This window comes from Periophthalmus magnuspinnatus, chromosome 7 (assembly GCF_009829125.3).
Source record: "Periophthalmus magnuspinnatus isolate fPerMag1 chromosome 7, fPerMag1.2.pri, whole genome shotgun sequence".
In the NCBI taxonomy this organism is placed as follows: Eukaryota; Metazoa; Chordata; class Actinopteri; order Gobiiformes; family Gobiidae; genus Periophthalmus; species Periophthalmus magnuspinnatus.
Window position 1 is genome coordinate 34,612,503 of NC_047132.1, and position 72,089 is coordinate 34,684,591.

The 72,089-nt window shown below is 43.6% G+C and overlaps 2 protein-coding genes across 2 annotated transcripts; both read right to left on the minus strand.

The window, feature by feature from the left end:
- Nucleotides 1–407: 407 nt before the first annotated feature.
- On the minus strand, nucleotides 408–4,504 carry LOC117373097 (uncharacterized). The gene is made up of 8 exons (XM_055222836.1): nucleotides 4,489–4,504; nucleotides 3,824–3,852; nucleotides 3,468–3,515; nucleotides 2,563–2,784; nucleotides 2,084–2,305; nucleotides 1,607–1,828; nucleotides 1,146–1,349; nucleotides 408–897 (listed from the first exon to the last, which is right to left on the minus strand). Exons 2-8 carry the CDS (start codon nucleotides 3,846–3,848, stop codon nucleotides 728–730), a joined length of 1,113 nt encoding a protein of 370 aa, XP_055078811.1. The 5' UTR covers nucleotides 3,849–3,852; nucleotides 4,489–4,504; the 3' UTR covers nucleotides 408–727.
- A 15,845-nt stretch (nucleotides 4,505–20,349) lies between these two features.
- LOC117373098 (uncharacterized) lies at nucleotides 20,350–25,287 on the minus strand. Its single transcript, XM_055222835.1, has 8 exons — nucleotides 25,264–25,287; nucleotides 23,795–23,823; nucleotides 23,439–23,486; nucleotides 22,534–22,755; nucleotides 22,055–22,276; nucleotides 21,578–21,799; nucleotides 21,117–21,320; nucleotides 20,350–20,868 (listed from the first exon to the last, which is right to left on the minus strand). The coding sequence occupies exons 2-8, from the start codon at nucleotides 23,817–23,819 to the stop codon at nucleotides 20,699–20,701; spliced, it is 1,113 nt and encodes a 370-aa protein (XP_055078810.1). The 5' UTR covers nucleotides 23,820–23,823; nucleotides 25,264–25,287; the 3' UTR covers nucleotides 20,350–20,698.
- Between the last annotated feature and the right edge of the window lie 46,802 nt (nucleotides 25,288–72,089).

The following is a 72,089-nucleotide window of genomic DNA, read 5'->3' on the forward strand; positions in this document are numbered from 1 at the left end:
TAAGTGTTTCTACTATTGTTTTATACTCCGTAAACTTAAATTAAAAAATAATCCATACTGTATCTACACTACAATGTTTTTGTATCATTGTTTTCACCAGGACTCTTCATGTTATCACTTCATTTTACCACAGTAAAAAGTGAAAAGGGATCTTTTCTCGGTAATCATTTTTTTAAGAGTAAAATCGGCCCCTCCAACCACACCAAACATTCACACACACCACTTTCATACTAGGCAATGTGGGTGAAGTGTGGGGGGACTAACACTCTAACCCCTGAGCCACTGTCGCCTCTGGACTGTTAGACTGTTACCTTTAAAATATTTCACCTATTATAATATCTTTATATCATTAGTATTGTAATAAGCTTCAAACAGTTTGTGGTTCAATGATGTAGGACACAAGATTTTAATTTAGTGTAATTTTATTAACATTTCAACTTAATCAAATATATAATGCAATGATATAATTTTAAAACGTTTTTGATTGGATGTAGAAGTGGAAACTGTTAAATTATACCTTTAAATCAATAAACTAGAAACAGAACAATCCCAATCCACTTAACCTGAGATAAACTCACTGTTTAAATGTGACCAGTATATTTCCATTAGATTGTGTTAGAGATAGGTACAGCAGTCCCAGATATTCAGGACAATCCATCAGAGCGCCAACATCCCAGTCACAGTTAAAAAAGCTGTGTGGGTCATCTGGGTTGGCATAACGGTCATGTTAGTAATGATGCTTGCCGACGTGGTCACAGCAGTCGCACGATTCGTAAAAGACCAGATCTGAAGGACAATACATCAGAGCGCCATGACTCCAGTCACAGTTAAAAAAGGTGTGTGGGTCATCTGGGTTGGCATAACGGCCATTTTTGCCTTCACAGACGTTCTTTGCAACTAGAAGAAAAGAGGGAGTATTACAATTCTATGAGTATTAAATGATAACACATTATATATTTAGATCACCATGTTACCTTTGATTGTTTTGAAAAGACTATATCTGCCCAAAACTTTGTAATAAAATCTTTAACAAGTTTCAGTTTCATTTAGTTTGACAAAATAATCGAGAGATCACTAGATTACTCAAACATGCATGGATGATCTTTTCCACCTTAATATTACATTCAAACTAAACAGTTTATTACCTATGCTGGTGGTTCCGGTGTTTTGGTAGTGAGGCTGTAGGTGCCAAGGGTCGACGGCATAGTCACAGCAGTTGCACGATTTGTAAAACACCAGATCATGAGGACACTTCAACAGACCGCCACGACCCCAGTCACAGTTTAAAAAGCAGTGTGGTTCATTTTCGATGGCATAAAGTCCATTTTTGCCTTCGCAGACATTGACGGCTTTGGTACATAGAAGAAAAGAAGGAGTATTACAATTCTATGAGTATTAAATGATAACACATTACATATGTAGATCACCATGTTACCTTTGATTGTTTTGAAAAGACTATTTCTGTCAAAACCTTTGTAATAAAATGTTTAACAAGTTTCACTTTCATTTAGTTTGACAAAACAATCAAGAGATCACTAGATTACTCAAACATGCATGGATGATCTTTTCCACCTTAATATTACATTCAAACTAAACAGTTTATTACCTTTGGTGGTGGTGGTGGTGGGTCCGGTGTTTTTGGTGGTGGTGGTGGTAGTCCTTAGGTGCCAAGGGTCTTTGACATAGTCACAGCAGTCGCACGCTTCGTAAAAGATCAGATATTCAGGACAATACATCAGAGAGCCATGACCCCAGTCACAGTTAAAAAAGGTGTGTGGGTCATCTGGGTTGGCAAAACGGCCATTTTTGCCTTCGCAGACATTGGGGGCTTTGGTACATAGAAGAAAAGAGGGAGTATTACAATTCTGAGTATTAAATGATAACACATTATATATTTAGATCACCATGTTACCTTTGATTGTTTTGAAAAGACTATTTCTGCCAAAAACTTTGTAATAAAATCTTTAACAAGTTTCAGTTTCATTTAGTTTGACAAAACAATCAAAAGATCGTTAGATTGCTCAAACATGCATGGATGATCTTTTCCACCTTAATATTACATTCAAACTAAACAGTTTATTACCTTTGGTGGTGGTGGTGGTGGGTCCGGTGTTTTTGGTGGTGGTGGTGGTAGTCCTTAAATGCCAAGGGTCTTTGACATAGTCACAGCAGTCGCACGCTTCGTAAAAGATCAGATATTCAGGACAATACATCAGAGAGCCATGACCCCAGTCACAGTTAAAAAAGGTGTGTGGGTCATCTGGGTTGGCAAAACGGCCATTTTTGCCTTCGCAGACATTGGGGGCTTTGGTACATAGAAGAAAAGAGGGAGTATTACAATTCTATGAGTATTAAATGATAACACATTATATATTTAGATCACCATGTTACCTTTGATTGTTTTGAAAAGACTATTTCTGCCAAAAACTTTGTAATAAAATCTTTAACAAGTTTCAGTTTCATTTAGTTTGACAAAACAATCAAAAGATCGTTAGATTGCTCAAACATGCATGGATGATCTTTTCCACCTTAATATTACATTCAGACTAAACAGTTTATTACCTTTGGTGGAGGTGGTGGTGGTTCCGGTGTTTTTGGTGGTGGTGGTGGTAGTCTTGTCGTAGTAGTGATGCTTGTCGACATAGTCACAGCAGGGGCACGATTCGTAAAAGACCAGATCTCCAGGACAATACATCAGAGAGCCATGACCCCAGTCACAGTTAAAAAAGCTATGTGGGTCATCTGGGTTGGCATAAAGTCCATTTTTGCCTTCACAGACGTTCCCTGTACATAGAAGAAAAGAGGGAGTATTACAATTCTATGAGTATTAAATGATAACACATTATATATTTAGATCACCATGTTACCTTTGATTGTTTTGAAAAGACTATATCTGCCAAAAACTATGTAATAAAATGTTTGATAAGTTTAAATTTCATTTACTTTTACAAAACAGTTGAGAGATCACTAGATGACTTAAACATGCATGGACGCTCTTCCACCTTAACATTACATTCAAACTTAATATTTTATTGCCTTTGGTGCTGGTGGGATTGGGAGAAAGTAGGAGAAAAACAGTTAAAGCTGCTATACCTGATTTTTACTGTTCTTAAAAACATAAAAAAAATAAAATAAAATAACAGGACTAGTTCATTTTCAGCAGGTTGGAGTGGTCCAAACGTATTTCTCACTTTCATAGCACTTCCTGGGCATCCAAATGATTCACTGTGATGAGTTTTTAAGGGAATTTTACAACTTGAAGAGGTGAGACCAAAGATTTGTTGTCACGCCCCTGCTAACAACAACTAACATGCTAACAGCGCTGCTTTGTGAGCAAAAAACAATCTTTATAATGTTAACTGTAAGAAGAGTTTGAATAATGCCCGAGGGAGATCACTAGATTACTCAAACATGCATGGATGCTCTTCTTGTCCTTAATATTCCATTCAAACCAAACAGTTTATTACCTGCTGGAGCAGTGGTGCTGGGATTGAAGTTGAGCAGCAGGCATAGACCTTAAAGAGATGACATTTCAAAGTGAATTCCAGAACTTGTAAGGCCTAGGATTGCTTTGTGACATTTGATAAAACAATAATTATTACAGTTATAACAGTGCATTTGACCCATATAGCGTCTATGTCTTATGACACCCAAAATGACTAAATTTCTTGCATTTGATTCCCTCCTCACTCTCAAGCGTCATGTGTTTTGCCCAGAGACACAAGGACAGTATGCATTTGGACAAGACTTGAACCATCAACGCCCTGTTCTCACAATGTCACTGTATTTACACAGAAAGAAGAGAAATTAACAGATTGTGTACCTGTGGTAAGAAGTACTCCGTGCATTGTTCTGTTGTGACAGAGAAGCAGAGAAACATATTCATTTGTTTTACAATGAAATTAACTGAAATAATAACAGACATGTAAATAAAACTATAAATACACAGACTGTAGATTTTAACTCATTTAGTCACACTTTAGTCAAATTAATACTTGAAAAACTGTTCTACTGACACCTGTTCTGATTCTCAGACCCGTTCATTTCTAGATCTATATGTTTAAGATTATAGGACCAAAAAGAAAGTGTTTTATTTGAAGCTCATCTAGACATAAACTGTTACTACCACAGTGTGTACTGTCTCCCATAATGATAAATGAAGTACTTATGATTTTAGCCTTTACAGATAAGACAAAGCTTAAGCTCTAAAAGGACTCGTACATCGACGGACACGTTTAAAACAGTGAGCTCTAAATGTCGATACTTTATACCAGCAGAGGTCATTTATTCTTCTAAAAAAGGACCATCCATCATTGAGCTGTTTGCTTCACAGTGACCTAGGTCTGTTCATGTTTGAACAGTTTATGCACACATAAAAACAAGACACTTTCACAGAACCCCTTAAGTCAATATAAAGTCAATAGAAACAACATACACAGATGTACTACCAGTTAACGCAGTATAAAATGAAGGAAGTAGGATACTCACTGCAGATTGTAGCTCCGATAACAAATGAAGCTGTTTCGCCTTTACTTTTATATTTATTAGGGTGTGGACCATGGTACATTTAATTGATGCTTATCGTTCAACAGAGCAATTATCGAGGGTGGTACAGCAGGTGACATAAGCACGAGGCTGAAGTCTATTTATGAAAGACTCACAACTTAAGTATGAGGAATTACACAGGAGAAATATGTGACGATGACGCACAGCTCTGAGCATCATCAGTGTATTTCATTCTGTAGTGTCTGTATATATTTATATATTTATATATGGTATGGCTCACACTGCTGTTCAGGGACAGTACATTTTGTATTTATTTAACTTATGAAAATTAACATTAAATTTACTTGTTTTTTATTTATTTTTATTTTGACCTGTGGTCATGTAAATATCATTTCAAGTTCTAAAGTTAATTAGTCTAATAACCATGGGGTGGTTTTGTTAAAACCTTTTCCTGTTTATCATTAATGTTAATTGGTTCAATCAAGAAGTACCTCATGATCAGAGCCATTATGATGTTTTTAGGTGTGTCACTTTCATTCCACATTAATCATCAATTAAATTTAATTGGCCCCAAATCAACTATGGACAAAATAAAAGCACAATAAAAGAAAAAAAAGCCCAAAGTTTTTCAAACTCCTCAAAGGCAGACACAGGCAGGCACATTAAGAACACTGCACGTCCACCACATCCCTCAACTGTGCTCCCTGTGGTGCAGATCCTGTCAATTTCCAAATCAAGTAGAACATTCCAGAGAATTGGGGACAATTTCCAGTGAAAATCATAACTGGTAATTAGAACTTCCATGTGAAGCCCGTAGTGAAATTTGATTGATTCAAAGCATGCAAGCAAAACATGAACGCCCTTCGAGACAACTGATGTTGTGATTTTGGGCGTTACAAAAATAAATGAATTGAATCATTTTTTTTATTTGCGGCACATTTATTTATTTTTATTAAGTTATGAGATCTGACAGCTTCCTTGTCAGAGTTTAGAGGTGTTTTTGTGTGTGTTTTTGTACGTGGGGCACGTGGGGCACACACAGTCTCTGTCTGTTTGGAGCTGTTCCCTCTGACTGAGCTGTGCTTCACTGGTCTAAACTGCTCCCTAACGTCACGATCACTGTGCTTCCCTGAGCTATTCTGCGTGCTAGTCTTACCTGGTCAATCTAGACTAGCAATCGTATTCTGAGCTAACAGGGCGGAGCCAGCCTGCGTGGGATGGATGCCGTCTCTACGTATAAGCCTAGGCTTCCCCTCAAATGCCCTCCAATTATCTATGAAGACGACACCATTCTGCGGGCACCAATTGGTCAACCACTGGTTGACTGCTGAAAAGAGGCTGTACATTTCACAATTGGTGTAGGTTGGGAGGGGCCAGAGAAGTACACGGACTCTGACATCGACTTAGCCAATTCACAGACTGCAGCTATCTGTAACTTAACCACCTCTGACTGACCGCGCCGAGTATCATTACCCCCCGTGTGTATAACGATCCGGCGGTACCTATTCTTACTTTTCTTTAAAAGCCTAAGATTCCCCTTGATGTCACCCAGTCTGGCTCCAGGATAATTCAATTCAATTAAATTCATTTATTTTTGTAACGCCCAAAATCACAACAACAGTTGTCTGGAAGGGCGTTCATGTTTTGGTTGATGGGGGAAACCGGAGTACCCGGAGGAAACCCATCCAGACACGGAGAGAAACATGAAAAACTCCACACAGAAAGGCCTGGTGACCCGGGGATCGAACCAAACCTTCTGCTGTGAGACATGAGTGTTGCCACTCAGCCACCGTGCCGCCAACAAACAAAAAACAAAACAACAGGAAAAATCAGACACAACAGGAAAAATCAGACAAAACAAGAAAAATCGGCCAGGCGAGGAGGAGGAAGACCAGACGAGGAGGAGGAGAGCCAGGCGAGGAGGAGGAAGACCAGACGAGGAGGAGGAGAGCCGGGCGAGGAGGAGGGCCAGGCGGGGAGGAGGAGAGGGTCCAGCTGTCATCGTGGCATCTGAAAGAGATACACTCCACAGGGGGAGTGGGACAGGGGACAACATGTGAATAGCATTGCTGATGAAAAAATAGGACAAAGTAGATGATAGTGCTCAGGTTGCCATACTTCCCCCAGCTTGTTATCTCCTACTGCAGCCTGTCTTATCCCGGGTTTTAATGTCCCTAACTCCCTCACTATGTAACCTGGTCTATACCGAAGAGGAAGGTTTTAAGCCTGGTCTTAAATACAGAGACTGTGGGGGCCTGTTTAACATCAGCAGGGAGTTGATTCCATAGCACAGGAGCTTGGTAACTGAATGCTCTCCCTCCCACTGTACTTTTGGACACTCTAGGAACCACTAATAGTCCTGCATTCTGAGAGCAGAGTGCTCTGTTTGGCTGGTACGGGACAATAGCATCTTGCAGATAGGATGGGGCCATACCGTTTAGGGCTTTGTATGTCAGGAGGACGACTTTGAATTTGATTCTAAGCTCGACAGGAAGCCAGTGCAGATATTTTAGTACAGGACTGATGTGGTCTCTTTTTTTAGTTCCTGTTAGGACTCTGGCCACTGCATTTTGGACCAACTGGAGGCTCCTTATAGTACTTTATAGTACTTTATAGTACTTTATAGTACTTTATAGTACTTTTGGGGCAGGCGGCGAGCAGAGAATTACAGTAATCAAGTCTGGAAGTAACAAATGCATGGATGAGTTTTTCAGCACAGTTTTTAGGTAAAATATTTCTAATTTTAGTTATATTTCGCAGGTGAAAGTATGCGGTTTTTCAAGCTATGTTTATATGGGCTGTGAATGAGAGATTTTGATCAAATAGGACTCCAAGATTTTTTACAGTAGGGCTAGAAGCTATACTCACATTGTCGAGTGAGATTATCTGGTCCGACAGAGAATCTCTTTGACCTTTGGGACCAACGACAATGACCTCTGTTTTTTCAGGATTTAAGAGCAGGTAATTCAAGGTCATCCAGGTTTTGATGTCCTTCACACAGGCACTGAGTTTATCTATTTGATCAGTCTGATTTGGTTTCATTGATAAGTACAGCTGAGTGTCATCAGCATAGCAGTGAAAATTAATGCCATGTTTTCTGATAATGTTACCCAATGGCAACATATACAGAGTAAAAAGGATTGGACCAAGCACAGATCCTTGTGGAACACCACAGACTACTTTAGAACAGGGAGAGGTGCTCTGGTTTATACTAACAAACTGGTACCTATCTGATAGATAGGATTTAAACCATTTGAGGGCGGTCCCTCTGATTCCAATGTCACATTCTAACCTCTGCAGTAGAATGTTGTGATCAATGGTGTCAAATGCTGCACTGAGGTCCAGTAGGACCAGGACTGAAGCCAGCCCGTTATCAGCAGCTAGTAGTAAGTCATTTGTTACTTTAAGCAGTGCAGTCTCTGTGCTGTGGTGAGCTCTGAATCCAGATTGAAATTTTTCAAATATATTATTGTCCTGCAGGTGGCGGCAGAGCTGTTTCACCACCACTCGTTCTAGAATTTTTGAGAGGAAGGGAAGATTAGAGATAGGTCTATAGTTGACTAATTCATCAGGATTTAGGTTAGGTTTTTTCAAAAGGGGTTTAATCACAGCATACTTAAAGGACTGAGGAACATAGCCATTTTCTAACGACATATTTATTATGTTATGGATGGAATCTATTATTAGGGGGAGGGCTTCTTTGAGGAATCTGATTGGAATAGGGTCGAGCAAACAGGTTGATGGTTTGGACGACATGATGGCTGAGGTAATGCCTTCAGAGACTGCTCAGAGCGCGAGCGGCGCCAAAGCTTCTCTGTGCGTCTTACATGTTGTTTGAGTGTCCTGAGCTGTAACGTGTACCATGGAGCCGGAGGTCTTGGTTTAATGCTTTTCTGTTTTAGCTACAACATCGAGAGCAGATTTTAAGGTGAGCATTGTTCTGTCAATCAATTGATCAGTAACAATTGGATTAAAATTATTGTCATTGTCACATGACATATCTTTCAGTAATGGCTCAATAATTTCTTTAAACTCTGTAACCGATTTATCTGATAATGTTCTTTTCATTATAGTTTTTTTCTGTGGGGCTGGATAGTCTTTTAGTATAAAATGAAAGGTAATTAAGAAATGGTCAGAGAGTATAGGGTTTTGAGGAAGGACAATTAGATCATTAATCTCAATACCATAGGTTAGAACGAGATCTAGAGTGTGATTGTGACAGTGAGTCGGCTTATTCACACTGTGGGTGAAACCGATCCCATCCAGGAGTGCGCCAAAAGCATTACTGAGGCAATCACTGCCGTTATCTACATGAATGTTGAAATCTCCAACTATAACAATCCTTTCCCAGTTCAAAACTAAACTTGAAATGAAATCAGAAAACTCTGTCAGGAAGTCGGCATATGGACCAGGAGGTCGATAAATTATTATAAATATAACAGCTTTTTGGTTTTTCCAATTGGGGCATGTAATGGAGAGTGCGAGGCTTTCAAAGGAGAGGTGTGTATAGTTGGGTTTGGTAGTTGGGTTTTGGTTGGGTTTGGATAACACCGCGTGGAAGCTGCAGGCAGTTCCACGTCCCTGACTATGGAGCTCCCTATGACTAAAGTGTCCCGGGTCCAGCTCAGGGGAGCAAACCTGTTCTGGACGGGGAGATCTCTACTCTCAACCCTGTGTCCCTGGTCTGCTACAGTCCAATCTTCAGCCCTGTGTCCCTGTCCTAGTCCTACGCTTTCTTCTAACTGTCACAAACCTGTCCTGGTCTGATCCCGGCTGCACGGGTTGCACTGGGGGGCTAGCCTCGCTAGCTACGCTAAAGCTACTGCGGTCCGCGGTCCCTACTGCTGCTACCTGACTGTAACTCGGGGTCAGAGCCTCCAATGAGCGGATCCGCGTTTCTAACTCTGACGCAACTGTCCTTATCATCGTCAAATAAGCCAGGGTCATCACTCCACATATGGCAACCAGGGCAGGGAAGAGCGAGAGAAGAGGAGGAAGGTTTAGCCATGATGCTAGTCGGCTAGGCTAGTTCAGGCTGAACCGAGATAAAGGGGCTTAATCCACGAAGTGCGGAGCAATAGGTGCTGAATAAAACTTTGGTGGTTTAGCGAAGTATTCAGGCACTAGTGTAGATGTTAGAAACTGTTTTTAAAACTGTAAAGATTCGTGGATTAACCATATCAGGAGAGAGACGCTAGATATACAACTCGCAAAACAGAATGCACTCGCCCAGAAATGACGTCAGCAGTCACCGATCATTTTCAGTTTACATCCCAGACGCGACGTCCACCTCGGTGGAGATTTAACTCTCTCTTGTTGGCAGATGGGGGGTTTTGTGCGTTTATTTCTAATTCAATTGATGAGTTCCTTTTGTTCAATCAGAATGACACTACTTCATATTCACTATTGTGGGAGACACTTAAATTCTATCTTAGGGGACAAATAATTTATTACGGTGCTTTATCTAAAAAAAGATCTGCTTCTAGACTCAATGAGTTAACCAATGCTATCAGTGACATTGATCAAAGATATGCCGTGAGCCCAACTCCAGAACTGTTTAAACAGCTTGTAGATTTGCAAGGAGAATTTGATCTATTGTCTACTAGTGAGGCAGAGCATTTGCTACTGCAGAGTCGTGGTACATATTATGAATATGGCGAGAAGGCCAGTCGTCTTTTGGCCTAGCAGTTATGACGTCAGGCTGTTTCCCGCATGACAACTAGCATTAAAAATACCCAGGGCACTGTTATTACAGACCCTATTGAAATTAATGAGACCTTTAAGTCATTTTATTCTTCATTATACAAATCTGATTTTCCATTAGACAGTACTAATATGAATGATTTTCTTCAAAATCTTTGTAATCCTATTTTTGATTTCGTCACAGCTGGACACCTGGACTCTCCTCTTTCCCTCGCTGAAGTGACTAAATCAGTTAAAGCTCTGCAGTCTAACAAAGCCCCTGGCCCTGATGGGTTTCCAGTTGAATTTTACAAGAAGTTTGCTGAAAAATTGGCACCGCTACTTTTGGCTGTGTTTAATGAATCACTAGAAAAAGGTGCTTTACCACCAACACTTACACATGCTACTATTACTCTCCTCCATAAGAAGGACAAGGATCCTACATTATGTGGTTCTTATAGACCCTTATCATTGTTAAATGCAGATGTAAAAGTATTGGCAAAGGTAATTGCTTCCCGGTTGGAGAATGTACTTCCCTTGATTATTTCCAATGAGCAAAATGGTTTTATGAAGGGGCATCAATTATTTTTTAATATTTGCACCCTTCTGAATATAATTTATTCTAAACATTCATCTGATTCTCCAGAATTGGTTATTTCTCTTGATGCAGAGAAAGCTTTTGATCGGGTGGAGTGGGAGTACCTGTTTGCAGTTTTGTCGAAATTCGGATTTGGTAATAGATTATAGTACCCCTGGGAGGGGTACTAGACAGTGCACCAACCGGGGACTCCGTTGTTCTCCTGGGGGACTTCAACGCCCATGTGGGTAACGACAGTGACACTTGGAGGGGCGTGATTGGGAGGAACGGCCTCCCCGATCTGAACCCGAGTGGTGTTTTGTTATTGGACTTCTGTGCTAGTCACAGCTTGTCCATAACAAACACCATGTTCGAGCACAAGGGTGTCCATCGGTGCACATGGCACCAGGACACTCTAGGTCGGAGGTCGATGATCGACTTTGTTGTCGTGTCATCTGACCTCCGACCACGTGTCTTGGACACTCGGGTGAAGAGAGGGGCTGAGCCGTCAACTGATCACCACCTGGTGGTGAGTTGGATCCGCTGGCGGAGGAGGAAGCCGGACAGACCTGGCAGGCCCAAGCGCATTGTGAGGGTCTGCTGGGAACGTCTGGCGGAGCCCTCTGTCAGGGGGGTCTTCAACTCCCACCTCCGGGAGAGCTTCTCCCTGATCCCGGGGTAGGTTGGAGACATGGACTCCGAGTGGGCCATGTTCTCCACCTCTATTGTCGATGCGGCTGCTCGTAGCTGTGGTCGTAAGGTCTGTGGTGCTTGTCGCGACGGCAATCCCCGAACCCGGTGGTGGACACCGGAAGTAAGGGATGCCGTCAAGCTGAAGAAGGAGTCCTATCGAGCCTTGTTGGCTCGTGGGACTCCTGAGGCAGCTGATGAGTACCGGCGGGCCAAGCGTGCCGCGGCTCGGGCAGTCACAGAGGCAAAAACTCGGGGTTGGGAGGAGTTCGGGGAGGCCATGGAGGAGGACTATCGGACAGCCTCAAAGAGATTCTGGCAAACCGTCCGACGCCTCAAGAGGGGGAAGCAGTGCTTCACCAACACTGTTTACAGTGCGGGTGGAGAGCTGCTGACTTCGACTGGGGATGTTGTCGGGTGGTGGAAGGAATACTTTGAGGATCTCCTCAATCCCACTGTCACGTCTTCCGAGGAGGAAGCAGAAACTGGGGACCCAGAGGCGGACTCGTCCATCACCCTGGCTGAAGTCACTGAGGTGGTTGGCAAGCTCCTCGGTGGCAAGGCTCCGGGGGTGGACGAGATCCGTCCTGAGTACCTCAAGTCTCTGGATGTTGTGGGGCTGTCTTTGCTGACACGTCTCTGCAACATCGCGTGGCGGTCGGGGACAGTACCTGTGGAATGGCAGACTCGGGTGGTGGTCCCTCTGTATAAGAAGGGGGACCGGAGGGTGTGTTCCAATTACAGGGGAATCACACTCCTCAGCCTTCCCGGTAAGGTCTATTCCAGGGTACTGGAGAGGAGAATCCGACTGATAGTCGAACCTCGGATCCAGGAGGAGCAGTGTGGTTTTCGTCCTGGTCGTGGAACACTGGACCAGCTCTATACTCTCCATCGGGTCCTCGAGGGCTCATGGGAGTATGCCCAACCAGTCCACATGTGTTTTGTGGATCTGGAGAAGGCATTCAACCGTGTCCCTCGTGGTGTCCTTTGGGGGGTGCTCTGGGAGTATGGGGTCCGGGGCTCTTTGCTAAGGGCTGTCCGGTCCCTGTATGACCAGAGCAGGAGCTGTGTTCACATTGCCGGCAGTAAGTCAGACCTGTTCCCAGTGCATGTTGGACTCTGCCAGGGCTGCCCTTTGTCACCGGTTCTGTTCATTATATTTATGGACAGAATTTCTAGGCGCAGCCAGGGGCCGGAGGGGGCCTGGTTTGGGAACCACAGGATTTCATCTCTGCTGTTTGCAGATGATGTTGTCCTGATGGCTTCTTCGAGCCAGGACCTGCAGCAGGCACTGGGGCGGTTTGCAGCCGAGTGTGAAGCGGCTGGGATGAGAATCAGCTCCTCCAAATCCGAGGCCATGGTTCTCGACCGGAAAAAGGTGGTTTGCTCTCTCCGGGTGGGTGGTGAGTCTCTGCCCCAAGTGGAGGAGTTCAAGTATCTCAGGGTCTTGTTCACGAGTGAGGGAAGGATGGAGCGGGAGATTGACAGGCGGATCGGTGCAGCGTCTGCAGTGATGCGGTCGCTGTATCGGTCCGTTGTGGTAAAGAAGGAGCTGAGCCGGAAGGCGAAGCTCTCGATTTACCGGTCAATCTACGTTCCTACCCTCACCTATGGTCATGAGCTTTGGGTAATGACCGAAAGGACAAGATCGCGGATACAAGCGGCTGAAATGGGCTTCCTCCGCAGAGTGGCCGGGCGCACCCTTAGGGATAGGGTGAGGAGCTCAGTCACACGGGAGGAGCTCGGAGTAGAGCCGCTGCTCCTACACGTTGAGAGGAACCAGCTGAGGTGGCTCGGGCATCTTAGTTAGTTAGTTACTTTATTGTCCCCGAGGGGAAATTTGTCTTCACAGTCAAAAACACAGAGAAAAAACGCCATACATACATACAATGCCACACAAACACATCACATATATTGGAAAAACACAAAGGCAGGTAATTGACATTGTAAAAGTGCATAATGATAATTAGAGTTCCGTAGTCTATAAATTGTTCAAGTTAATAATGGCTGTGGGTATGAGACTATTTTTGAAGCGTGCTTTGTTACATCTGAGAGTCCTGTATCGTCGTCCTGAAGGCAGTAGAGTAAAGTACCGGTGCAGTGGGTGAGTGTGGTCCTGTGTTATTGTCTGTGCTATACGAGTGATGGCTTTAGAGTGTTTACGTGTAGAGACTGTGCTGTCGCAGCAGAGCGTGCGCCATCTAAACTGCTAAGGATGCCTCCTGGATGCCTCCCTAGGGAGGTGTTCTGGGCATGTCCCACCGGGAGGAGGCCCCGGGGAAGACCCAGGACACGCTGGAGGGACTATGTCTCTCGGCTGGCCTGGGAACGCCTTGGGATCCCACCGGAGGAGCTGGAGGACGTGTCCGGGGTGAGGGAAGTCTGGGAGTCCCTGCTTAGACTGCTGCCCCCGCGACCCGGCCCTGGATGAGCGGAAGAAAATGGATGGATGGATGGATGGATGGGTAATAGATTTGTTTCTTGGATTCGCCTCCTTTATTCCTCTCCTAAAGCTAGCATTCATACCAATGATATTTTCTCAGACTATTTTAGTCTTAGTCGTGGAATGCGTCAAGGCTGCCCCCTGTCGCCTTTACTCTTCACTATTGCAATTGAGCCATTGTCCATCACTTTACACTCTTCCTCTCAATTTTGCTCGCAATGGGATTGATTACAAACTGTCGTTATATGCAGATGATTTCTATTATATTTATCTGATCCTGCTATTTCTATCCCTACAGTTTTGAACATTGTGAATAATTTCAGCTCTTTCTCTGGGTATAAATTGAACTTGGAGAAAAGTGTATGCTTCCCGATAAACCTCCCTGCTTGTAATCTCCAACAGTCCGAGTTACCTTTTAAAATGAGCCCCACAGGGTTCAAGTATTTAGGGGTAAATGTGACCCGCTTATTTCATACTTTGGCATCTGCCAATTTTACACCTCTTATTTCAAAAATTAATTCTGACTTTGAAAGATGGCGCTGTCTCCCCCTTACCCTGATTGGTAGGATTAACATAGTTAAAATGAATATTTTGCCTAGATTTCTTTTCTTATTCCAGTCGATTCCTCTTTTTCTGCCAAAACATTTTTTTGAATTATTAGACAAGATTATTGGTGTTTTTATTTGGGATGGGAAACCACCTAGAGTCCGAAAATCATTGTTGCAAAGATGTAAATTGAGCGGAGGTCTTGCATTGCCCAATTTTCAGTCATATTACTGGGCAGCTCATATCCACAAACTTTGCTATTGGTTGAAATCACCAGACTCCCCTTGGTGCAAGTTGGAACTTTTGTCTTGTAGAGGATCATCTATTTCAGCTCTAATTTTTTCTTCAATACCCACAAAACCGTCATCATACACTGATAATCTGGTGGTTCTTAACACGCAAACTGGTACCAAACCACAAGTTTGGTACCAGTTTAGACGGCGATTTAGATTTATATCTGCCTCTTCCCAAGGCCCGTTAACCAACAACCACTTATTCCCTCCATCTATCTCTGACTCATTTTTTTCAATTTGGTAAAAACAGTGGTATTAAGCAAATCAAGGACTTATATACAGCTGGAGTGTTTTGCTGCTCTCTCCTCCAAGTTTAACCTACCTCGTACTCATTTGTTTCATTACTTTCAGGTCTGTAATTTTGTTAGTAAGTGTTTTCCTCATTTTCCCTCCGTACCTCCTACAGAATCCTGGGAAAAATTGCTGTCATATAATCCCCATCAGAAAGGGCTGATATCTAAGATGTATAACTTCATTTTGTCATTAATCCAATCCACTTTATTTATATAGCACATTTCATAAACAAATTGTTTCCAAAGTGCTGCACAGAGACAAAGTGACATAAAAAAAATAATAAAATCAATAAAATCAATAAAACACATAAAAATAAATAAAAGAAAAGAAAAACACAGAGGACCACACAACTCACGCGGTGTTAAAAGCCAGAGAATAAAAGTGGGTCTTAAGACGAGACTTAAAACACTCTACAGTGGGAGCTGTTTGAACGTGGGGGGGCAGGGCGTTCCACAGTTTAGGTCCAACCACAGAAAAGGCCCTGTCCCCTCTGGTTTTAAGTCTGGTTTTAGGGACCACGAGCTGGAGCTGGCCCTCAGACCTCAGAGCGCGCACCGGGGTGTAAATTTTGATGAGGTCCGAGATGTAATCGGGGCCAGACCATTCAAAGCTTTAAAAACAAACAATAAAATCTTAAAATCAACTCTAAAATTAACAGGAAGCCAGTGCAAAGACGCAAGAATTGGTGTGATATGATCGTGCTTTTTGGTTCCTGTTAAAAGTCGTGCAGCAGAGTTTTGGACTAACTGCAGTCGGTAAAGCGAGTTTTGTGAAATGCCAGAATAAAGTGCATTGCAGTCGTCCAGGCGCGAAGAAATAAAAGCGTGCACGACTTGTTCAAAAAGTTTAAAAGATAAAAACGGTTTGACTTTGGATAAAAGCCGCAGATGATAAAAACTAGATTTTAAAACGCCATTAATATGCTTGTCAAATTTAAAATCGCTGTCTATGGTGACGCCAAGGTTGGTGACTGTGGGATGCACATCATTTTGAAGAGGTCCCACGTCCGTGGGGGTACTGCCAGAGCCAAACAGTATAACCTCGGTCTTTGCTTCATTCAATTTTAAAAAGTTTTGGGCCAACCAAGCCTTGACGTCACATAGACAGTCGAGTAGGGGTGTCAGGGAGCAGTTGTCTTTTTTAGAAATTGGTAAATAAATCTGGCAATCATCTGCGTAAAAATGATATAAAAGGCCATGTCTTTTAAAAATGTCCGCAAGCGGGAGAAGATAAAGTGCAAAAAGAATAGGCCCCAGAATTGAACCTTGGGGGACTCCGCTCACAAGTGGGGTGAAGGATGAGGTCCCCCAGCCTGACTGAAGGACCGCCCTGTTAGGTACGACCTAAACCAGTCCAGGGCTGTCCCCCTGACACCCACACAATATTCAAGACGGTTTAAAAGAGTTGAGTGGTCAACTGTGTCAAAAGCTGCAGTCAGGTCTAAAAGCACTAAAATGGCAGAATTACCAGAGTCTGTCATTAAAAGCAGGTCATTTAAAACCTTTAAAAGTGCAGACTCTGTGCTGTCAAACGCTTTATAGCCTGACTGGAAAGTGTCCAAAGTTCCGTTTGCATCTAGGAAAGGCTGCAGCTGTGCAATGACAGTTTTTTCTAAAATTTTCGACACTAAAGGGAGTTTAGAAATTGGTCGATAATTAGATAAAATTGTAGGATCAAGACCAGGTTTTTTGATCAAAGGCTCAACAACAGCTTTTTTACAAAAAGAAGGAACAACACCAGAAAACAGACTGCTGTTAACAATCTCTTTAACAAAATTTCCAATAGTTCCCCAAACCTCTTTAAAGAACCGAGGTGGGACTGGGTCTGTGGGACTGGGTCTGTGGGACAGGAGGTTTAAGTTTATTCACTATCCCTGTAAGCACAGACAAAGACACAGGCTCAAACTGACTAAAAACATTTGAGCAGTGAGTTGTTATGGTGAGGTTAGAAGAAAGAGACAGAGTAGATAAATTAGCTCTAATATCCTCAACCTTACTATTAAAAAAAGATAGGAATTTTTCACAAGTGTCCCGCGTCATCTCCAGTGTAGTGTTCTTTTTAAAACAATTGGTTCTGTTCTTAACCCTAATCCATGGGTTAAGAACAGAACCAATTGTTTTAAAAAGAACACGGGGTTGACTGCAATTACTTAAAACGAGTTCAGATAAAAACTTAGTCTTTTCAGCTTTAACAACACGCTGATAGTTTTTCCAGCTGCATTTGAGTATTTGATAATTCACCTCCAGTTTATTATCTTTCCACTTGCGCTCAGCTTTACGGCACTCACGTCTTGCTGCGCGCGTGGTTTCATTGAGCCAGGGCTCTTGTTTTGATTTTGGACGCAAGCCTTTCAAGGGGGCTACATCGTCCAAGACACAAGTACAAGTGGACAGAAATACATTCATTAGTTGATCCGCATCCATGTATGCGGAGGTGGGGCATGTTAACAAAGATGCCGTAAAAAGAGGAGAAAAGGCAGCGGCTGTGTCTGACTTGATAAGTCGGCTTTTACGCACAGAAGCAGGCAGCGGCGTGTCATTACAACAGGTAAAATCAAACATTATTGGACAATGATCAGAACAAACAGCATTCCCAACAGAAACATTGTCAACGTGAAAACCATAAGACAACACAAGGTCTAAAGTGTGTCCGTGCGTGTGCGTGTGGCCAGTGACATGTTGTGTCAAATTAAAAGCATAAATAAAATCTAAAAACTCGTTGACCATAGGTTTTGTAGGACAACAGACATGCACATTCAAATCCCCAACTATTAAAATCCTATCATACTGAGAGGACATCAAAGCCATAAAATCAGAAAGTTCTTTAATAAAGTCTTTGTTGTAGTTAGGCGGTCTGTAAATCACAGCGCACAACACTGGATCTGTCTGTCGCAGCTCAAAGCAAATAAGTTCAAAAGAGGAGAAAGGACCCGGTGATAAAAGCCTGTGATAAACACAGTTCTTTAAAACAGTAGCGATACCTCCACCACGACCAGTGGTTCTTGGCATGTTGATAAAAGTACAGTCAGGAGGTAAAAGCTCTGAAAAGGTGGAAGACTCACTGGTGTTGATCCACGTCTCAGTTAAAAACAGTATATCCAAACAGCGCGAATTGAAGAAATCCTGCAGGACAAACGTCTTGTTCACGATAGATCGCGCATTCAGCAGTGCACACTTTGTTGGAGCCACAGGCTCATCAGCCGCTGGGGCAGCCCGGCTCAATGACCGGAGATTACCGGGGGACACACGTGAAGCCCGGCGAAAAGAGGAACGGCACGGGCGCAGCGCGTAAACCTCCTCTAGTTGCCCGACGATGGGAATCAGCCAAGCGCCGACCGGAGCAGGCGTGCGTCTCGCGAGATACCGGCGAAGACAACTTGTGTATTCCTGTGGAAATGAGGAGGACCACACCCTGCTGGGAGAAAGTGCCAGCCATGCCTTCAGCTTCACAAGCCGCCCAGCTCGTATTCCACGGCGTTTACGCTTCCTTGGTGGGAGCGCGTTGACCCGGAGGAGACAGTCGGGCACGTCAGCCAGGTAGAAGGACTTGGACTTATTCGCTTAAGTGACAATTCAACCATGAAAATTAAAGATGCATGGGAAAAGGAGTTGGGAATATAACTGAGTGAGGGTCTCTGGGAGGAGGCCATTGATAGAATACGATCTACTACTACCTGTGCTCGTCTGTGTCTTATTCAATTCAAATTGTACATAGGGTGCACTTTTCTAAATCAAGACTCTCTGAAATGTACCCAGACATTGAAGACAAATGTGTTAAGTGTAATGGTTCCCCTTGTCACCTTAGCCACATGTTTTTTTCTGTCCTAATCTTCACTGTTATTGGTCTAGTTACTTCACCACTATGTCTGCTATTCTTGGTGTGAACCTGCAGCTTTGTCCTCTTGTTGCCATATTTGGGATCACTGGCTCATCACTTGCATTGACTTCCACACAGAGGGACATTATAGCATTTACGTCTCTAATTGCGAGACACTTATTGTTACTACATTGGAAATCTCCTAAAGGCCCTTCTTTCTCTCTATGGCTCAGAGATATGATGCATTTTCTGAAACTTGAAAAAATTAAGTACACATTAAGAGGACGTACAAACAGATTTTTCCTGGTGTGGCAATGCTTTATCTCCTATTTCACAAATTTGCAGGTGTTGTCGATATGAACGTGTGCTTGTACCTGGCTCTTGTCATGTCCGTAGTATTTGTGAATACTTAATTGGTGGTATGTGCTTTATATGTTGGGCTGAGATGGGGTGGGAGGGGGATGTTCATTAACAAAAACAAAAACCAGGGACAACTAGATAATATTCCAATGTAATTTGTTTTCTTTATTGATGTTCCTAATAAAAACATTTGGAAAAATAAAAAAAATAATAATAATAAGCACTTTATAAAGTAACAGTTTAAACACCTTTATAACTTGAACCTTTTAAAGTAATCATGTGCAATAGTATTTCATGTGTTTTCATTATGCTTTGTAAATGGTACACCTTATACATTAAGTCTTGTGACACATGGTTATTATGTCTTGTATAATCGTGGGTATTTGAGTAATTTTCCTTGAGTCAAACCTGAAGATTAGGAGGCCCACCAATGCTCCCATGGTCTGACCTGCCCAGAAAATACAATGGATGATATAATGAATGAGTTCAATGTCCATAACAATATTTGGTCATCTATAACTACAACTAGCATTACTTATTCACTGTTTTATTGTTGTAAATATGTATGTGGTTGCCCAGAAACTTGTGACTCCAGTCACAAGCTAAAGCGCAGGAAATTTAAACAGGCCTAGTGAATCACAAAACAATTATAGAGACGCATCCACCAGAACTACGTCTGTGCTGCTGTTGGTACTACTATAAGTGTTTCTACTATTGTTTTATACTCCGTAAACTTAAATTTAAAAAAATAATCCATACTGTATCTACACTACAATGTTTTTGTATCATTGTTTTCACCAGGACTCTTCATGTTATCACTTCATTTTACCACAGTAAAAAGTGAAAAGGGATCTTTTCTCAGTAATCATTTTTTTAAGAGTGCAATCGGCCCCTCCAACCACACCAAACATTCACACACACCACTTTCAAACTAGGCAATGTGGGTGAAGTGTGTTGCCTAAGGACACAATGACAGAATTTGGTCCGAGCGGGACTCGATCCTCTGACCTTCCGGTGGGGGGACTAACACTCTAACCCCTGAGCCACTGTCGCCTCTGGACTGTTAGACTGTTACCTTTAAAATATTTCACCTATTATAATATCTTTATATCATTAGTATTGTAATAAGCTTCAAACAGTTTGTGGTTCAATGATGTAGGACACAAGATTTTAATTTAGTGTAATTTTATTAACATTTCAACTTAATCAAATATATAATGCAATGATATAATTTTAAAACGTTTTTGATTGGATGTAGAAGTGGAAACTGTTAAATTATACCTTTAAATCAATAAACTAGAAACAGAACAATCCCAATCCACTTAACCTGAGATAAACTCACTGTTTAAATGTGACCAGTATATTTCCATTAGATTGTGTTAGAGATAGGTACAGCAGTCCCAGATATTCAGGACAATCCATCAGAGCGCCAACATCCCAGTCACAGTTAAAAAAGCTGTGTGGGTCATCTGGGTTGGCATAACGGTCATGTTAGTAATGATGCTTGCCGACGTGGTCACAGCAGTCGCACGATTCGTAAAAGACCAGATCTGAAGGACAATACATCAGAGCGCCATGACTCCAGTCACAGTTAAAAAAGGTGTGTGGGTCATCTGGGTTGGCATAACGGCCATTTTTGCCTTCACAGACGTTCTTTGCAACTAGAAGAAAAGAGGGAGTATTACAATTCTATGAGTATTAAATGATAACACATTATATATTTAGATCACCATGTTACCTTTGATTGTTTTGAAAAGACTATATCTGCCCAAAACTTTGTAATAAAATCTTTAACAAGTTTCAGTTTCATTTAGTTTGACAAAATAATCGAGAGATCACTAGATTACTCAAACATGCATGGATGATCTTTTCCACCTTAATATTACATTCAAACTAAACAGTTTATTACCTATGCTGGTGGTTCCGGTGTTTTGGTAGTGAGGCTGTAGGTGCCAAGGGTCGACGGCATAGTCACAGCAGTTGCACGATTTGTAAAACACCAGATCATGAGGACACTTCAACAGACCGCCACGACCCCAGTCACAGTTTAAAAAGCAGTGTGGTTCATTTTCGATGGCATAAAGTCCATTTTTGCCTTCGCAGACATTGACGGCTTTGGTACATAGAAGAAAAGAAGGAGTATTACAATTCTATGAGTATTAAATGATAACACATTACATATGTAGATCACCATGTTACCTTTGATTGTTTTGAAAAGACTATTTCTGTCAAAACCTTTGTAATAAAATGTTTAACAAGTTTCACTTTCATTTAGTTTGACAAAACAATCAAGAGATCACTAGATTACTCAAACATGCATGGATGATCTTTTCCACCTTAATATTACATTCAAACTAAACAGTTTATTACCTTTGGTGGTGGTGGTGGTGGGTCCGGTGTTTTTGGTGGTGGTGGTGGTAGTCCTTAGGTGCCAAGGGTCTTTGACATAGTCACAGCAGTCGCACGCTTCGTAAAAGATCAGATATTCAGGACAATACATCAGAGAGCCATGACCCCAGTCACAGTTAAAAAAGGTGTGTGGGTCATCTGGGTTGGCAAAACGGCCATTTTTGCCTTCGCAGACATTGGGGGCTTTGGTACATAGAAGAAAAGAGGGAGTATTACAATTCTGAGTATTAAATGATAACACATTATATATTTAGATCACCATGTTACCTTTGATTGTTTTGAAAAGACTATTTCTGCCAAAAACTTTGTAATAAAATCTTTAACAAGTTTCAGTTTCATTTAGTTTGACAAAACAATCAAAAGATCGTTAGATTGCTCAAACATGCATGGATGATCTTTTCCACCTTAATATTACATTCAAACTAAACAGTTTATTACCTTTGGTGGTGGTGGTGGTGGGTCCGGTGTTTTTGGTGGTGGTGGTGGTAGTCCTTAGGTGCCAAGGGTCTTTGACATAGTCACAGCAGTCGCACGCTTCGTAAAAGATCAGATATTCAGGACAATACATCAGAGAGCCATGACCCCAGTCACAGTTAAAAAAGGTGTGTGGGTCATCTGGGTTGGCAAAACGGCCATTTTTGCCTTCGCAGACATTGGGGGCTTTGGTACATAGAAGAAAAGAGGGAGTATTACAATTCTATGAGTATTAAATGATAACACATTATATATTTAGATCACCATGTTACCTTTGATTGTTTTGAAAAGACTATTTCTGCCAAAAACTTTGTAATAAAATCTTTAACAAGTTTCAGTTTCATTTAGTTTGACAAAACAATCAAAAGATCGTTAGATTGCTCAAACATGCATGGATGATCTTTTCCACCTTAATATTACATTCAGACTAAACAGTTTATTACCTTTGGTGGAGGTGGTGGTGGTTCCGGTGTTTTTGGTGGTGGTGGTGGTAGTCTTGTCGTAGTAGTGATGCTTGTCGACATAGTCACAGCAGGGGCACGATTCGTAAAAGACCAGATCTCCAGGACAATACATCAGAGAGCCATGACCCCAGTCACAGTTAAAAAAGCTATGTGGGTCATCTGGGTTGGCATAAAGTCCATTTTTGCCTTCACAGACGTTCCCTGTACATAGAAGAAAAGAGGGAGTATTACAATTCTATGAGTATTAAATGATAACACATTATATATTTAGATCACCATGTTACCTTTGATTGTTTTGAAAAGACTATATCTGCCAAAAACTATGTAATAAAATGTTTGATAAGTTTAAATTTCATTTACTTTTACAAAACAGTTGAGAGATCACTAGATGACTTAAACATGCATGGACGCTCTTCCACCTTAACATTACATTCAAACTTAATATTTTATTGCCTTTGGTGCTGGTGGGATTGGGAGAAAGTAGGAGAAAAACAGTTAAAGCTGCTATACCTGATTTTTACTGTTCTTAAAAACATAAAAAAAATAAAATAAAATAACAGGACTAGTTCATTTTCAGCAGGTTGGAGTGGTCCAAACGTATTTCTCACTTTCATAGCACTTCCTGGGCATCCAAATGATTCACTGTGATGAGTTTTTAAGGGAATTTTACAACTTGAAGAGGTGAGACCAAAGATTTGTTGTCACGCCCCTGCTAACAACAACTAACATGCTAACAGCGCTGCTTTGTGAGCAAAAAACAATCTTTATAATGTTAACTGTAAGAAGAGTTTGAATAATGCCCGAGGGAGATCACTAGATTACTCAAACATGCATGGATGCTCTTCTTGTCCTTAATATTCCATTCAAACCAAACAGTTTATTACCTGCTGGAGCAGTGGTGCTGGGATTGAAGTTGAGCAGCAGGCATAGACCTTAAAGAGATGACATTTCAAAGTGAATTCCAGAACTTGTAAGGCCTAGGATTGCTTTGTGACATTTGATAAAACAATAATTATTACAGTTATAACAGTGCATTTGACCCATATAGCGTCTATGTCTTATGACACCCAAAATGACTAAATTTCTTGTATTTGATTCCCTCCTCACTCTCAAGCGTCATGTGTTTTGCCCAGAGACACAAGGACAGTATGCATTTGGACAAGACTTGAACCATCAACTCCCTGTTCTCACAATGTCACTGTATTTACACAGAAAGAAGAGAAATTAACAGATTGTGTACCTGTGGTAAGAAGTACTCCGTGCATTGTTCTGTTGTGACAGAGAAACAGAGAAACATATTCATTTGTTTTACAATGAAATGAACTGAAATAATAACAGACATGTAAATAAAACTATAAATACACAGACTGTAGATTTTAACTCATTTAGTCACACTTTAGTCAAATTAATACTTGAAAAACTGTTCTACTGACACCTGTTCTGATTCTCAGACCCGTTCATTTCTAGATCTATATGTTTAAGATTATAGGACCAAAAAGAAAGTGTTTTATTTCAAGCAAAACAGAATGTATTTTGTTTGGTTCAAAATTTTTCATGGCATGTTGTCAGAAACCTGGGGGTTAAATTTGATGAATATTTGCTGTTTGATAAACATTGACGGTGTAGTTAAAGCCAGTTTCTTTCAGCTTCGTCTCCTGGCAAAAGTAAAACCATTTCTTTGTAAAGCTGACATGGAAAAGGCCATGCACGCTTTTTTAGTTCCAGGATTGACTATTGTAATGCTCTTTATATTGGACTAAATCAATACACTCTCCAACGCTTGCAATTAGTTCAAAACGCTGCAGCCCGACTTCTGACAAATACTCCCAAACATAGTCACATCACCCTGGTTCTGTACTCCCTCCACTGGCTCCCAGTACGTTTCAGGATTGATTTTAAACTTTTAATGTTTGCTTTTAAAGCTCTGCATGATATTGCACCTCTATATCTTTGCGAGCTGTTAACGGCTCATACGCCCAACAGAGCTCTGCGGTCGGCCAGTCAACACCTGCTGAAGGTCCCCACAACCAAAAGGAAACAGTGGGGTGAGCGTTCATTTTCTGTGGCTGGTCCCAGACTTTGGAACTCTTTGCCCCTGGAGTTACGCTCAGTCACTACTTTGTCTCTGTTTAAAGACAAAGCTAAAGACTCATTTGTTGACAATTGCCTTCAGCTAATGACTGTTTTTATTGTTTGTTGTTTTGTATATAGAATTTTTGTTGTTGTTTTTATATTTTAATGCACTTGAAAAGCACTTTGGTTCAGTTTTTGCTGTTGTAAAATGCTATACAAATAAAGTTTGATTGATTGATTGATTGAAGCTCATCTAGACATAAACTGTTACTACCACAGTGTGTACTGTCTCCCATAATGATAAATGAAGTACTTATGATTTTAGCCTTTACAGATAAGACAAAGCTTAAGCTCTAAAAGGACTCGTACATCGACGGACACGTTTAAAACAGTGAGCTCTAAATGTAGATACTTTATACCAGCAGAGGTCATTTATTCTTCTAAAAAAGGACCATCCATCATTGAGCTGTTTGCTTCACAGTGACCTAGGTCTGTTCATGTTTGAACAGTTTATGCACACATAAAAACAAGACACTTTCACAGAACCCCTTAAGTCAATATAAAGTCAATAGAAACAACATACACAGATGTACTACCAGTTAACGCAGTATAAAATGAAGGAAGTAGGATACTCACTGCAGATTGTAGCTCCGATAACAAATGAAGCTGTTTCGTCTTTACTTTTATATTGATTAGGGTGTGGACCATGGTATATTTAATTGATGCTTATCGTTCAACAGAGCAATTATCGAGGGTGGTACAGCAGGTGACACAAGCACGAGGCTGAAGTCTATTTATGAAAGACTCACAACTTAAGTATGAGGAATTACACAGGAGAAATATGTGACGATGACGCACAGCTCTGAGCATCATCAGTGTATTTAATTCTGTAGTGTCTGTATATATTTATATATTTATATATGGTATGGCTCACACTGCTGTTCAGGGACGGTACATTTTGTATTTATTTAACTTATGAAAATTAACATTAAATTTACTTGTTTTTTATTTATTTTTATTTTGAACTGTGGTCATGTAAATATCATTTCAAGTTCTAAAATTAATTAGTCTAATAACCATGGGGTGGTTTTGTTAAAACCTTTTCCTGTTTATCATTAAAGTTAATCGGTCAATCATAAAGTACCTCAAGATAAGAGTCATTATGATGTTTTTAGGTGTGTCAGCTTCATTCCACATTAGACACCATTTTAATTTAATTAGCCCCAAATCAACTATGGACAAAATAAAAGCGCAAGAAAAGAAAAAAAAAAAACTAAACAAAATGAGACAAATGAGGTACATCTATAAAGGAAGCTCAGTGTGAGGTACTCTCTATCGTACTATGAAGAAATTAATAAATAATATTGATCTGTTAGCCCTAACTGAAACATGGCTTCAGGAAAATGATTATGTTAGACTAAACAAATCTACACCAAGTCACATGAACTTTCAGAGTGCCCGGAGCACAGGTGGAGGTGGTGCTGTGGCCGTCATCTCTCATTCCAGTCTAATTCTCAGCCCCAAACCCAACTATACACACCTCTCCTTTGAAAGCCTCGCACTCTCCATTACGTGCCCCAATTGGAAAAACCAAAAAGCTGTTATATTTATAATAATTTATCGACCTCCTGGTCCATATGCCGACTTCCTGACAGAGTTTTCTGATTTTATTTCAAGTTTAGTCTTGAATTGGGAAAGGATTGTTATAGTTGGAGATTTCAACATTCATGTAGATAACGGCAGTGATTGCCTCAGTGATGCTTTTGGCGCACTCCTGGATGGGATCGGTTTCACCCAGAGTGTGAATAAGCCGACTCACTGTCACAATCACACTCTAGATCTCGTTCTAACCTACGGTATTGAGATTAATGATCTAATTGTCCTTCCTCAAAACCCTATACTCTCTGACCATTTCTTAATTACCTTTCATTTTATACTAAAAGACTATCCAGCCCCACAGAAAAAAACTATAATGAAAAGAACATTATCAGATAAATTGGTTACAGAGTTTAAAGAAATTATTGAGCCATTACTAAAAGATATGTCATGTGACAATGACAATAATTTTAATCCAATTGTCACTGATCAATTGGTTGACAGAACAATGCTCACCTTAAAATCTGCTCTCGATGTTGTAGCTAAAACAGAAAAGCATTAAACCAAGACCTCCGGCTCCATGGTACACGTTACAGCTCAGGACACTCAAACAACATGTAAGACGCACAGAGAAGCTTTGGCGCCGCTCGCGCTCTGAGCAGTCTCTGAAGGCATGGAAGCTCTGCCTGCTCACTTATAAGGCCGCTCTGCGGAAAGCCCGAACTAGATAATATTCCAATCTAATAGAAGTAAACAAAAATAACCCCAGATTTCTGTTCAGCACTGTAGCCAGGCTGACAAACTCCCACACTGCTAATGAGTCTCTTATCCCCTCGAACATTAGTTGTGATGACTTTCTTCACTTCTTCGATTACAAAATTACAACCATTAGAGACAAAATCAACAAAGCTACTCCAAAAATCAGCTCTGAGCTAATCCAGTCTGTAATGCCAATATCCCACATGGATCCTCTAATAATATTAGATAAATTTACTCCTGTTGATGAGGTGGAGATTACCTCAGTCATCATGTCGTCCAAACCATCAACCTGTTTGCTCGACCCTATTCCAATCAGACTCCTCAAAGAAGCCCTCCCCCTAATAATAGATTCCATCCATAACATAATAAATATGTCGTTAGAAAATGGCTACGTTCCTCAGTCCTTTAAGTATGCTGTGATTAAACCCCTTTTGAAAAAACCTAACCTAAATCCTGATGAATTAGTCAACTATAGACCTATCTCTAATCTTCCCCTCCTCTCAAAAATTCTAGAACGAGTGGTGGTGAAACAGCTCTGCCGCCACCTGCAGGACAATATCCATCCATCCATCCATTTTCTTCCGCTTATCCGGGGCCGGGTCGCGGGGGCAGCAGTCTAAGCAGGGACTCCCAGACTTCCTTCACCCCGGACACGTCCTCCAGCTCCTCCGGTGGGACCCCAAGGCGTTCCCAGGCCAGCCGAGAGACATAGTCCCTCCAGCGTGTCCTGGGTCTTCCCCGGGGCCTCCTCCCGGTGGGACATGCCCAGAACACCTCCCTAGGGAGGCGTCCAGGAGGCATCCTGAGCAGATGCCCGAGCCACCTCAGCTGGTTCCTCTCAACGTGTAGGAGCAGCGGCTCTACTCCGAGCTCCTCCCGTGTGACCGAGCTCCTCACCCTATCCCTAAGGGTGCGCCCGGCCACTCTGCGGAGGAAGCCCATTTCAGCCGCTTGTATCCGCGATCTTGTCCTTTCGGTCATTACCCAAAGCTCATGACCATAGGTGAGGGTAGGAACGTAAATTGACCGGTAAATCGAGAGCTTCGCCTTCCGGCTCAGCTCCTTCTTTACCACAACGGACCGATACAGCGACCGCATCACTGCAGACGCTGCACCGATCCGCCTGTCAATCTCACGCTCCATCCTTCCCTCACTCGTGAACAAGACCCCGAGATACTTGAACTCCTCCACTTGGGGCAGAGACTTACCACCCACCCGGAGAGAGCAAACCACCTTTTTCCGGTCGAGAACCATGGCCTCGGATTTGGAGGAGCTGATTCTCATCCCAGCCGCTTCACACTCGGCTGCAAACCGCCCCAGTGCCTGCTGCAGGTCCTGGCTTGAAGAAGCCATCAGGACAACATCATCTGCAAACAGCAGAGATGAAATCCTGTGGTTCCCAAACCAGGCCCCCTCCGGCCCCTGGCTGCGCCTAGAAATTCTGTCCATAAATATAATGAACAGAACCGGTGACAAAGGGCAGCCCTGGCGGAGTCCAACATGCACTGGGAACAGGTCTGACTTACTGCCGGCAATGCGAACACAGCTCCTGCTCCGGTCATACAGGGACCGGACAGCCCTTAGCAAAGAGCCCCGGACCCCATACTCCCAGAGCACCCCCCAAAGGACACCACGAGGGACACGGTCGAATGCCTTCTCCAGATCCACAAAACACATGTGGACTGGTTGGGCATACTCCCATGAGCCCTCGAGGACCCGATGGAGAGTATAGAGCTGGTCCAGTGTTCCACGACCAGGACGAAAACCACACTGCTCCTCCTGAATCCGAGGTTCGACTATCGGTCGGATTCTCCTCTCCAGTACCCTGGAATAGACCTTACCGGGAAGGCTGAGGAGTGTGATTCCCCTGTAATTGGAACACACCCTCCGGTCCCCCTTCTTATACAGAGGGACCACCACCCCGGTCTGCCATTCCACAGGTACTGTCCCCGACCGCCACGCGATGTTGCAGAGACGTGTCAGCCAAGACAGTCCCACAACATCCAGAGACTTGAGGTACTCAGGACGGATCTCATCCACCCCCGGAGCCTTGCCACCGAGGAGCTTGCCAACCACCTCAGTGACTTCAGCCAGGGTGATGGACGAGTCCGCCTCTGGGTCCCCAGTTTCTGCTTCCTCCTCGGTAGACGTGACAGTGGGATTGAGGAGATCCTCAAAGTATTCCTTCCACCGCCCGACAACATCCCCAGTCGAGGTCAGCAGCTCTCCACCCGCACTGTAAACAGTGTTGGTGAAGCACTGCTTTCCCCTCCTGAGGCGTCGGACGGTTTGCCAGAATCTCTTTGAGGCCGTCCGATAGTCCTCCTCCATGGCCTCCCCGAACTCCTCCCAACCCCGAGTTTTTGCCTCTGTGACCGCCCGAGCCGCGGCATGCTTGGCCTGCCGGTAAACATCAGCTGCCTCAGGAGTCCCACGAGCCAACAAGGCTCGATAGGACTCCTTCTTCAGCTTGACGGCATCCCTTACTTCCGGTGTCCACCACCGGGTTCGGGGATTGCCGCCGCGACAAGCACCACAGACCTTACGACCACAGCTACGAGCAGCCGCATCAACAATAGAGGTGGAAAACATGGCCCACTCGGAGTCCATGTCTCCAACCTCCCCCGGGATCAGGGAGAAGCTCTCCCGGAGGTGGGAGTTGAAGACCCCCCTGACGGAGGGCTCCGCCAGACGTTCCCAGCAGACCCTCACAATACGCTTGGGCCTGCCAGGTCTGTCCGGCTTCCTCCTCCGCCAGCGGATCCAACTCACCACCAGGTGGTGATCAGTTGACAGCTCAGCCCCTCTCTTCACCCGAGTGTCCAAGACACGCGGTCGGAGGTCAGATGACACGACAACAAAGTCGATCATCGACCTCCGACCTAGAGTGTCCTGGTGCCACGTGCACCGATGGACACCCTTGTGCTCGAACATGGTGTTTGTTATGGACAAGCTGTGGCTAGCACAGAAGTCCAATAACAAAACACCGCTCGGGTTCAGATCGGGGAGGCCGTTCCTCCCAATCACGCCCCTCCAAGTGTCACTGTCGTTACCCACATGGGCGTTGAAGTCCCCCAGGAGAACAACGGAGTCCCCGGTTGGTGCACTGTCTAGTACCCCTCCCAGGGACTCCAAGAAGGCCGGGTACTCTGCACTGCTGTTTGGCCCGTAGGCCGACACAACAGTGAGAGACCTGTCCCCGACCCGAAGGCGCAGGGACGCGACCCTCTCGTTCACCGGAGTGAACCCCAACACGCAGCGGCTGAGCTGTGGGGCAATGAGCAAGCCCACACCAGCTCACCGCCGCTCCCCGCGGGCAATGCCAGAGAAATGGAGAGTCCAACCCCTCTCAAGAAGATGGGTTCCAGAGCCCAAGCTGTGCGTGGAGGTGAGGCCGACTATATCTAGCCGGTAACGCTCAACCTCCCGCACAAGCTCAGGCTCCTTCCCCCCCAGCGAGGTGACATTCCATGTCCCCAGAGCTAGTCTCCATGTCCGGAGATCCGGTCGTCAAGGTCCCCGCCTTCGACTGCTACACTGCAGGACAATAATATATTTGAAAAATTTCAATCTGGATTCAGAGCTCACCACAGCACAGAGACTGCACTGCTTAAAGTAACAAATGACTTACTACTAGCTGCTGATAACAGGCTGGCTTCAGTCCTGGTCCTACTGGACCTCAGTGCAGCGTTTGACACCATTGATCACAACATTCTACTGCAGAGGTTAGAATGTGACATTGGAATCAGAGGGACCGCCCTCAAATGGTTTAAATCCTATCTATCAGATAGGTACCAGTTTGTTAGTATAAACCAGAGCACCTCTCCCTGTTCTAAAGTAGCCTGTGGTGTTCCACAAGGATCTGTGCTTGGTCCAATCCTATTTACTCTGTATATGTTGCCATTGGGAAACATTATCAGAAAACATGGCATTAATTTTCACTGCTACGCTGATGACACTCAGCTGTACTTATCAATGAAACCAAATCAGACTGATCAAATAGATAAACTCAGTGCCTGTGTGAAGGACATCAAAACCTGGATGACCTTGAATTACCTGCTCTTAAATCCTGAAAAAACAGAGGTCATTGTCGTTGGTCCCAAAGGTCAAAGAGATTCTCTGTCAGACCAGATAATCTCACTCGACAATGTGAGTATAGCTTCTAGCCCTACTGTAAAAAATCTTGGAGTCCTATTTGATCAAAATCTCTCATTCACAGCCCATATAAACATAGCTTGTAAAACCGCATACTTTCACCTGCGAAATATAACTAAAATTAGAAATATTTTACCTAAAAACGATGCTGAAAAACTCATCCATGCATTTGTTACTTCCAGACTTGATTACTGCAATTCTCTGCTCGCCGCCTGCCCCAAAAGTACTATAAAGTACTATAAAGTACTATAAAGTACTATAAGGAGCCTCCAGTTGGTCCAAAATGCAGCGGCCAGAGTCCTAACAGGAACTAAAAGAAGAGACCACATCAGTCCTGTACTAAAATATCTGCACTGGCTTCCTGTCGAGCTTAGAATCAAATTCAAAGTCCTCCTCCTGACATACAAAGCCCTAAACGGTATGGCCCCATCCTATCTGCAAGATGCTATTGTCCCGTACCAGCCAAACAGAGCACTCCGCTCTCAGAATGCAGGACTATTAGTGGTTCCTAGAGTGTCCAAAAGTACAGTGGGAGGGAGAGCATTCAGTTACCAAGCTCCTGTGCTATGGAATCAACTCCCTGCTGATGTTAAACAGGCCCCCACAGTCTCTGTATTTAAGACCAGGCTTAAAACCTTCCTCTTCGGTATAGACCAGGTTACATAGTGAGGGAGTTAGGGACATTAAAACCCGGGATAAGACAGGCTGCAGTAGGAGATAACAAACTGGGGGAAGTATGGCAACCTGAGCACTATCCTCTGCTTTGTCCTTTTTTTTCATCAGCAATGCTATTCACATGTTGTCCCCTGTCCCACTCCCCCTGTGGAGTGTAATTCTTTCAGATGCCCCGATGACAGCTGGACCCTCTCCTCCTCCCCGCCTGGCCCTCCTCCACTCCCCTCCCTCTCCTCCTTGCCAGGCTCTCCTCCTCCTCGCCTGGTCTTCCTCCTCCCCGCCTGGCCCTCCTCCACTCCCCTCCCTCTCCTCCTTGCCAGGCTCTCCTCCTCCTCGCCTGGTCTTCCTCCTCCTCGCCTGGCCCTCCTCCGCCCCCCTCCCTCCTCCTTGCCTGGCCGATTTTTCTTGTTTTGTCTGATTTTTCCTGTTGTTTGATTTTCCTGTTTGTTTTTGTGTGTAGGCAGCACGGTGGCTGAGTGGCAACACTCATGCCTCACAGCAAGAGGGTTTGGTTGGATCCCCGGGTCGCCCAGGCCTTTCTGTGTGGAGTTTTTCATGTTTCTCCTCGTGTCTGGATGGGTTTCCTCCGGGTACTCCGGTGTCCCCCATCAACCAAAACATGAACGCCCTTCGAGACAACTGTTGTTGTGATTTCGGGTGTTACAAAAATAAAATGAATTGAATTGAATTGAAGAAATTTGTCCTCTGCATTTGACCCATTCTTCAGTGTCACTGGGGAAACCATTCATGAGTTAAGTGTCTTATATATTTTATAAGTGTTATATCATTCTTGTTCTGAAAAAGATGGTGGCGCGCATAGATGCAGTGGCCCGGAGCTCCTATTGTTTTGCACTTTTGGTGGTGCTGTGTATCATCTCACACGGTCTTGGCATACTTCAGTACAGCAAAGATGAGCTACTACAACTGAGCTATGGAGATTTTCAACTGACACCCGAGTATCTCATTTCCCCGGAGATCGTCAAGCAACCCCCGGGGTTACCCGCAGCCGCAGGCCGGAGGAGGAAGCGCTGTGAGCGGAGGCAGAAGAGAGGCAAGCGGGGGGGTGTGTGGGCTTGGCTAAAGGCTAGCCCCTTCAAACCACCGCACCCGGCCATATTTTTCTCCAATGCTCATTCAATCCGTCACAAACTGGATGAAATAAGACTGCAGATTGAGCTAGCGGGCCGCACCGCCTACCGAGCCGACAGGACCGCGGACTCTGGTAAAAAGACCGGCGAGGGACTGTGCATCTATATTAACAACTCCTGGTGCACGAACACCACGGTAATGGATAAACTGTGTAGTACAGAGGCAGAACTGTTGCTGTTAAAGTGCCATCCATTCTATCTCCCTCGGGAATTTTCTTGTGTTTACATCTGCACTGTTACATTCCACCAGATGCTGATGCTAAGTTGGCGTTAGCACAAGTGAGCAGCAGCATCAACAACAGCCTGGTCGCACACCCGGACAGTGTTTTTATTGTGGCTGGGGACTTCAACCATGTGGACTTAAAATCTGTACTGCACAAATTCCACCGAAATGTGAAGTGTGCTACCAGAGGAGATAGAACTTTGGACCAGGTGTATACTAATGTTGCAGACGCATACAGAGCCCAGGCCTATCCCCACCTGGGTCTGTCAGACCACCTCTCTCTTTTGCTGCACCCAATGTATACACCAAAGATCAAGAGCACTGGGACTACAATCAGAACCGTGAGAATATGGCCACAGGACGCTATTCCTATGCTCCAAGACTGTTTCCACCACACAGACTGGGAAGTATTCAAAGAGCAGGACACCGTCAATCGTGCTGCACTGGACAGTTTCACCTCCACTGTCTTGGATTACATACGTTTCTGTGTGGACAACATAACAAGCTGGAAACAATTCCACGTGTTTCCCAATACACCACCCTGGATGACACACGGAGTTCAACAACTTATCCGAGCTAGGAATATTGCTTTCAAATCCGGGGATCAGGAGGCATATAGGGCTGCCAGGACTAACTTGAGGAGTGGCATCAATACTGCCAAACGACATCACAGGAGGCGTATTGAGGCCAGGTTTGAGAACACCACAAACCCAAGGCAGGTTTGGGAGGGCATCAGGGCTATTACGGACTACAAGAGGAAACCACCACCACCCTCAGCTGACAGTCCTACTCTGGCTGAGGACTTAAACCTCTTTTATGCCCGTTTTGACAGGAATAACACCGACCCTGTCCTGTCCCCTCTCCCCTCGACTGACCCTGCTCCAGTCCTGAGCACTCATGAGGTGAGACGTGTGGTCCTCAGCATCAACACCAGGAAGGCGGCCGGGCCAGATGGAGTACTGGGCCGGGTGCTAAAAGACTGTGCTGCAGAGCTGGCGGACGTCTTCATCTCTATATACAACACCTCACTGTCCTGTTCTCTGGTTCCAGCTTGTTTCAAAGCAGCAACCATTGTCCCCATCCCAAAACAGTCAAACGTCACATGTTTGAACGACTACAGACCTGTGGCACTCACTTCCATTCTCGCCAAATGTCTAGAGAGACTGGTCATAAAACACATCAAAAACCTCTTTGCCACCATTCCTGGATCCATACCAGTTTGCATACAGAGAGAACCAGTCAATTGAGGACGCCATAGCCATGGTGCTGCACACACTACTGGAGCACCTGGAGCACAAGAACACCTACGCTCAGCTCCTCTTTGTAGACTACAGTTCGGCTTTTAACACCATCCGGCCATACAAACTTCGGTCCAAACTCCACCAACTGGGACTCAACTCCTCTCTGTGCAACTGAACTGTGGACTTTCTCACCAACCGTACACAGAGTGTCAGAGTGGGCAAGAACACCTCCCCCACCCTTGTTGTCAACACCGGGGCCCCTCAAGGGTGTGTTCTGAGCCCTCTGCTATACACTCTCTTCACCCATGACTGTCTTTCCTCCTCTGCGTCCAACCTCATCATTAAGTTCGCTGATGACACCACAGTGCTCGGCCTCATATCCAACAATGATGAGGTTAACTACAGGAGGGAGGTGCAACACCTAGAGTCATGGTGCCACCACAATAACCTGCTTTTAAACACTAAAAAGACCAAGGAGATTGTTGTGGATTTCTGCAGAAAAAGTCACAACAACCACCTACCTCTCCTCATTGGCACCGAGGTGGTGGACAGGGGGAGCAGTTTTAAATTTCTGGGGGTAACCATGACTGAGGACCTGTCCTGGGGCGATCACATCACCTCAGCCGTACAGAAGGCCCAACAGCGCCTCTACTACCTGAGGAAACTGAGGAGTGACCACATTTCCAGACCTCTGATGTTGAACTTTCATAACTGTGCCATCAGTAGCGTTCTGACATATGGACTTTTAGTGTGGTTCTCCAGCTGCACTAAGGCCGACCAGCAGGCACTTCAGCAGGTGGTGAAAGCAGCCGGTAGAATCATCAGAACGACTCTGCCAGAAATCAGCACCATCTACTCCACTCACTGTCTGAAAAGAGTGCACAACATCCTTCGGGACCAACATCACCCTGCGCACCATCTTTTTCACCTGCTGCCCTCAAGGAGAAGGTACAGGTCCATACGGGCCAGAACATCCAGACTGGCCAACAGTCTGTATCCACAGGCTGTGAGGCTCCTGAACTCTGCCCCTCTCACCTCTCGGCCCCTCTCTGCCCCCCTCTCACGGACAAAAATCACATCCAACTCTTAATAATATTGAACTGGTTGCATTGTTGCATTTTGTCATTATTCTCAAGTCTCTGTCTGTATGTCCCTGTTTTGTGCACCATCATGCTGCTACAAGAACTGTCTCATGTTGTACTGAAGCCACACTGGGTCAATGTTTACACTTGGGTTTAAGGGGTATTTATTATTTATGGGTTTGCACTTTATGGGATGCTCCAAACGCAATTTTGTTGTTCTTCTGTGACAATGACTACAAATACATTGAATTGAATTATATGTTAAGTGGATTAGATTAAACTTCAGACTGAGGAGGTGCATGAATCCTGGAGAGAAGGACTACACCTTCTTCTCAAATCTTCATAAAACATTCACAAGAATAGAAGTTGGAGACAGTAAAGCGCAGTAGAATAGGAAGCATACATTGGTCGGATCACGCACCCATTAAAATCGTGGAACACTGGACCAGCTCTATACTCTCCGTCTGGTGCTCGAGGGTTCATGGGAGTTTCCCTGACCAGTCCACATGTGTTTTGTGGATCTGGAGAAGGCATTCGACCATGTCCCTTGTGGTGTCCTGTGGGGGGGTGACCGAGAGTCTGAGTCTCTTTGCTAAGGGACCTGTGCTTGCATTGCCAGCAGTGAGTCAGACCTGTTCCCGGTACATGCTGGATTCTGCCAGGGCTGCCCTTTGTCCCTGGTTCTGTTCATTGTTTTATGGAGAGAATTTCTAGGCGCAGCCAGGGACCGGAGGGGGTCTGGTTTGGGAACCACAGGATCCCATCTCTGCTGTTTGCAGATGACGTTGTCCTGATGCTGCATTGAGTCAGGACCTGCAGCACTGGGGCAGTTTGCAGCTGAGTGTGAAGCAGCTGGATGAGAATCAGCTCCTTCAGATCCAAGGCCATGGTTCTCGACAAGAAAGAGGTCTCTGTGGAGGAGTTCAAGTATCTCAAGGTCTTGTTGACGAGTGAGGGGCGAATAGAGCGTGAGATTGACAGGCGGATCGGTGTAGTAATGCTGTATCGGTCCGTTGTGGTAAAATAGGAGTCCAAAGGCAAAGCTCTCGATTTACCTCAATCTACGTCCCTGCCCTCACCTATGGTCATGAGCTCTGGGTAATGACCAAAAGGACAACTTCGAGGATACAAGTGTCTGAAATGGGCTTCCTCCGCAGGGTGGCTAGGCGCTCCCTTAGAGATAGAGTGAGGAGCTAGTCACACCGGAGGAGCTCGGAGTAGAGCCGCTGCTCCTATATGTCGACAGGAGCAGCTGAGGTGGCTCGGGCATCTGCTCAGGATGCCTCCTGGACACCTCCCTAGGGTGATATTCCTTGCATGTCCCAACGGGAGGAGGACCCGGGGGAGACCCAGGACACACTGGAGGGACTGTGTCTCTTGGCTGGCCTGGGAACGCTTTGAGATCCCACCAGTGGAGCTGGAGGACATGTCTGGGGTTGAGGGACGTCTGGGAGTCACTACTTAGACTGCTGCCCCTGCGATCCGGTCTCAGATAAGCAGAAGAAAATGGAGGGATGGATAGAGAATTTATTCACTTTTTAACATCTCCAATTGTGATTTCAGCATTGAGTAACTCATTATCCTGCAAGTTAAATTTTGGTAGTTTTAATTTCCGAAAAACAAATCCATATTTTTATCACTTTCATTGTTTACAGTTTCAGATTTATATAGGTCAGTAAAATATTTTCTAAACACCTTTGTAATTTCACTTGTATAAACTAATTTACCACTTGGGTCTCTTACTTTTGTTATTGTAGCGTAATGTATTTTTTTTATTTTTTTTGCAAAAGTGATTATTTTTCAGTTATTTTTATTTGTAGTGAGTTCAGTGCAATCAAAACCTGTTCCCAACTCTCAGCTTTGAGAGAATGTTTATGTTCAGTTTCTGCTTCTTGTAATTTTAACAAAAGTCTGTTTGGCTCATAAATTATTTTTCTTTTTCACAATAGGAGATCATTAAGCCTCACAGGTAAGATTTTGTGGTTTCTCATAGATTTACCTGGTCAGGCCATTATTATTAAATGACATAAAATACGTCATTTTCTTTTGCACAAAGATAGTCATCAGATAGTATTGACCTGTTGCATTGCCAAGCATTTTTAGCTTTCCAGAAGCCAGAAAAAATAACTTAAATTTTAATACACAAATGTATGCTTCCTATACTACTGTGCTTTACTGCCTTCAACATTGCTTTGGAAATCAGGAAAAAAATCTTTTCTTGTGTATGTTTTATGGAGATTTGAGTAAAAGGTGTAGTTCTTCTCTCCAGGATTCATGCATCTCCTCAGGCTGAAGTTTAATCTAATCCACTTAACATATAGAACATAGATGGCAGAAAATCTATTTACAGACAAAAAAAAAAAAAAAACAAAATACAAAAATTAATCTTCTTTATGAGTCAAATCCTCCAGTTGAGGTCGTCCAGACCAAGTTGCTGCACTGCCCCTTAATTGTTGCCCCAGTGCCACTGAAGAATGGGTCAAATGCAGAGGACAAATTTCTTTATAGAACGATAGAGTACCTCACACTGAGCATCCTTTATAGACCTACCTCATTTGACTAATTTTTGTTTTTTTCTTTTATTGTGCTTTTATTTTGTCCATAGTTGATTTGGGGCTAATTAAATTAAATTGGTGACTAATGTGGAATGAAGCTGACACACCTAAAAACATCATAATGTCTTATCATAAGGTACTTTATGATTGACCGATTAACTTTAATGATAAACAGGAAAAGGTTTTAACTAAACCACCCTGTGGTTATTAGAGTAATTAACTTTAGAACTGGAAATTACATTTACATGATCACTGTTCAAAATAAAAATAAATAAAAAACAAGTAAATTTAATGTTAATTTTCATAAGTTAAATAAATACAAAATGTACTGTCCCTGAACAGCAGTGTGAGCCATACCATATATAAATATATAAATATATACAGACACTACAGAATGAAATACACTGATGATGCTCAGAGCTGTTGGTCATCGTCACATATTTCTCCTGTGTAATTCCTCATACTTCAGTTGTGAGTCTTTCATAAATAGGCTTCAGCCTCGTGCTTATGTCACCTGCTGTACCACCCTCGATAATTGCTCTGTTGAACGATAAGCATCAATTAAATGTACCATGTTCCACACCCTAATCAATATAAAAGTAAAGACGAAACAGCTTCATTTGTTATCGGAGCTACAATCTGCAGTGAGTATCCTACTTCCTTCATTTTATACTGCATTAACTGGTAGTACATCTGTGTATGTTGTTTCTATTGACTTTATATTGACTTAAGGGGTTCTGTGAAAGTGTCTTGTTTTTATGTGTGCATAAACTGTTCAAACATGAACAGACCTAGGTCACTGTGAAGCAAACAGCTCAATGATGGATGGTCCTTTTTTAGAAGAATAAATGACCTCTGCTGGTATAAAGTATCTACATTTAGAGCTCACTGTTTTAAACGTGTCCATCGATGTACGAGTCCTTTTAGAGCTTAAGCTTTGTCTTATCTGTAAAGGCTAAAATCATAAGTACTTCATTTATCATTATGGGAGACAGTACACACTGTGGTAGTAACAGTTTATGTCTAGATGAGCTTCAAATAAAACACTTTCTTTTTGGTCCTATAATCTTAAACATATAGATCTAGAAATGAACGGGTCTGAGAATCAGAACAGGTGTCAGTAGAACAGTTTTTTCAAGTATTAATTTGACTCAATGATTATGTTAGACTAAATGAATCTACACCATCAAGTCACATGAACTTTCAGAGTGCCCGGAGCACAGGTCGAGGTGGTGCTGTGGCCGTCATCTCTCATTCTAGTCTAATTCTCAGCCCCAAACCCAACTATACTTACCTCTCCTTTGAAAGCCTCGCACTCTCCATTACGTGCCCCAATTGGAAAAACCAAAAAGCTGTTATATTTATAATAATTTATCGACCTCCTGGTCCATATGCCGACTTCCTGACAGAGTTTTCTGATTTTATTTCAAGTTTAGTCTTGAATTGGGAAAGGATTGTTATAGTTGGAGATTTCAACATCCATGTAGATAACGGCAGTGATTGCCTCAGTAATGCTTTTGGCGCGCTCCTGGATGGGATCGGTTTCACCCAGAGTGTGAATAAGCCGACTCACTGTCACAATCACACTCTAGATCTCGTTCTAACCTACGGTATTGAGATTAATGATCTAATTGTCCTTCCTCAAAACCCTATACTCTCTGACCATTTCTTAATTACCTTTCATTTTATACTAAAAGACTATCCAGCCCCACAGAAAAAAACTATAATGAAAAGAACATTATCAGATAAATCAGTTACAGAGTTTAAAGAAATTATTGAGCCATTACTGAAAGATATGTCATGTGACAATGACAATAATTTTAATCCAATTGTCACTGATCAATTGGTTGACAGAACAATGCTCACCTTAAAATCTGCTCTCGATGTTGTAGCTCCGCTAAAACAGAAAAGCATTAAACCAAGACCTCCGGCTCCATGGTACACGTTACAGCTCAGGACACTCAAACAACATGTAAGACGCACAGAGAAGCTTTGGCGCCGCTCGCGCTCTGAGCAGTCTCTGAAGGCATGGAAGCTCTGCCTGCTCACTTATAAGGCCGCTCTGCGGAAAGCCCGAACTAGATACTATTCAAATCTAATAGAAGTAAACAAAAATAACCCCAGATTTCTGTTCAGCACTGTAGCCAGGCTGACAAACTCCCACACTGCTAATGAGTCTCTTATCCCCTCGAACATTAGTTGTGATGACTTTCTTCACTTCTTTGATTACAAAATCACAACCATTAGAGACAAAATTAACAAAGCTACTCCAAAAATCAGCTCTGAGCAAATCCAGTCTGTAATGCCAATATCCCATATGGATCCTCTAATAATATTAGATAAATTTACTCCTGTTGATGAGGTGGAGATTACCTCAGTCATCATGTCGTCAAAATCATCAACCTGTTTGCTCGACCCTATTCCAATCAGACTCCTCAAAGAAGCCCTCCCCCTAATAATAGATTCCATCCATAACATATTAAATATGTCGTTAGAAAATGGCTACGTTCCTCAGTCCTTTAAGTATGCTGTGATTAAACCCCTTTTGAAAAAACCTAACCTAAATCCTGATGAATTAGTCAACTATAGACCTATCTCTAATCTTCCCTTCCTCTCAAAAATTCTAGAAGGAGTTTTGGTGAAACAGCTCTGCCGCCACCTGCAGGACAATAATATATTTGAAAAATTTCAATCTGGATTCAGAGCTCACCACAGCACAGAGACTGCACTGCTTAAAGTAACAAATGACTTACTACTAGCTGCTGATAACGGGCTGGCTTCAGTCCTGGTCCTACTGGACCTCAGTGCAGCGTTTGACACCATTGATCACAACATTCTACTGCAGAGGTTAGAATGTGACATTGGAATCAGAGGGACCGCCCTCAAATGGTTTAAATCCTATCTATCAGATAGGTACCAGTTTGTTAGTATAAACCAGAGCACCTCTCCCTGTTCTAAAGTAGCCTGTGGTGTTCCACAAGGATCTGTGCTTGGTCCAATCCTATTTACTCTGTATATGTTGCCATTGGGAAACATTATCAGAAAACATGGCATTAATTTTCACTGCTATGCTGATGACACTCAGCTGTACTTATCAATGAAACCAAATCAGACTGATCAAATAGATAAACTCAGTGCCTGTGTGAAGGACATCAAAACCTGGATGACCTTGAATTACCTGCTCTTAAATCCTGAAAAAACAGAGGTCATTGTCGTTGGTCCCAAAGGTCAAAGAGATTCTCTGTCAGACCAGATAATCTCACTCGACAATGTGAATATAGCTTCTAGCCCTACTGTAAAAAATCTTGGAGTCCTATTTGATCAAAATCTCTCATTCACAGCCCATATAAACCTAGCTTGTAAAACCGCATACTTTCATCTGCGAAATATAACTAAAATTAGAAATATTTTACCTAAAAACGATGCTGAAAAACTCATCCATGCATTTGTTACTTCCAGACTTGATTACTGTAATTCCCTGCTTGCCGCCTGCCCCAAAAGTACTATAAGGAGCCTCCAGTTGGTCCAAAATGCAGCGGCCAGAGTCCTAACAGGAACTAAAAGAAGAGACCACATCAGTCCTGTACTAAAATATCTGCACTGGCTTCCTGTCGAGCTTAGAATCAAATTCAAAGTCCTCCTCCTGACATACAAAGCCCTAAACGGTATGGCCCCATCCTATCTGCAAGATGCTATTGTCCCGTACCAGCCAAACAGAGCACTCCGCTCTCAGAATGCAGGACTATTAGTGGTTCCTAGAGTGTCCAAAAGTACAGTGGGAGGGAGAGCATTCAGTTACCAAGCTCCTGTGCTATGGAATCAACTCCCTGCTGATGTTAAACAGGCCCCCACAGTCTCTGTATTTAAGACCAGGCTTAAAACCTTCCTCTTCGGTATAGCGTATGACCAGGTTACTTAGTGAGGGAGTTAGGGTTATTAAAACCCGGGATAAGATAAGCTGCAGTAGGAGTAACTAGCTGGGGGAAGTATGGCAACCTGAGCACTATCCTCTACTTTGCCCTATTTTCTCATCAGCAATGCTATTCACATGTTGTCCCCTGTCCCACTCCCCCTGTGGAGTGTATCTCTTTCAGATGCCCCGATGACAGTTGGACCTCCTCCTTGCCTGGCTCTCCTCCTCCTCGCCCGGCTCTCCTCCTCCTCGTCTGGTCTCCTGGCCGATTTCTTATGTTGTCTGATTTTTCCTGTTGTGTCTGATTTTTCCTGTTGTGTCTGATTTTTCCTGTTGTGTCTGATTTTTCTTGTTGTGTCTGATTCTTCCTGTTGTTTTGTTTTTTGTGTCTTGGCGGCACGGTGACTGAGTGCCATCACTCATGTCTCACAGCAAGAAGGTTGGTTCGATCCCCGGGTCACCAGGCCTTTCTGTGTGGAGTTTTTCATGTTTCTCCCCGTGTCTGGATGGGTTTCCTCCGGGTACTCCGGTTTCCCCCATCAACCAAAACATGAACGCCCTTCGAGACAACTGTTGTTGTGATTTTGGGCGTTACAAAAATAAATGAATTGAATTGAATTGAATTTACTAAAGTGTGACTAAATGAGTTAAAATGTACAGTCTGTGTATTTATAGGTTTATTTACATGTCTGTTATTATTTCAGTTCATTTCATTGTAAAACAAATTAATATGTTTCTCTGCTTCTCTGTCACAACAGAACAATGCACGGAGTACTTCTTACCGCAGGTACACAATCTGTTAATTTCTCTTCTTTCTGTGTAAATACAGTGACATTGTGAGAACAGGGAGTTGATGGTTCAAGTCTTGTCCAAATGCATACTGTCCTTGTGTCTCTGGGCAAAACACATGACGCTTGAGACTGAGGAGGGAATCAAATGCAAGAAATTTAGTCATTTTGGGTGTCATAAGACATAGACGCTATATGGGTCAAATGCACTGTTATAACTGTAATAATTATTTTTATCAAATGTCACAAAGCAATCCTAGGCCTTACAAGTTCTGCAATTCACTTTGAAATGTCATCTCTTTAAGGTCTATGCCTGCTGCTCAACTTCAATCCCAGCACCACTGCTCCAGCAGGTAATAAACTGTTTGGTTTGAATGGAATATTAAGGACAAGAAGAGCATCCATGCATGTTTGAGTAATCTAGTGATCTCCCTCGGGCACTATTCAAACTCTCCTTACAGTTAGCATTATAAAGATTTTTTATTGCTCACAAACCAGTGCTGTTAGCATGTTAGTTCCCAGTTACCATGTCACCAGGTGTGTGACAGCAAAACCTTGGCATATTCTCTTAAAGTTGTAAAACGCACTTAATATTTTTATTTATTTATTTTTTTTACATTTTTAAGAACAGTAAAAATCAGGTATAGCAGCTTTAAATTACCCATTTTTCTGTTACTTTCTCCCAATCCCACCACCACCAAAGGTAATAAACTGTTTAGTTTGAATGTAATATTAAGGTGGAAAAGATCATCCATGCATGTTTGAGCAATCTAACGATCTCTTGATTATTTAGTCAAACTAAATTAAACTGAAACTTGTTAAACATTTTATTTTAAGTTTTTGGCAGATATAGTCTTTTCAAAACAATCAAAGCTAACATAGTAATCTAAATATATAATGTGTTATAATTTAATACCTCATAGAATTGTAAAAGTCCCTCTTTACTTCTACCACTACCAAATCCCTTGACAGCAAGGCAGAGAAGGTCTGCTAAGGCCAAAATGACCGTTATGCCAACCCAGATGACCCACACAGCTTTTTTAACTGTGACTGGGATGTTGGCGCTCTGATGGATTGTCCTGAATATCTGGGACTGCTGTACCTATCTCTAACACAATCCAATGGAAATATACTGGTCACATTTAAACAGTGAGTTTATCTCAGGTTAAGTGGATTGGGATTGTTCTGTTTCTAGTTTATTGATTTAAAGGTATAATTTAACAGTTTCCACTTCTACAGCCAATCAAAAATGTTTTAAAATTATATCATTGCATTATATATTTGATTAAGTTGAAATGTTAATAAAATTACACTAAATTAAAATCTTGTGTCCTACATCATTGAACCACAAACTGTTTGAAGCTTATTACAATACTAATGATATAAAGATATTATAATAGGTGAAATATTTTAAAGGTAACAGTCTAACAGTCCAGGGGCGACAGTGGCTCAGGGGTTAGAGTGTTAGTCCCCCCACCGGAAGGTCAGAGGATCGAGTCCCACTCGGACCAAATTCTGTCATTGTGTCCTTAGGCAACACACTTCACCCACATTGCCTAGTATGAAAGTGGTGTGTGCGAGTGGTTGGAGGGGCCAATTGCACTCTTAAAAAAATGATCCCTTTTCACTTTTTACTGTGGTAAAATGAAGTGATAACATGAAGAGTCCTGGTGAAAACAATGATACAAAAACATTGTAGCGTAGATACAGTATGGATTATTTTTTTTATTTAAGTTTACGGAGTATAAAACAATAGTAGAAACACTCATAGTAGTACCAACAGCAGCACAGACGTAGTTCTGGTGGATGCGTCTCTATAATTGTTTTGTGATTCACTAGGCCTGTTTAAATTTGCCATGCTTTAGCTTGTGACTGGAGTCACAAGTTTCCGGGCAACCACATACATATTTACAACAATAAAACAGTGAATAAGTAATGCTAGTTGTAGTTATAGATGACCAAATATTGTTATGGATATTGAACTCATTCATTATATCATCCATTGTATTTTCTGGGCAGGTCAGACCATGGGAGCATTTGTAGGCCTCCTAATCTTCAGGTTTGACTCAAGGAAAATTACTCAAATACCCACGATTATACAATTCAATTCAATTCATTTATTTTTGTAACGCCCAAAATCACAACAACAGTTGTCTCGAAGGGCGTTCATGTTTTGGTTGATGGGGGAAACCGGAGTACCCGGAGGAAACCCATCCAGACACGAGGAGAAACATGAAAAACTCCACACAGAAAGGCCTGGTGACCCGGGGATCGAACCAACCTTCTTGCTGTGAGACATGAGTGATGGCACTCAGTCACCGTGCCACCAAGACACAAAAAACAAAACAACAGGAAGAATCAGACACAACAGGAAAATCAGACACAACAGGAAAAATCAGACACAACAGGAAAAATCAGACACAACAGGAAAAATCAGACAACATAAGAAATCAGCCAGGCGAGGGGGAGGAAGACCAGACGAGGAGGAGGAGAGCCAGGCAAGGAGGAGGTCCAGCTGTCATCGGGGCATCTGAAAGAGATACACTCCACAGGGGGAGTGGGACAGGGGACAACATGTGACTATACAAGACATAATAACCATGTGTCACAAGACTAAATGTATAACGTGTACCATTTACAAAGCATAATGAAAACACATGAAATACTATTGCACATGATTACTTTAAAATATGCAAGTTATAAACATGTTTAAACTGTTACTTTATAAAGAGCTTATTAGTTACTGCATTACGACTGGTCAAAAAAGGATATGCAGTTGCAGATGATCTGGAGTAGCCGTCTCGAACCCTTAATGATCTAGTCACACCGACTGGATAACTCTGCAGCTCTCGGACCGTTGGCTTACCAAGCTGGTCTCAGGTGTAGAGGCGCCTAGGCTGTCTCGATCTGACCTGTCTCGAATGACAAGGCTCAGCATCAGATGTTTCAGAGGAGAATGCTTCAAATTCCTGCATTTGCCTCTCATCAGGACTTTGGAATGACGACTTCAGCTCTAGGTACAGGTCTCGGCTCTGGTTGTCTCAGTGTGTGGGCTCTAGGCTGGAATTCACTGGCAGTAGGGTTTAGTGACAAAGCAGCAGGTGGGATGAAGAGGTGGTAGTCTTCAGCACTGGAGCTCTCGATGTCTACAGGCTGGATGTTGTACCTGGCTCTTTGTCTTCTCTCTTGTGACACCATGGTTCTCCTCCTTTTTGGACTGGCGATCACACGAACTGGCTCAACCAGGTAAGGAGGGTAAGAGCAGGCTTTGTTGCAGCACACATCTTCCTCCAGTGGTCAGAGGCTTCACCACATAGACTGGGCTCTCTGGACCCCGGCTCTCAATGACCACATGTACACTGTCCTCCCAGTGACCGCGCAGCTTCCCTGGACCACCTCGGGGTGTGAGATTCCTCACCAACACATGGTCAAATGGCATTAGAGTGGAGCTCCAGGCATGCTGGTTGTAGTCCTGCCCCCTCTTTGCAGATTTCCTCATGTTTCTCAGTGCAATGGAGTATGTTTCCTGCATCGCCTCCCTCCACTTCTCTACATTGCCAGAAGGGGTTTGTTTCTCCGAGTGTTCACCAGGTTTCTTTGGAAACAGGAGGTCGACTGGGAGAGTTGTTTCACGTCCAAAGAGCAAGAAGAAAGGAGATACCCTGTTGCATCATGAATGGTGGAACTGTAGGTCTGAGTCAGCATGTCAGCGAGCCCACCCACAACAAAGGACACACTCTGGACCTGCTCATTACAAAAGGAGTAAATATTTCAAATGCCAGTGTGGTGGATGTTACTCTGTCTGATCATTTCTGTGTCTTCTTTGACCTGTCTGTTATTCCCAAACCAGCGGTGTTCCTGCAGTTGTTTGAAGGAGACACAAATGATAAAATAGGCGCACTGTTCATGGAAATGATACACTTTGAAAATGCCTCATGTTCTCATGTTTATGATTTGTTGAACTTTGTAACTTCAAGTGTTTTGAATGTTCTGGACACCATTGCCCAGATGAGGGCTAAAATGGTTAAACATAAGCAGAAAGCACCATGAAGTAATGATGACTCGGTCAGGGCACAGAAAAGGGAGTGCTGGAGGGTCAAGCAGGAATGGAGTCTGCTGCAGGAAAGTGAAATCTGCTCCATCAGTTTTTTGCATTTCTTTTGTCGATTTCAAGCATGTACGTGAGGATTAGAATTTTTATTTTTTTTATGTGTGTTCCAAAGTGTATAAATGCTCAGCAGACAAACTTACAGTGATTCTGACACCTGTGGGTAAAACTATAGGATGTTACCTTTACAAAGGTATTACAGGGCGTAGCCATCTTGTCATGACAAGTTGGTGGCACCCAGTACTACTGCTCTTGCAAACAAATAGTAAAAACTTGTTTTATTTACCACATAAAACAAAGAGAAATGTGAGAGATGCCTCCAAAGAAAATGACAACAAATGCTCATACGGAAGAGGACATGGAGGAAATCCATAAGTCGCTCAGGTTGTTGATGGGGGAAATGGCAAAAGTAACTGAACAGCTGACTAAGCTCACGCAAGTCGTGAGTGAAGTTAAACAGTTATGGAACATGATCACAGAAAAAGATAAAACAATCAGTGAACTGGAGAAGAGAACTGACAATCTGGAACAATACACCAGAATGGAAGACATCATCATTACTGGCCTCTGTGTTAAACCGCGCTCGTCCCAGAGCTGCTACGGATGGCAGGAATGTTACTGAGGACTCAGGGGCTGAAGATCTGCAGACTTTGAAAAGGCAAGTTCTGCATTTTTTTGCAGGGAAAGACATACATCTGAATGAAAGAAGCATTGCAGCATCTCACACTCTTTCGAGAAGGGACAAGGCAAAGCCTGCAATCATTGTATGATTTGTAAACCGTAAACACAAAACGGATCTACTGCGACAAGGGAAAAAGTTAAAGGGATCTAAGGTGTACGTGACTGAGCATCTCACAAAGAAAACGGCGGAAATTGCCCAGGAAGCCCTCATCCTGAAGAGAAATAACAAGATCAGAGCAGCGTGGATGAGAAACTGCAAAGTCTATTTACAAATGAACGGATCCACACCGGAGCAAACGAAAGTGTTACTGGTAAGAGATCTTAAAGACACTGAACAGTTCAAGTAATGACAATAATTAAGACCATCTTGAATATTGACTTGTTTAGAGGGAGGAAAAGGATTCTACTGGCTGCACATGGAAACTATGAACTGAGTAGTGACATTGTGGATAAACACAGGAGAACAAGTGGATGGATATATATATATATATATATATATATATATATATATATATATATATATATATATATATATATATATATATATATATATATATATTTATTTTATTCTTATTTTTATTTTTTCTGTTGGACAGAGGGAAAGTTACTTGGTAACCTTGATTTTGGAGACTATGTACTGTTTTACATTGGAGAGAAAAATGAACAGAGGGGATAAAAAGGACTTGTGTGTGTGTGTTATGGGGTAACGAGGGTAAGGTTAATAACAAATAAATGGCTCTAAGTGAAAATGAGTTTTTAAATATACTTAGAGGAATAGATGATAATGAATTAGATCAGACTGTTAGTTATAATGTAAATGAACTCTGGAAAAACTTTGAACATATAAACTTAAAGACACATGAAACTCTGAATTATAAAACTAATGAATTTGGAAATGATATAGATCCAGATGGTCACTTTTTCTGATGATGTAATTAATAATTGTGGATATTATACTGATGAACAATTTAAAAGCGTAAATACGAATGGTGCCTTCACAGTAATACACTTTAATAGTAGAAGCTTCAACAAAAACTAACAATATTAAGGAGTATCTAAGACAATTTAAAAAATGTAGTTATAGCTGTGTCCGAGACTAGATGCTGATAATGGCTGTGATGTGGAAATGGAAGGCTATGAGCTGTTTACATTAAACAGGCCTAATAAGAAAGGTGGGGGAGTTGCAGTGTGCGTGGATGCAGAATTAAAATCCAGCATAATTAAGAGTAAAATAATTGCTGTAGATAGAGTCATGGAGCACTTGACTGTTGAAAGAAATTTAGGGAAATAAAAAAAATGTAAGTGTTAGTTGCCTGTATAGATCACCCGGATCATGTCTTGACAGCTTCAACCAAAAAACTGATGCCGTTTACTAATTCAAGAAAGGCTCATATTGTGTGTGGGGATTTTATTGTTAATCTCTTGAATCCCCAAACAAATGCAAAAACAACAGACTTTATCTCAGATATATATAGTAATAATCTATTATTATTAAACGAATGAGAATCGCAAATGAGCCTTTGCACCATTGATCATACACTACTTTAAAAAAATAAAAATATGGTATTAGAGGAATTGCTCTCAACTGGAATGCTCTCTTCTGAATAGACCTCAGTATGTATATATAAATGATATAAATTCAGCTGGAAAAATGATTACGCATGGAGTTCTGCAGGGCTCTGTTTTAGGACCCAAATTATTTATCATGTACATAAATTATGTCTGTGAGGAAATGGACAATCTGAGCTGCATTTTGTTTGCTGATGACAGCAAAAAAAAAATCTACCAAATCTTATACAAAAAGTAGAAAATGCCATCCATCCATTTTCTTCCGCTTATCCGGGGCAGGGTCGCGGTGGCAACAGTCTAAGCAGGGACTCCCAAACTTCCCTCACCCCAGACACGTCCTCCAGCTCCTCTGGTGGGATCCCAAGTTGTTCCCAGGCCAGAGAGACACAGTCCCTCCAGCGTGTCCTGGGTCTTCCCCGGGGCCTCCTCGCGGTGGGACATGCACAGAACACCTCCCTAGGGAGGCGTCCAGGAGGCATCCTGAGCAGATGCCCGAGCCACCTCAGCTGCTCCTCTCAACGTGTAGGAGCAGCGGCTCTATTCCGAGCTCCTCCCGTGTGACCGAGCTCCTCACCCTATTCCTAAGGGTGCGCCCAGCCACTCTGTGGAGGAAACCCATTTTGACCGCTTGTATCCGCGATCTTCATGACCATAGTTGAGGGTAGGAACGTAGATTGACAGGTAAATCGAGAGCCTTCTTCACCACAACGGACCGATGCAGCGACCGCATCACTGCAAATGCTGCACCGATCCGCCTGTCAATCTCCATCCTTCCCTCACTCGTGAACAAGACCCCGAGATACTTGAACTCCTCCACTTGGGGCAGAGACTCACCACCCACCCGGAGAGAGCAAACCACCTTTTTCCGGTCGAGAACCATGGCCTCGGATTTGGAGGAGCTGATTCTCATCCCAGCCGCTTCACACTCGGCTGCAAACCGCCCCAGTGCCTGCTGCAGGTCCTGGCTCGAAGAAGCCATCAGGACAACATCATCTGCAAACAGCAGAGATGAAATCCTGTGGTTCCCAAACCAGACCCCCTCCGACCCCGGGGCCAGACCCCCTCCGGCCCCTGGCTGCGCCTAGAAATTCTGTCCATAAATATAATGAACAGAACCGGTGACAAAGGGCAGCCCTGGTGGAGTCCAACATGCACCGGGAACAGGTCTGACTTACTGCCGGCAATGCGAACACAGCTCCTGCTCCGGTCATACAGGGACCGGACAGCCCTTAGCAAAGAGCCCCGGACCCCATACTCCCAGAGCACCCCCCAAAGGACTCCACGAGGGACACGGTCGAAGGCCTTCTCCAGATCCACAAAACACATGTGGACTGGTTGGGCAAACTCCCATGAACCCTCAAGGACCTGATGGAGAGTATAGAGCTGGTCCAATGTTCCATGACCAGGACGAAAACCACACTGCTCCTCCTGAATCCGAGGTTCGACTATCGGTCGGATTCTCCTCTCCAGTACCCTGGAGTAGACCTTACCGGGAAGGCTGAGGAGTGTGATTCCCCTGTAATTGGAACACACCCTCCGGTCCCCCTTCTTATACAGAGGGACCACCACCCGAGTCTGCCATTCCACAGGTACTGTCCCCGACCGCCACGCGATGTTGCAGAGACATGTCAGCCAAGACAGTCCCTCAACATCCAGAGACTTGAGGTACTCAGGACGGATCTCGTCCACCCCCGAGCCTTGCCAACGAGGAGCTTGCCAACCACCTCAGTGACTTCAGCCAGGGTGATGGACGAGTCCGCCTCCGGGTCCCCAGTCTCTGCTTCCTCCTCGGAAGACATGATGGGGAGGTCAGCAGCTCTCCACCCGCACTGTAAACAGTGTTGGTGAAGCACTGCTTCCCCCTCCTGAGGCGTCTGACGGTTTGCCAGAATTTCTTTGAGGCCGTCTGATAGTCCTCCTCCATGGCCTCCCCGAACTCCTCCCAACCCCGAGTTTTTGCCTCTGCAACCGCACGAGCTGCGGCATGCTTGGCCCGCCTGTACTCATCGGCTGCCTCAGGAGTCCCAAGCTGAAGAAAAGTAGAAAATGATCTTAGCAAAATAAAACTGGTTTGATATTAATAAACTTTCAATTAATCTAAATGAAACTAAATACATTATCTTTGGGAATAGAAAAATTGACTGACATGGAAATGGAACGTGTGACTGCGACTAAATTCTTAGGTATTTATATTTATATTGATGAAAAACTTGATTGGAAAGTGCACATTACTGTTCTTCAGACAAAGTTAGCTAAAATTGCTGCTATAATAAGTAAAATTAGTCAGGTTTCACTTATTTTATTGTACAATAGTCTATTTCTACCATATTTGAATTATTGTGTAGAAATCTGAGGTAATACTTTTAAATATTATAATTTTTTCTGCTCCAAAAGAAGGTCATTAGAATAGTTCACCAAGCAGACGATCTCGCACCAACAACTCCTATTTTTGTTAAGTTAAAACTAGTAAAATTGTTTGATCTTGTTAATTTCAGCACAGCCGTAATGATGTACAAGGTATATAGTCATAAGCTCCCCTCTTGTTTACAGATGTTATTCAAACGGAGAGAGAGTCAATATCATCTCAGACAAACAGGTTTATTCAAAAAAATAAAGACAAGAACCAATGAAAAACGTCATTGTGTTTGTGTTCGAGGGGTGAGTGTGTGGAACAACCTGGACGATAAATGAAAAAGCTCCTACACAATAGAAGCTTTAAAAAGAGGTTTAAACCATTACTTTTTGAAAATTACAGGACTCAGGAATGATTAATGTGAACTGTGGTGGTTTGTAGTTTTTCTTTTGTTACATATTTAGTCATATGTTGTGGAACTGATGCTGCTTTTCTTTGAATTCTTGTGTGTTATTATTAAAATGGGTTAGGCATTTGTAATGCACTAGGGGCTAATGAGGACCTGACTGCATTGTTGACCAGATGTAGGTACGGTAGGGAGCCAATGTGTGTGAATAGTCCTGGTTTAGTCCTAGTTTAGATCTCTGGTCCTGCCCTCACCTCTGGTCATGAGCTTTGGGTAATGACCAAAAGGACAAAATGGCAGTTACAAGTGATTGAAACGAGCTTCCACAGCAGGGTGCCTTGCTCGCTCCCTTAGAGATAGATGATGAGCTCAGATTAGAGCCGCTGCTCCTCCATGTTGAGAAGAGCAGCAGAGGTGACTCGGGTGTCTCTTAAGGATATCTCCTGGATGCCTCCCTAGGGAGGTGTTCCAGGCATGTCCCACCAGGAGGAGGCCCCAGGGAAGACCCAGGACACACTGGAGAGATTATGTCTCTCAACTGGCCTGGGAACACCTTGGGGTCCCACTTTTTGTGATGTTCTTAAGGTGTGGGATAAAATTCAGCTCAGAATCAGGTTTTGGTTTTTTTTCACTTGTGGAGATGTATTAAAAGATAATGCTTTGTTTAAGTGATTTTGCAAATGAGAATACCAACAGACTACACCAGGGGCGCTGTTTCTAAAAAGTCTAATATGCAGCTTCCATTAATCTTTGAAAATAAGTTTGGTCTCTTTCTTAAAGATTAATTCTGGGAAATTTCAGACCAGACTCAACTTCTGCTTAAGATCCCACAGAAACTGACGAATAAGAAGACCACTTTAATAGAAGCAAAACAGCGACAAAGGGATTTAGAGTTGGAATCTTGAACATCTGTGTAATCCCTCAGTTGTCCAGGTCTGATCCATAGTAAAAGCCAAAAGTAAAATCTGTCAACACTTTTTTAGTTCAGGTCAGATTGCTGCTGGACACTGCCTTATATCCATCTGAAGGGAGGAGCTAGCTGCACTGAAGGCCTTAAACAGAATTAAAGCTTGGAGGCTTGGAGCAGCGAAACGTCTTCACTTCTACAACTTTTTGCCCACTTGACAGATTTTACGTTTGACTTTTACTAAACTTGAACATCCCAAACCCAGAATATCCCTCTACAAAAGGTCATTATGTAAAAACCCACCCAACAAAGATGTACACAAAACAACATGGGCAGTTTTAAGTATCTGAAGTATTACAAGTATCTGAAGTATCTATGTTACAAATCCAGAAGAAACTACTGTCTAACTGTCCATTGTCCAGTCAGTACAGTGTGTGCAAGACCTGATGTCCGTATAGTTTAACAATGTAATAATAGCTCTGGTTTAGGCACATGCAGCCAAAATAATGTCAATTAGAAGTGTACTGGCCCACAGCCTAAACCAGATTTCAGAGCAGGTGTGCTGACCTTATTCTGGTATTGAATTTGCGAGTGCCAACACACAGGGAAAAAATAATACATGAGCTGAAAAGTGGGACATGAATTCAGGATATGAAATGTTACAAAGAATTTTGGGTACAAAAAAAAAACATGAACAGTTATGTGGGTTTTTATTAATATGGGTAGAGCTATAGGAGATGAACATAACGTCCAGTAAAAAATTCACCCTATGGATGTGTCAAGATCGGTATTCAGCGTTCTGACATTTTTAGAGAAAGGAAAATGGGACAAAATCAATCCTAGGTTCAGATTCCCTGTTGTCCTGTTTTTTAGCTGTCTTAGATCTATTGAAGGCCCATTTTAGACATCCACAAGCCGGGAGGGCTTTCCCCATGTGTTGTCCCTCCTTCACATTTCCCTCAGTGTTTATGGGCACCACTTGAAACCATCAGGACATCATCATCTGCAAGCAGCAGTAAAGCATAATTCGTACACAAAGTAAATAAATGTGCTTTACAGAATAAGACATTAAACTCACACAAATCAAAACATAAATAATCATCTTAAAATTAACATTAAAACAGAAGAGTGCAGAATAAAAACCTTTCAGTCATATACTGTTGTAACGTCTGACAGGAGGGACCAAAATGACAGAACTCGGGGAAAGGTTTAACTGTTTATTTACAAGAGTGCAAGTGCAAAAATGACGGAAGATCGGGAGCGGGGTGTTTGCCGTGGTCCAGGAACAGAGCATGACTAGCAGAGACGGAGATGGGATGAACAGTACCGGTAGAGAAGAGCAGGGTCGGAGGCAGGAGAGCTGAGCGGGTCCAGGGAGTGGGATCTGGTGAGGAGCAAAAGTATCCTGTTTAGCAGAGTCAAAAAGTGAAAAAACATAAACTGAGCCAAGCAGGCAGTACCACAGACTTACGCAGATGATCTGGCGCTGCGTGTCAGATCCTGGCTCCTCTTATCCTCCCCAGGTGTAGCTGGATTAGCTCCAGGTGTGCACGGGAGGAGCACAATTCCAGGCTCAGACACAGAAGGGAGGAGAAAAGGACCAAAAAATGCCCTCGGCACCCAATACCTTTCCCAATCCACCAGGTACTGAAGTCCCCTACGCCACCGGCAGACATCAATGAGCCGCCAGACAATAAAAGTTGGGTGACCATCCATGATCCGGACGGGAGGAGGGGTATCGACCAGAAGGCATAGGTCGCTGGTATAGACGGGCTTCACTTGGGATACGTGGACTGTAGGGTGGATGCGGAGGGAAGGAGGAAGCTGTAGCTGTATGGCAGACGGGTTAATGATCTTTGTGATTTTGAAAGGGCGTAGGGAGCAGGGAGAGAGTGTCCGGGAGTCGGTCTGAATAGGAAGATTTAGATAGCCAGACAGACTGACCTGGTTGATATTTAGGAGCAGGAGTGTGGTGCTGGTCCTTTTCCTCCAACGGGAAGAGCGGGGGCTAGTACCCTAGGGAGGTTTGGAATGGGAATATACCAGTGGCAGAACTCACCAGGGAATTGTGTGCATACTCGATCCATGGTAAGAATGTGGTCCAGGCAGAAGGGTTCGCAGATACCACACAGCGTAGGGCCATCTCCAAGTCTTGATTAGCCCGCTCGGTCAGTCCGTTTGTCTGGGGGTGAAAATCGGATATGAGGCCGACAGACGCGCCCAGACACTGGCAGAAGGAGAGCCACACCTGGGACGTGAACTGGTCCCTTGGCCCGAGACTATATGTGAGGGAATCACATGGAGCCAGAACACATGGTTGGTTATTTGGAATACATGGTTGGTTTCAATTTCCCAGTGGACAGCTGCGACAACACATGTAGGGGAAATGATGGCTCTGGAGCGGTGGTGGTCTCCTCCTGAGAGAACTGGCATGGGAGAGTGTCTGGTTTGATGTTAGGGGATCCCGGGTGATAGGTGAGTATGAAGTTGAACCTGCTAAAGAATAGGGACCAACGGGCTTGACGGGAAGACTGAATGTAAGAAAAATTTTTGTGGTCTGTCCAAACCAGAAAAAGATGCTCCGCCCCCTCCAACCAGTGACGCCAATCTTCCAGGGCAAGCTTGACTGCCAGCAGCTCTCCATCCCCCACATCATAGTTGCTTTCCACTGGGGACAAACGACGAGAGAAAAAAGCAGAGGGATATAGATGATTGTGAAGTTCAAACCTTTGGAAGAGGATGGCCCCAACACCTGTGTCTGAGGCATCTATTTCCACGATGAACTGGGGAGAGGAGTCGGGCTGATGTAGGATCGGGGCCGAGGTGAAGAAGTCCTTCAGCTTGTCGAAGGTGCACTGGGCTTCGGGGATCCAATTTAACTGTCTGGAGGGAGAAGTGTGCTTGGTGAGGGGTGCAGCAACATGGCTAAAGTCCCGGATGAACCGCTTGTAGAAATTGGCAAACCCGATAAATCTTTGAAGTTGTGTTCTGTTATTTGGTGTAGGCCAATCAGTAAGGGCTTTGATTTTTTTGGGATCAGCTCTCACTTGTCCATGCCCCTCGATAGACGCCAGGAAACTGACCTTATCTGTGTGGAAATCACACTTCTCGGCTTTGACATAAAGTTTCTTTTCTAGTAGGTGCTTCAGGACCTGGCGTGCATGGTGCTGGTGTCTCGAAGTCTCGAAGCACGTAGTTGATAAAGGCCTGGAAGACTGCTGGGGCACTGGTTAACCCAAATGGCATGACTAGGTATTCAAAGTGTCCTAATGGTGTCTTAAAGGCAGTTTTCCATTCTTCCCCCTCCCGTATGTGCACCAGGTGATACGCGTTCCGAAGATCAAGCATGGTGAAAATGGTGGCTCCGTGGAGTGGCGTACAGGTGGAGTCGATGAGTGGAAGAGGGTATTTATTTTTTTACGGTGATGTTGTTGAGGCCCCTGTAGTCAATGCATGGTCGTAGTGTCTTATGCTTCTTAACGATGAAGAAAAACCCTGCGCCCACGGGAGAGGAGGACAGACGGATAATACTCGGGCCAGGCAATCCCAAATATACTGATCCATAGTCTCCCGTTCTGGCTTGGAGAGGTTATAGAGATGGCTGGAAGGCAAGGGAGCGCCGGGCAAGAGATCTATGGTGCAGTCATATGGGCGGTGGGGAGGAAGCGAAAGCACCCAACCCTTACTGAAGACATGCTGGAGGTCATGGTACTCCTCAGGAACAGAAGAGATATCCGGCTCATCCAGGTGATGACTAGGGATGGAGTTGGAGCCCCCAGCAGGAGACAGGGCTGACTGCAAGCAGTTGGCGTGACAAGGAGCTCACTCTGACACCTTTCCCCAGCCCAGTCAATGATGGGGTTGTGAGCCACTAGCCAGGGATGGCCCAAGATGAGCGGTGTAGTGGGGGCAGAAATTACATGGAATCACCTTGTCTTATGGTGATTGCCAGACAAGACTAGGGTGATGGGCTCAGTGACGTGCGTTACCTTGGTTATCAGTCTCCCATTAAGTGCTAGGGCTGTGAGGGGTTGTTCAAGTGGCTCCAGCCTTACCCCCAACTGCTCTGCCACCTGTTGGTCCGGGAAATCCTCCTCCGCTCCTGATGAGGGCTATATAATAATATAAAGTGAGAGCACAGAGTAGTGTTGAGTTGAAATGTATTATTTTTCTTCTCGGGGATGTGTTGCTGACTCACCAGTATTCCCAGTCCTACTGATAGGTGCCCCCTTTTGGCCACAGTGGACAGGTGGCAAGAAAATGTCCCCATTTGCCAAGTCCAGAAAAGATGACCACAGGGTAAAAAACTAATTGGTTAGTCCTACCAGTTCTCCGTCAGTAGTTTAGTCCCGTCCAAAAAACTTGACCTGAAAACACAGTCAAAACAGAGACTCAGTTCATAGTTACTGGTAACATTTAATCATTAAACATTCTTAATTAAAAACCCCTTGACGTTCCGGCCGATCCACGGGTAAAATTATTTGCACGTAATTACGTACTTTTACGCACTGTTTTGCTGTAGTTTTGCATTTTAATCATGACGAAACGGACAAAACATAGGAAGTACTCGACCGAGGACACTGTGGATGTTTGTACAAGTTAAACTAGAGACATCTCGGACCCGGAGGGGTTTGTGGAACCGAGTGAAGATCTCATGATGAGATTCAGGAGTAGAGGACCTTATGTTTTGATGGATTGGATGCTGTTCCTGATCGGTAAGCGTGGTTTATTCTGCTATTGACTTAATTTGGGTCAAATGTGTATTATGTGTGATCATTAGCATTAGCTAATGCCAATCTGCACCCTCCCGACCACGAACAATCATTCACGCACACACCACTTGGGCGAAGTGTCTTGCCTAAGGACACAATGACAGAACCCTTCGGGTTGGGGGACCAAAGCTCTAACCCAGTGAGCCACTGTCGCATAATGACTGTCACACTGTACAGTCATGTGTGTTTGTTTACATTTTGAAATGTGTGTGTGTGTCATGATCCGCACTGTCCGCTCCTGGTTTTCCTCCTTTCCTGCTCTTTCCCTCCCTCACCTGCCAGATCTGGGCTGGGCTCCTGGCTCCTCCTGCGCGCACCTGCAGCCCATCAGCGCAATCACCACACCCGCTGTGCATAAGAGGAGCTGGGAGAAGAGACTCAGCGCGAGATCATTGTCGTGTTCACTTCATCCCTGTCGTGTCACCTGATTCCTGTGTTCCCGTGTTCCTGTTATGCCTGTCAGTTCCTGTCGGTTCTCGTTGGTTCCTGTGTTCCTGTGTTCCTGCTCACCTGCTCACCTCCGGATCACCTTCTGTTCGTACTTTGTCCCTTGTCTGCAATAAATACTGTAATTCTGCCCCGAGTCTGCATCCCTTGGTCCGCTACACACACCCGTTACGACAGTGTGTTTGTTTACTGTTTAAAATGTATGTGTGTTTGTTCACTGTTTGCAATGTGTGGTTTGTAAATATATATTTGTTTTGACCCATATAACTTGTTTTGACTATATTTTATATACAAATATACATTTTATATTGTGTTTTGATATGACATATAAATGCACAGTAAGAGCAGCTGGGTGTGCAGACACAGATTCCTCTCACTGTGAGTTTTCAGTTGAGCCTCATTGATGTCTGTGGTTTGAAACATTCAAAAGTTCTTGCATTTCTTCCAAACGTTCTCCAAATGTCTTCATTTAGATAGGTTTGGAGAGGCCTGGACTTAATCATGATAAAATGATTGTAAAACTCTCATTTTTATAGGTATTGGCCTCACATTTGAAATGTGAGTGTTCAACAAGATTTTCAGTTGAGATATAGTGTATTTTCATCCCCAGCTCCTACTGCAGCTTTCTACACCTTCATTTTGACAAAAAAAAATTAGGCGAGGATGAGAAAAAAATGCTTTTTATTTGTGTTCCAAAGTGTATAAATGCTCAGCAGACAAATTTACAGTGATTCTGACACCTGTGGGTAAAACTATAGGGTGTTACCTTTACAAAGACCCCAAACTTGTGCATTTACTACTGAGGGCTCAATAATAGTCATTTATAGTCAAAAATCATTTTAATTTGGAGAGGTCAGAACAAAGGGAATTTCACCTAAATGACCTGGAATGCTAAGGGGTTAATTCATTTACTGTTGCGCAGCATCATTTCAGGAATCAAATCACTTACAAAAGAACGCCACAGATTACAAGCCAACAAAACCGCTAGCATTGAGCAATTAGCATAACAATGGGCCATTACTGACAAACAATCTCAAATACATAAACAAAAAGCACCTAAGGCAAGTTTGTTTGTATAACACAATCCATACACAAAGTAATTAAATTGCTTTACAGAATAAACACATTAAAATTACAACACAGCAAAACATTAAAAAAAACATAAACAATCATCATAAAATTAACAGTAAAAGAGAAGAGTGCAGAATAAAACCCTTTCAGTCATATGCACAGCTAAACAGAACTGTTTGGTCCTCAGAGTGTGAGATGGTTCATATGACACTAACATGTCGGGCCACAGAGAGACTTGTTCACACAGAGCTGTTTTAAAGTCTATTCTCTGAGCCACAGGAGCCAGAGACCTGAGCACAGGACATGTGTGTGAAGTACTTCCTGGTTCTAGTAAGGACCCGAGCAGCAGTGTTCTAGATGTACTACAGCTGTCTTAAGACTTGTTTGGAGAGACCTGTGAGCAGGCCGTTACAGTAGTCTAACCTACTGAGACAAATGCATGGATAAATCTCTCTAAGTCTAGTTTTGACATTTTTTTTAAATGGTGAAAAGTTGCAGATGTTATTAATTTGATGTGCCTGTTAAAGTTCATGTCCGAGTCCATCATTACCTCTACATTTCTAGTCTGATTTGAAGGTTTTAGAGAAAGACTGGAATTGACCGCTGACACTTTCTCTACGTTCCTCTGGGCCAAAGACTATAACTTGAGTCTTGTCTGAGTTTACCTGGAGAAAGTTTTTTTTGCATCCACACACTGAGAGAGGAGAGGCTTGATACCTGCAGTTTTTTAAACTCTTGGGAATGTTTCAGATTGAAGTGGCATGTTAACTATGCAAGCGAGTGATGACAGCAAACTGTTGAGCGCAAAACTTATAAATTTTGTCGGTAACACATGGAGGCAGCATGTAGATGAACTCAGACTGGTGACAATCTCTTGGACAGTTTTGTCAGTTACAGGTGCAAAGTGAGTCAGCTCTAAGTGTCTAGGTGGGTGCAGGGTTGTTATTTGCATTGTGGAATTGATGGCATTTTTAATGCCCCGAACCTTGTCATTAAAGATACTGCAAACTCATTGCACTTTGATGTGGAAATTAGTTCTAACGGCAGCGAAGCTGGAGGGTTTGTTAATCTGTTTGCTGTTGTAAACAGGACACGAGAGTTGTTACTGAAACTTCCAATAATGGCAGAAAAATACCTCTCCCTTGTTCTACATAAACTATGGTTGTACATGTGCATCTTTTCTCTGTAAATCTCATCATGAACCTGGAGCTTTGACTTGTTCCATTCCTGCTCAACCCTCTGGCACTCCCTTTTCTGTGCCCTGACCGAGTCATCATTCCCCCATGGCGCTATCAGCTTATCTTTAACCATTTTAATGTTTTATGGGGATTTGAGAAGAAGGTGTAGTTTTTCTCTCCAGGCTTCAAGATTCTTCGCAGGCTGAAGTTTAATCCAACCCATTTAACATATAGAAGATGGCAGAAAATCTATTTACAGACAAAAAAACAAAAAAAACAAACTCATCAATCATGAATTGAGGACAGAAGATATCATCATGGGTAAAATTCTCCAGCTAAGATCGTCCTGACCAAGGTGCTGCACTGCTCCTGAATGGTTGCCCCAGTGACACTGAAGAATGGGTCAAAGGCAGAGGACAAATGTATCTATAGGACAATAGAGAGAACCTCACATAGAATTTCCTTTATAGACCTACCTCATTTTTGTTTTGTTTTTTTCTTTTATCGTGGTTTAATTTTGTCCATAGTTGATTTGGGGCCATCCATCCATCCATTTTCTTCCGCTTATCCGGGACCGGGTCGCGGCGGCAGCAGTCTAAGCAGGGACTCCCAGACTTCCCTCACCCCAGACACGTCCTCCAGCTTCTCCGGTGGGACCCCAAGGCGTTCCCAGGCCAACCGAGAGACATAGTCCCTCCAGCATGTCCTGGGTCTTCCCCGGGGCCTCCTCCCAGTGGGACATGTCCAGAACACCTCCCTAGGGAGGCGTCAGGAGCCATCCTGATCAGATGCCCGAGCCACCTCAGCTGGCTCCTCTCGATGTGTAGGAGCAGCGGCTCTACTCCGAGCTCCTCTCGTATGACTGAGCTCGTATCACTGCAGACGCTGCATCAATCCGCCTGTCAGTTTCACGCTACATCCTTCCCTCACTCGTGAACAAGACCCCGAGATACCTGAACTCCTCCACTTGAGGCAGAGACTCACCACCCACCCGGAGATGGCAAACCACCTTTTTCCAGTCGAGAACCATGGCATCAGATTTGGAGGAGCTGATTCTCATCCCAGCCGCTTCACACTCGGCTGCAAACCGCCCCAGTGCCTGCTGCAGGTCCTGGGGTGGGGGTGGAGGAGGGCCAGGCGAGCAGGAGGAAGACCTGTGTCCTTAGGCAAGACACTTCACCCAAATTGCCTAGTATGAAAGTGGTGTGTGCGTGAATGATAGGTGGTGGTCGGAGAGGCCGATGGTGCAGATTGGCAGCCTCGCTTCTGTCAGACTGGCCCAGGGCTACTATAGTAGCTTACCATCAGCAAGTATGGAAATGAATGAATAATGACTATAGTGTAGAGCTTTGAGAGGCTTTGACAAGCCTGTAAAGCGCATTACAAGTGTAAGGCATTATTATTATTATTAGGAGGAGGAAGACCAGGCGAGGAGAAGGAGAGCCGGGCGAGGAGGAGGAGAGCCAGGCGAGGAGGAGAGGAAGGCGGGTGGAGGAGGGCCAGGCGGGGAGGAGGAGAGGGTCCAGCTGTCATCGGGGCATCTGAAAGAGTTACACTCCACAGGGGGAGTGGGACAGGGGACAACATGTGAATAGCATTGCTGATGAGAAAATAGGACAAAGCAGAGGATAGTGCTCAGGTTGCCATACTTCCCCCAGCTTGTTATCTCCTATTGCAGCCTGTCTTATCACGTGTTTTAATGTCACTCCCTAACTCCCTCACTATGTAACCTGGTCTATACCGAAGAGGAAGGTTTTAAGCCTGGTCTTAAATACAGAGACTGTGGGGGCCTGTTTAACATCAGCAGGGAGTTGATTCCATAGCACAGGAGCTTGGTAACTGAATGCTCTCCCTCCCACTGTACTTTTGGACACTCTAGGAACCACTAATAGTCCTGCATTCTTAGAGTGCTTCTGAGTGCTCTGTTTGGCTGGTATGGGACAATAGCATCTTGCAGATAGGATGGGGCCATACCGTTTAGGGCTTTGTATGTCAGGAGGACTTTGTATTTGATTCTAAGCTCGACAGGAAGCCAGTGCAGATATTTTAGTACAGGACTGATGTGGTCTCTTCTTTTAGTTCCTGTTAGGACTCTGGCCGCTGCATTTTGGACCAACTGGAGACTCCTTATAGTACTTTATAGTACTTTATAGTACTTTTGGGGCAGGCGGCGAGCAGATAATTACAGTAATCAAGTCTGGAAGTAACAAATGCATGGATGAGTTTTTCAGTATCATTTTTAGGTAAAATATTTCTAATTTTAGTTATATTTCGCAGGTGAAAGTATGTGGTTTTGCAAGCTATGTTTATATGGGCTATGAATGAAAGATTTTGATCAAATAGGACTCCAAGATTTTTTACAGTAGGGCAAGAAGCTATACTCACATTGTCGAGTGAGATTCACCACCTCGGTGACTTCAGCCAGGGTGATGGTCGAGTCTGCCTTCAGGTCCCCAGTCTCTGTTTCCTCCTCGGAAGACATGATGGGGGGATTGAGGAGATCCTCAAAGTATTCCTTCCACCGCCCGACAACATCCCCATTCAAGGTCAGCAGCTCTCCACCCGCACTGTAAACAGTGTGGGCGAAGCACTGCTTCCCCCTCCTGAGGCGTCTGACGGTTTGCCAGAATTTCTTTGAGGTCATCCGATAGTCCTCCTCCATGGCTTCTGCCAGGCGTTTCCAACAGACCCTTGCGATGCGCTTGGGCCTGCCAGACCTGTCCGGCTTCCACAGGAGAACAACGGAGTCCCCGGTCGGTGCACTGTCTAGTGCCCTCCTAGGGACTCCAAGAAGGCCGGGTACTCTGCACTGCTGTTTGGCCCATAGGCCGACGTAACAGTGAGAGACTTGTCCCTGACCCAAAGGCGCAGGGACACAATCCTACACGAAGCCAACCCAAACACGAAGCGGCTGAGCTGTGGGGCAATGAGCAAGCCCACACCAGCTCACCGCCTCTCCAAGCGGGCAATGCCAGAGAAATGGAGAGCCCAACCCCTCTCAAGGAGTTGGGTTCCAGAGCCCAAACTGTGCGTGGAGGTGAGGCCGACTATATTTCTAGTCGGTAACGCTCAACTGCTCGCACAAGTTCAGGCTCCTTTCCCCCCAGATTTGGGGCCAATTAAATTGGTGACAAATGTGGAATGAAACTGACACACCTAAAAACATCATAATGACTCTGATCTTGAGGTACTTTTTGATTGAACCAATTAACATTAGTGATAAACAGGAAAAGGTTTTAGCCAAATTACCTTGTGGTTACTGTACAAATTAACTTTAGAACTGTAAATGACAATTACCTGATCACCGTTCAAAAAAAAAAAAAAAAAAAAAAAAAGCAAATTTACTGTTAATCTTTACTTTTTGTTTTATTTAACTCATAAAGTGCCCAAACAGCAGTATGAGACATACCATACAGTGGGGCAAAAAAGTATTTAGTCGCTACCAATTGTGCAAGTTCTCCCACTTAAAAAAGATAAGAGAGGCCTATATATTTCATCGTAGGTTCACTTCAACTATGAGAGACAGAATGAGAAAAAACAGCGGGGTCTTCAACTCACACCTCCGGGAGAGCTTCTCGCAGATCCTGGGGGAGACTGGGAAGTAGTAGTAGTAGTAGTCTCTAGGTCTCTGAAGCCTGTTGCCTGGCAGACCAGGGTGTGTAAGAAAGAGGACCGGAGGGTGTTTTCTGAGTAATGGGGAATCACACTCCTCAAATTTATCTGACTGATAGTCAAACCTCAAATTCAGGAGGAGTAGTGTATTTTTTGTCCCAGTCTCAAAAGGTGTGCTTCATCTGGAGGGATTCCAGCTCCTCCGCGCGGACAGACAACGGGGACTCTCCGGGGACAAGACGGAAGGTGGAGGTGTCTGTTTCTACATCTACAATGCCTGGTGCACGGATGTGATTGTGATTTCCCAACACTGCTCTCCCGCCGCAGAGTATCTCTTCATTAACTGTAGGCCTTTCTATTCTCCACGTGAGTACACTTCATTCATTCTGGCTGCTGTTTACATCCCACCGACACGCACGAGGCCTAGCGCATGCTCGCGGAGCAGATTCTGAATGTGGAGCGAACCTTCCCGGACTCTTTACTGATCATCCTGTGGGATTTTAATAAGGAAAATCTGAGCCAGGAACTGCCCAAGTACAAACAGTTTATTAAATGCCCGACCAGTGAGGCTGTGGAGGAGCTTCGCACGTGTTTGGACACTACAGACTGGGATGTGTTCAAGGCTGCCACAGACAGTTTGGATCAGTACTCAGACACTGTGATGTTATACATTCAGTTCTGTGTGGACAGCATCATTCCATCATGTACCAGGGTGACTTTTAACAATGATAAACCCTGGTTCACACCCAGACAGAGACATCTGAGGAGGGAAAAGGAGATGCTTACAGGGCAGAAGATCGTGAAGGCTACAGGCGTAGCGAGTATGCTTTTAGCAAAGAGGTGGAAAAGGCTAAATTGAACTCAACATGCCAGACTCCACCTGCAGGTGGATCACTGACTTCCTAATGGACCAGAGGCAGCGCGTGCGGTTGGGGAAGAATGTCTTGGACACTCAGACTATCATCACAGGACTCCACAGGGCTGTGTACTTTCTCCCCTGTTCTTCTCCCTGTACACCGACTGCTGCACCTCCAGCCACGACTCCGTCAAACTGGTTAAGTTTGCGGATGACACCACCCTCATTGGACTCATCTGGGACGGCGATGAGTCTGCCTACTGGAGGGAGGGGGACTGGCTGGTGTCCTGGTGCAGCAGCAACAACCTGGAGCTCAACACCCAGAAGACAGTGGGGATGATCGTGGACTTCAGGAAAGTCACAGCCCCCCCTGCTCTAAGGCATTAGGTGGTGTTCTTCATGGTGTCCTTTGGGGGAAACTGTGGGAGTATGGGGTCTGGGGCCCTTTGCTAAGGGCTGTCCAGTCAGGGCAGGAGCTGTGTTCGCATTGCCGACAGTAAGTCAGACCTGTTCCCAGTACAAGTTGGACCGGGCTGCCCTTTGTCACTGGTTCTGTTTTTACCAACAAAATTTCTAGGCGCAGCCAGGAACCGGAAAGGGTCTGGTTCAGTGGCCTGAGGGGGTCCACTTCAGGGACCATAGGATCTCTGCTTTAGAAATTTCCCTGGCTGAGCCTTGGTTACTCCTATTGCTTCCTTCTTTATTTTGTTTAGTTTAGTTTATTAGTTTATTTGATAGGGACATTGTGCAAAAACATTAAAGATGCTTTGCACCAGATTATAGCCGAAGCTAGTTTCCATCTGTAGTCCCTGTGCAGGTGAGAAATACAATACAATATAAAATGTAAGCAATATAATACAATACAATATAAAATGTAAGCATTATAATCAATACACACTCACACACTACAAAATAAGACTTGGAGGAACAATATACAAATATACAATAAAATAAATATTTATAAGTTAAGAGTGCAATGTGTAATGTAATGTAATATAATGTAGTGTAATGTAATATAATGTAATATAATGTAGTGTAATGTAATGTAATGTTGTAACAGTATAGGTTTGGTAATCTGGGGGCCATCAGGTGGTACCCACAAGGGTAACATCTGATGGCAAAATACCCGTCAAACGTAAAAGTGCAATGTGTAATGTAATGTAATGTTGTAACAGTATTGGTCTGGTAATCTGGGGGCCATCAGGTGTTACCCTTGTGGGTATCACCTGATGGCAAAATAACCATCTGGTATTGTATAAATACTGTAAACCATATTTTAATTTGCTGTATTGTATGTCCTAATGTCTTCCCTATTCTGTGAAGCACTCTGAATTACTTTGTGTAGACATTCTGCTCTAGAAATATGCATTAGTACCTGCACTAGTACCATCTCACACTTTGAAGCCCCCTGCCGGTCTCAGAGTCAGAGAGAGAAAGAGAGAGGGGGGGCAGGAGAGCAGAATTTCAGTCTAGGTTAAGGTTTCATGTCTTCTTTATTATGTGAAGTGCTCTGAATCACTTTGTGTACGAATTGTACTGTAAAAATAAATAAATAAATGTTAGTACCATCTCACACTCTGAGGACTTCAGCAACAGGCCTCCTGCTAGTGCCCAGAGTCAGGACTAAACATGTTGAATCTGTGGTTCAGTTTTATGCAGCTAAAACCTGGAACAGTCTTCCTGAAGATGTGAGACAGGCCGCTACTTTGACAATGTTAAAATCCAGACTCAAAACGGTTCTGTTTAGCTGTGCATATGACTGAAAGGTTTTTATTCTACACTCTCCTGTTTTAATGTTTACGTTTAAATTTCTTTTATTTGCTGTATTGTGATCCTAATGTTTCCCTTATTTTTTTAAAGCACTCTGAATTACTTTGAGTATGCTGCCAAAGGTATACTGTCAAAACCAGACTTAGAGAGACTTAGCCTGCATTTGTCTCAGTAGGTTAGACGAATATAACGTCCTGCTCACTGACCTGTCCAAAGGAGCCTTAAGATGGCTGCAGTACATCCAGAACACTGCTGCTCGGGTCCTGACTAGAACCATGAAGTACGGGCATATATGTCCTGTGGCTCAGGTCTCTGGCTCCTGTGGCTCAGAGAATAGACTTTAAAGCAGCTCTGCTTGTGAACAAGTCTCTCCATGGCCTAACACCAAAGAACATCTCCTACATGTTAGAGCCACATGAACCATGTCACACTCTGGGGATTTCAGCAATAGGCCTCCTGTTGGTGTCCAGAGTCAGGACTAAACATGTTGAATCTGTGTTTCAGTTTTATGCAGCTAAAACCTGGAACAGCCTTCGTGAAGATGTGAGACAGGCCTCTACTTTGACAATGTTTAAATCCAGACTCAAAACGGTTCTGTTTATCTGTGCGTATGACTGAAAGGTTTTTATTCTGCACTTTTCTGTTTTAATGGTAATTTTATGATGATTATTTGTGATGATTGTTTGTTTTGATTTATGTGTTTTTAATATCTTTCTTATTCTGTGAATCTTTTAAAAATTAGTTTGTGTACGAATTCTGCTGCACAAACAAACTTGCCTTGCCTTGTGTATAAATTGTGCTGTAGAAAAACATATGTTAGTGCTATATTACACTCTGCTGCTGGACTCCTGCTGTTTCTGGAGTCAGGATTAAAAATGTGGAATCAGCATATGGAGATTTTTATTCTGTACTCTTCTCTTTGTTAGTTTTATCATGATTATTTGTGATTATTTATATTTTGAATTTGTTCTATTGGGATTTTAATGTTGTTGTTTTTTTTTCTTCTTATTCTGTAAAGCACTCTGAATTACTTTATGTACAAATTGTGCTATAAAAATACACGTGCATTGCCTTGCTAACATTAAAATGTATTTGAAGATTTGTGCTCCTCAACAACTCTCCTCCTCACCCCTTCCCCGTCCTCCACGTTCACTCTCTCTCCACTGGAATGCCCTGGGCCTTCTTTTCAGAATCTGTTAAAGTTACAATTTCTGAATGTAGCCATAGCCCGTTAAAGGCACAATTAGCGATGCCATCCATCCATTTTCTTCTGCTTTATGCGGGGCCGGGTCGCGGAGGCAGCAGTTTCAGCAGGGAGGCCCAGACTTCCCTCTCCACACACACTTCCTCCAGCTCTTCTGGGGGAATCCCGAGGCATTCCGAGGCCAGCCGAGAGACGTAGACTCTCCAGTGTTTCCTGGGTCTTCCCCGGGGCCTCCTCCCGATGGGATGTGCCTGGAACACTTCCTTAGGGAGGCGTCCAAGAGGCATCCGGAATAGATGCCCGAGCCACCTCAACTGGCCCCTCTCGACGTGGCGGAGCAGCGGGTCTACTCCGAGCTCCTCCCGTGTGACCGAGCTCCTCACCCTATCTCTAAGGGAGCGCCCAGCCACTCTGCAGAGGAAACTCATTTCGGCCACTTGTATCCGTGATCTTGTCCTTTCAGTCATTACCCAAAGCTCATGACCATAGGTGAGGGTAATAACGTAGATTGACCAGTAAATCGAGAGCTTTGCCTTTCGACTCAGCTCCTTCTTTACCACAACGGACCCATACAGCGACCGCATCACTGCAGATGCTGCACCTACCCGGAGAGGGCAAGCCACCTTTTTCCGGTCGAGCACCATGTCCTCGGACTTGGAGATGCATGGTGTTTTGTTATGGACATCCTGTGACTAGCAGAAGTCCTATAACAAAACACTCCTCGGGTTCATATCAGGGAAGCCGTTCTTCCCGATCACGCCCCTCCAGGTGTCATTGGCGTTGCCCACGTGGGCGTTGAAGCCGCCAGTAGAACATAGAGTCCCCAGTAGGTGCACTATCTAGTACCTCTCCCAGGGACTCCAAGAAGGCCGGGTACTCTGCACTGCTGTTTGGCCCATAGGCCGACACAACAGTGAGAGACGCGTCCTAATTCACAGAGTGTGCACCCTTACTGACTTTCTGCTTTCGTGCGGCGTCAGCTTCTTCGTCTCATTATTCATGCACCCGCCAGAACAAGAGAATAACTTAATCCTGATGAGAAAAAAAGAGGAAGCAAAAGTCGACGTAGCTATACACATCCTTTTGAGGTCCATAGCGATCGTAGATGCAAATGTGCTAAGACAGCTCTTGAGGCCTGTGCAGCAGGTGCGTTTACCTGGTTTCCCGCAGTGCAGTCTGGTGGACTATGTAAGTGCTCCCTTTCTCATTGCTCCCCTTTTGCTCACACGCATTTCCGGGTCCCTGTAGGCAGCTCTGTCCTCCAAGTCCCAATCTGTTACTCTTCATTCATGAAAATATCTAAATTCCTAAATCATCGTTTCTTTTTGTGCCGTCATCTGACTGCAGCTCGACACCACTTCACTTTCACCACACGCTGAACTTCGTAGCGCGTTCACGTGCACCCTCATCTTTGAGGACAGGTAATTCATACCCACTACTCCTGTCCATTCACAAAATTTTTCAAACTAAAGTCTATGTTTCCTGTAGTTCCTCTGCTTGGCCGTAACATTGCACCTTGGGCTAAGTGCGTGTCGCTGTATGCTTCATCTGCAGTGACAGGTAATGCCCCGTGGGACCTCTTCATTCATAAAATCCCCAAATTCTTACGCATCTGTCCCTTGTAGTCCCACTGCTCGGCTGTACTCGCTGTACCAGGTCCATTACACACAGTGGTGCATTTTCATCAATAAAGGTAAATGCATCCCAAGTGTAATTTCAACTTAAAGCATGCATCCTCTAACTATTAGTTTGTGTAGCTGGCATTGTGCCAAGGACGACACGAGACATCGCTGCATAAAGCGGACTCCCAGCCATCAACCCTGGCATTGTGTGCTCACCCAACGGTATGTGTCCCTCCTTAGCTGAGTTCAGTTCCATTGAGCTGTAGGACTAATGCTAATTCTCCATTCATTTTAGGTGTCATCAATGGTCAGCAGTGGCACAGGGCACGCGGCCTCTGCTGCTTTGTCTTTTTGCTGTTTTGTCTTGTCCCACCTTTGCTTTGCCTCTTTTTGTTTTGCCTTTCTGCTTTTTAACTTTTTGTCTTTTTGCTTTGTTTTGCCTTTTTATTTGCCTCGCTCAATGTACAGTTTAAGTTGGCCCACTGTGTGATCGCCTTTAGTGGTGCTGTTCTGGGCTGAGCTCGGGCTGGTGCACCTGAGCTCTGTGCATCCAGCGGTATTGAAGATACACATGGTTTGTCCTCAAGCACTCCATTTTCAATCAAATTAACAATTAATGTCGACTTAACATTTTGTTTCAATCATTTAATGTCAATTTCAATTCCATAGTGCTTACCAATTCCCAGTAATTGGTCTGTGGTACACTGAGCCAAAAACTCCTCAGACGGAGACTCAAAAAAGTTGGAGATGTTCACCATTTTTTCTCCAACAATCACGCCCAAATCAGAAATCGATATAAAGTAAAGTGCTGACTGTGCCAAATGCGCACCTGGCAGACAGACGGACCCGATGCTAACTCTAAACTCAACCCCTAATCTTCATACAGTTCTACGGCGGGATTTTAAGCACTCCAAGGGGAAACCAGTGGGTCCGCAAGGTTGTCTGAAACAGACTACCTCACGAGACACCAGGGTGAAGCCAAAAGAGCAGTGCCCTTGAACCTAACCGGGATGAATAGTTAAGTTGCACTTAAGTCAATTACTTTACTCACCATTTACTGAAAATGGGTCAAATGCTCATCCTTCAACTCCCAGCCAACAAAGACTGTGCTCTTCCTGCTGCTGGCAGCAAAGGAAGAGACACCCAATGGATCCTCCCGCAGGGAAAACCCAGTCAACCTCCTGTTTCCAAAGAAGCCTGATGAACACTCGGAGAAACCTCTTCTGGCTATGCAGAGAAGTGGAGGGAGGCGATGCAGGAAACATACTCCATTGCACTGAGAAACATGAGGAAATCCTACAAATGCTCCCATGTTCTGACCTGCCCAGAAAACACAATGTACTCTCTATAGTCTTCTGTTATCACCATGACAAGGACTATCGAGTAATGGGCACTGCACTGACTCTCAATAAGCTTCTGCTGTATTAGTTTGATTACATCAGCTATTGTTACCTGGTAAAAGGAAAATCTCACATTGCTCTGTTAATATTTAGAGAAAATGTTTAACACCATTTTTACACTGTATTTTAATGTATAGCACTTGCACTTTTTAACTACCTGGGTTCACTGTACATAATATTTGGTCATCTATAACTACAACTATCATTACTTATTCACTGTTTTATTGTTGTAAATATGTATATGGCTACCCGGAAGCACGTGACCACCATCCCAAGCTAAAGCGTGGCATATTTAAACAGGCCTAGTTGCCTTCAAAATATTTCACCTATTATAATATCTTTATATCATTAGTATTGTAATAAGCTTTAAACAGTTTGTGGTTCAATAATGTAAAACACAAGATTTTGATTTAGCGTAATTTTATTAAAATTTCAAGTTAATAAAATACATTTGCACTGATATCATTTTAAAACATTTTTGTTTAGATGCAGAAGTGGAAATTGTTAAATTAAAACTTATAACCAATAAACTAGAAACAGAACAATCCCAATCCACTTAACGTGAGATCAACTCACTGTTTAAATATGACCAGTATATTTCCATTGGATTGTGTTAGGGATAGTCACAGCATTTGCACGATTTGTAAAAGACCAGATTTGCAGGACAATACATCAGAGCGCCTTCACCCCCTTAGTGTTTGTAAGTCTTGGGGGGATAGTCACAGCAGTTGCACGATTTTTTAAAGACTAGATTTCCAGGACAACGCATCAGAGTGCCAATACCAAAGTTACAGTTATAAAAGCTGTGTGGGTCATCTGGGTTGGTCTGAGGCCCAAATTTGCCATTGCAGATGTCGGCTGTAGAGGCACAGCAGCTGCACGATTTTGCAAAGCGCAGACCTGAAGGACAATTCATCAGAGTGCCAACACCGTGATCACAGTTATAAAAGGTGGTAGGGTCATCTGGGTTGGCATGGACCCCAACTTTGCCATCGCAGACGTCCTCTGCACCGCTGCCATCAAATGTGATAATGGGAGCTAGAAGAAAAGAGGGAGTATTACAATTCTATGAGGTATTAACTGATAACATATTTAGATCACCATATTATTTTGAAACAACTATATCTTCCAAAAACTATGTAATTAAATGTTTGATAAGTTTCAGTTTCATTTAGTTTCACAAGACAATTGTGAGATCACTAGATTACTTAAACATGCATGAATGCTCTTTTTCACCTTAACATTACATTCAAACTTAATATTTTATTACCTTTGGTGCTGGTGGGATTGGGAGAAAGTAGGAGGAAAATCAGTTATGTTAAAGTTGCTATGCCTGATTTTTACTGTTGTTAAAAATGTAAAAAAAATATA

What these genes read in the sequence shown, in the direction of transcription:
- LOC117373097 (XM_055222836.1), bottom strand. Translation starts at nt 3,848, where the DNA reads ATGCACGGAGTACTTCTTACCACAG. An exon ending in CGGAGTACTTCTTACCACAG is followed by an intron (nt 3,516 to 3,823) that starts GTACACAATCTG and finishes CATCTCTTTAAG; the next exon opens with GTCTATGCCTGCTGCTCAAC. An exon ending in CAGCACCACTGCTCCAGCAG is followed by an intron (nt 2,785 to 3,467) that starts GTAATAAACTGT and finishes TTCTATGTACAG; the next exon opens with GGAACGTCTGTGAAGGCAAA.
- LOC117373098 (XM_055222835.1), bottom strand. Translation starts at nt 23,819, where the DNA reads ATGCACGGAGTACTTCTTACCACAG. An exon ending in CACCACCACCACCACCAAAG is followed by an intron (nt 21,800 to 22,054) that starts GTAATAAACTGT and finishes TATGTACCAAAG; the next exon opens with CCCCCAATGTCTGCGAAGGC. An exon ending in CACCACCACCACCACCAAAG is followed by an intron (nt 21,321 to 21,577) that starts GTAATAAACTGT and finishes TATGTACCAAAG; the next exon opens with CCGTCAATGTCTGCGAAGGC.